Source organism: Leuresthes tenuis, unplaced genomic scaffold (genome assembly GCF_036924035.1).
Source record: "Leuresthes tenuis unplaced genomic scaffold, fLeuTen1.0.hap1 SCAF_2, whole genome shotgun sequence".
Lineage (NCBI taxonomy): Eukaryota > Metazoa > Chordata > Actinopteri > Atheriniformes > Atherinopsidae > Leuresthes > Leuresthes tenuis.
The window spans coordinates 7222375-7294463 of NW_027325356.1; the positions used below are offsets into that span (position 1 = coordinate 7222375).

The following is a 72089-nucleotide window of genomic DNA, read 5'->3' on the forward strand; positions in this document are numbered from 1 at the left end:
GACTACAAAAGGGGTTTACACGCTGTGATACTTGCCAAAGGGATATTAATGAGTACTGCCCATGCAAACCTTTGCTTTGGGCACTTGTGCTTTTATGTTATTTTGAAACCGTTTAAAATTGGAAATAAAAAAATAATAATCCTGCTTAAGATGTTAAATAAATATGTCAACTTTGGCTTTATGTCTTTGGGAAATGAGTGAATCTTTTGCACTTTCAGTTATTCACAGTAACGGACATTTTTACCAGATTATACCCAAACTCTTGCATGACACTGTAAACAGAATCATGGCACAGCTTGCAGTTGAAGAGATTATGGCATCAACCTAAAGAAAATTCAAGTATAACACCTAAAAACTTAAAAAATCTAACAAGAATATAATTCTAAGCCATTTCTTTCATATATACCATATGCTCTGACGAGGCACTCCACCTAAAAGATGCCAACATTCAGCAAAGAAGCTTAAGCTAGATGAGTTTAACATAGATGAGTATATTCTAGGACTTTACACAGAACCAAACCAAACACTGAGTCTGTTTGGTTTCAGCAGCTCTCGTCCTTATTGGCAGTAGAGCTCAGGGGATGGCTAGGGCAGCGCACGGTGCTGGCGTTGTTTGAAGAGAAGGACGAAGGGGATGAAGACAGCTGGTCATAACTTGGCAGGCTGTCCTGGCTGTGGAGGACATTAAATGTCTGTCGAAGGCGCGGCCTCAGCTTGCCCCAACCTTCGCCATCACCAACATCCCTCTGGTCCAGCAGGAAGGTGAGGGACTCTGCGATACCGGTCAGAGTCTGGTCCATGTGGGTTATCTACAAATATTGCATCAGATAATGAGAACTTAAAGAGTACAGAACAGATTCACCATTTATGGTGCTTATAATTAAAGTATTTCCTTCTTTACCACAGATGGGTGTTACAGTTACAGTCTGCTGTGATTCAGCCTGAATGATATTTTATGAACCTAACAGTCATAAAGAAAACACAGCTACTGTGTTTCCGAAAAATCCAAATCTAAATCACAAAAAGTTATTTCTCCATAAGGTATGAATTGTTTTTAATCATTCTATCATTGCACATCTGTGGAAGCACTTTGTGAGGGTATTACAGGTGGCCCGTTTGATTTGATGAAAGAAAAAGGATTTGTCTTTCCGTGTTGCAGAAGTAGGATTAAATATTTAAAGATTTTATTTGAATCAAAAGCAACAGGACCACACATGTAATCAGATATTTCCTATATCATTACAGTAAATGAAGAAAGATGAACATTTGTTTCATTTTCCAAATCTAATCTCAAATGCATTTAATTTTGTTGAGTTAACTATACTGTCGACATTCTTTCGAGAGAAAGTTTATGAGCTGCACGTGCAAAAAAAACAGTAGAAGACAAACAAGACATGATTTCAGTATCTGACTTTTCCACTTTTAAAAAAAAGGCAATCTGGAAACACTTAAAGGCAAGCAGGATTTACGGTAGTTTCCTTCTGATGGTGCACAAATCCCACCTTGTCCTCCATCCTGTTGAGTCTGGACCCGATAGAGTTGTTGCCTTTGTCTCTAGCTCTGTCTTCAAGTGTAGATATTAGTCAAGTAAATGGTGAAACAGGAGGATTAGATCTGCAGTTTGTTTCATATTTGCTGTCATGTACTTTGCGACAAAAGTGTAGTGATTCATTACCTGAACCGGTCTGGAACAAAGTCATCTTCCCTAAAGACTGGTCTAGTCTGAGAGAAACAATGGGAAGCTCAAGTCAGGAGATTATTTATACAGACCTTCTGTTTTTTGTGGATGAAAAAACACAGACAATGTGCATCACTGTGAGATGTAATTCATATGAAGCTTATCTGACTGAAACAGCACACCTTCTTTGAAGCTCCTTGATTCGCACCATGAGGTTAAGGTGACCCTGTGAGTATTGCTCAATCACATCTCGCACATCATATGGCTTACGGGCTTGCTGCAACAGAAAAAAAGAATTAGTATATAGTCATCTTCTTAAGCATGAAGCCTTTGCGTTTCTGGCTTTTGTGTCAGATTTGTTTTTGTGCAGGAAAATAATTATTTAAAGCTGGTCACTCCCTAATATCTGCTGCTGAACATGGTGTACATCTGCTGTGGTGAGACCCACACACAGTACTTTGTTTACATCACATTTATATTTTAGCTGATCACTGTGGAGAAAACCCTGTAGGGGTCAGTTAATACTTGAATTATTGGTGTTGTATACAAATCCTTGTGGTCATAACAAATTACGGGGAAATGCTAGTGCACAGGCTGTGATGAAAACATTTATGTTACCCCGACCCAACCAGACTCTCAAACAATTGTACACACCTACAGCTTAACACCTCTGTTTTACCAGTTTTTTGCTGCTCATGTTGTGGTTGATTTCCATTCATGGAATGATTGCTATTCAAAATGCTGTTGTTTGCTGTTGTCATAGCTCTGCTCATCTTTTTTTTTTTTAAAAGACAAAAAAAGCGCCTGTTCCCATACTTTGTTTAAGCTACTTATTGTCACTACTGTTACTAAAACTATGTTCCCTCTAGGCAAAGTTTACCATTGCCATTCCTCAAACTCTGCACTAATGATTGTGATTAACACACATTAATGTCAGGTTTGATCGGCCCGCAGGCATACATGCAAACATTATTTATTTAGTTACATTTTTCGTGTGTTGTAAAAAAAAATTATTTGCAGTCACCTGAAAATTCCTCTTGGCCACAAAATAACGCATTCTCTGGATCACACAAATGGCTTTTCTGTGCGACTCCGTCAGTCTGTAAAAAAGAGACTCGTATCATTTAAATGGTAGTTAAAAAATTTCCATGAATTTATGGATCTTTCCTTACAAAAAAAAAGTAAATGTATCAGAGAAAAAGCATACGACACCGTAAATAACATTTCAATCACTGTTAATCCTAAAGAAGTTCAGCGATCTGTTAAAGCACTTGGGATTACCATGACCTGGATGACTGAGAACCTACACAGGCATAAAATCAAAGCTGTTTCTTCAAAATCTTGCCTTATTTTTCTTCATTGACACAGGAAAATATCAAGCACGTCATTCATCCATGATTACCGCTCAGTCTCAAAGTCTCTCCTATGACTTGTCTTCCATGAGTGTTACCAAGGTGATGAACAGTATGAACAAAGGCAGGTGATTTCTGAGGTCTGTGAAAAATGGTAAATAACCCAGGGTGATTATGAGGTAGTTAGCCTCCGTTATTAGGCTGCGAGACTTGCCGAATAGCTGTTACTTATCAGGGTTCATTACTCTGAAAAAGCCGTGAATGAGAATGCCAGGTGGGAGAGCTGCGAGCCCTTTGTTGAGTCACGTTTGCTGATATCCTGTAGAAAAAGGCCTGCATGAGTCTCATTATGGACCTCTCAAAGGCAGAGCAATGGGCTGATTTTAAAATGACACTATCGTAACATTTTGTCAAATTAGCACAATGAAATGTCAATAATGTGCTATGTGTGTTATCATAGAAATCCATTTTCCATCATAAAAGGAATATGGTTCAGTGATATAACCGGAGACCAGGCAATGAAGCAAATCTATTTTAATTCAACTATCAGACTTTTTTATAGTTCTTCTATCACTAATTAACATTGTGATGTGAATGTCTTATCAAGCTTTAAGGATATCATCCTTGAAGCATAATTCAACTTTTTGTAAAATAAAACCTTGGTGAGTTTGCATCGATGATATTCTGCCTTGTATTAGACTGGAGTTGGATGGTTTGCTGACAGAGCTGAGTAAATTTATCATTTCAATCTTTACAAGTTAACAGACAACCTCAATAACTAATTTCAGTTTATGCAGTTAAAACTTTGATTGAATTCTTGTTATATAAACTGTAATATTGGACTTTTAATTTACTCCATGTGAAACCGGGAAAAGTACATTTCCCAAATTGCTGCTCTATTCCTTTGAAGATTTTCTTTCTTTTTTTTTGTCAAACCCAAATTAAGATCCTTCTAATGGTGTTATCCTCTAGTAACTTGAGTTATAATCTTTACTGATGGAGCCCACCTTTCTCTGTGTAGAATACAAATTGCATAGGAAATTATGCAAGTATATACAGGGCATGCTGCAGATGATAGAAGCTTTTGATCATGAGATCATTATTAGTGTATCAGACGACATCTTTCATCTTTTTAAACATGACAGTGAGACAAACTGAATTGAGTTACTTAGGATGAAGCTGTTGGAAGAGATTACAATTTGAAGGATTATAACTTTAGCAAGATCAGAAGCAATGTCTTTAGACTAAAGGAACTCTTGAAAGTGTTAAAAGATAATGTGCTGCCCTATGTGTATATTATATATATATATATATATATATATATATCTACACATTTATTTTATCAGAACATGATGTTTCATAATGATGTTTTGCTTTTTTTGTAATCTGTAGGACAGTAAAGCCATTCTATTACCCAGCTTTATCTTGTGAGGAAGCTGGATTCTGGTGAGATCACAATCACAAGATAACCTAACCTGCCAAGCTGCAAGCAATGTGTTTTTTGGCCAAAACACCTTTGCCTAGTGTCTTATGAGATTTAGGTGTGATGATGAATAAGGGTGGCTTCTATTCACTGACTTCATTGATCTGCTTGGTTAAGGACAGATGCTTCTGAGATGGTTCATTGTGATAAATCACCCCCAGAAGAGCCCATCTCTCCCACCTTGTCACATAGTGAGCCTTTATGCAGAATGTGAAAGGCTATATTTTATGTCTAATTATGATCTTTTCTAAAATCAATCAATCATGTCTCTTTAAAGGTCCCTATACCTTTCACATGGGACAAAACATGTAACCCTAAGTTGTTTCGTTGCCTAAACCTGCCCAGACAGTGATTAAGAATGAAATAAAAAGTGTCACATGGGACTGAGACTGAATCCATTGTGTCCAGGGTCATACAACAGTGTTTCCTTCAATGGAGTCTTGAGATTAAAGGTCCCTTGAATTATACTATCTCACTGACCATGAAATGCAAGTTCACAAAGGTCACACTGAAGTTACATCATGAGAAAGTCTGAGATCATCCTTAATGTTTTATATAACTTAACATTTCCCTTCCCACTCACAAGATTGCATTAATGATTACCATGATGGCTAGCACTTTTCTTTTTAACATAATACTCTCTGAATAAGAAGGAGTTTGGCCTCCTCAGTATAATTATCAAATTGTTGCAGCCAGACTGAAGTTTCCTTCCTCTTGCTTCATTGTATTCAATAACAGTATAAACCCTATCACTATCAAATAATCATTTAGTTTGGCTTGTCTCCCTCACTGTGAATAAATGTAACAGCTTTTTGCTTTTTTTTTTCAAAACACTTCCATTAGATGTAATGTGAAGCTGAATCGTTTTACTCTCACCTGCTTCACTAACGAAACTGGTAACCTTTTCTTTCAGGCCTCGTCTGATGTTGTAATCAAAGTGTAATTTTTGTTTGTTTAAGACAAACATGTTGAACTTTGTTGAATAGTTCAATTATTTTCGGTTTTTCGAAACATACTGAACTGCAATGTCAAAAACACTGCAGCTGTGAAAACATGACCTCTCTGATCAAGATTTCAGACAATGACTGAACTGATCTTTTTCTTCCCCACTCTTACAGACAATGTGAACACTTAGGGATTTAATCTGACATTGAACTTGAAAGCTAAGACAACCTAGTGAAAAGAAGAAGGTTTTCAGAGATTTTTTAACACTGTGTTCTGTCACCATGGATTACGGCGTAATCCATGGTGACAGAACACAGACGCAAACAGTAGTATTTCTTAATGGCTCAGTGTAGCATGGAATTTGATGTTGCATTGCTCCATGAGACCAGCTGGTGACATAGTTTGGAGTCAGCACAGCACAGTTATTTTGCCAACAACACTGCTGCATACAGTTCTCAGTCTGCATCATTACAACGATGTTTAGAAAGCAAGTCCCACGGGTCAGAACTGTCGCTCCATTTGTTTCACTCACTGTGCACTTGCCTTACACTGCAGTCACTTAACACTCATTTCCTCCTATCAGTCTCAGTCTCTAGCAGTGTAAGCGCCTCAGCAAGCACAAGTGATTCTTCTTGATGGAGAATCATGAGCCCTCTAGGTTTGGCATATTCCAAAGGTTAATTACAAATAGCAAAAAATACACGCAGGCCTTCTCATGGCTGCTCATTAAAATTAATTTATAAATAAACACAGCAGCTAATACAGCAGTGTTGCGATGCAGTGTTGGTAAACTCACTGTGATACTGAGCTGACAGGAGCCAGTTCACTCTCTCGCTCTGATTCCTGCTCCAAGTCTTCTGCAAAGCTGCAATTCCTCTCAAGGGAGGTGGGAGATTGGACATCCAAAGGAACAGGGCCTCTTTTCACTGCGCGTTCACACACAAATACACTCGTTTAACTTCAATTATCAACAAAGTGGTATGTTCTGTCGTCGCTTTATTCAAGCATTTTCAGGAACTCCTCTGATTTCCTTCTTGAGCAGTGGTGAATATTTTATTGTGCAGAAAATAAGAGGCTTTAGCTTGTATCTTGCAAAAGCAAAAGTCACACAAACAGAAAACCCAAAACGATTTGGGGAATGTCTGTTCATCGTGGAAAGATTTTGACCACGTGACCCTTCCAGTAGTGCACAGAGATCTGCTTTGCATTATTCCAGAGCTGCCTTATTTTTTTATGGGAAAAAAGATAAACCAAACCCAAAGCCAAAGTCATCTGGCAAAAACAGACATCACTTAGAATCTGCAAAATCTGTTTAAATCCTCTACTTTAACTTGGATAAATAGGTGGCACGTGTGCCTGATAAATGTTACAACCTGGTCAGAATTTCAATTCTAGATGCCTTCTGAATGTTAATTTGACACATATTACATTTTAATAGAATCTTTGAGTCTGTTTTGTTTTTTTAACAAAGTAAAGTAAAATAAATAATAGTGAAATATCATGAGTACCCAGTCTCATCACAAAGTGTGTCATCTGTTCTTTTTTTCCACTTATCCAGTAAGTAATACTGTAGTGTCACAACACATGGTTGTAAAATGTGAGATAGTAATTCAGATAATTTCCTGCTGTCAGGTTCTGTATGGCCCAATTAAAAATTTCTGGCATAGGCTGTTCTGTTTGTTTTCTATCTAATATTTGCCAGTATTTGATTACATTGTGAAGCAGCCTAATTCTTGTGAGATTTGTAAGCTCATAATCATGAGAGAATCTACCTTGCATATCTAAAGGCTATGTGTTTGTGGTCAGCTAATATAGCTGCACACTCATCAGCTTTCTATGCTGGCAGGTTTTAGGTTTGGCGACAGTCAACAATCAGATTCTGAAGAAGTTGGCATAGATCCTGCTATTGCTTCAGTTACACCAAAGCTTGGGAGTTTCAGTGCTGCTTCTATTGAAAGCAGCGCAATGGACAACAGTGAATACTTCTGTTGTGTGAGAAAAAATGTTTACTTTCTTCTAATAAATGCTTTCGAGAGACTGACCTTCTTCCAAAAATGTGCCCATGGGGCATTTGTTCATGCCAGCAGAAACAATACATAATTACATCCAAAGAAAATGCAACCTCTAGAGATCATAAAGAATAATAATGGTGTCCATTAATGTGATGGCTCTGTCGTAGAAGGAATGTATTTTAGTTCGGACTATGATGTTTATTAACTCTAACCATAAGTGTTCCTAACCTTTTGCAGGTTTTGTTATAAAGTTTATAGTGCTGCGCAGAATTACTCCATCCTCCTTCCCTCCATCCTCTTGAAGAGAATTTTGTGGCTTGTTAAAGGACATGTTTGAAACTCATATAAGTCATATCGCTGCTTTTACAAAACTGTAGTTTAAAGAATGCTGTTATGGGTTGTATTTAAGGGGATGAACAAAGGGCCTGTTTGATCATCTCAACTGGAGGGCTTGAATTGGATTTGAACTGGCTCTGCAGGTGTTCCTTCGTTTTCCCTTCATTGTCCCTTCTCTTTTGATACACACATTTCTTGTAGATGTAGATGACATCTGACTGAAGACTTAATGATTTAAAGACTCTCCAACAGACTCTCCTGGAGAAACTTCTCCCATTTGGACTGTCATCCTACCAGTGCATGGGGTTAGTGTACACACACATCAGGGTTGATCCTAACATTTGTTGTCACTTTAAACCTCTTCATTATTACCCTGTGGGTGTAAATGGGTGTTTTCTCATATGCATCCCCTGATATGTGCAGATCAACACCTTTTCATTGCACTGTCACTGTGTTCTTTATCATGCTGATAAATGACAGAATCTGGCCTGTGTCACCTCATATTCATACTCAAATGAATGAGGAAGTCATGGACCACTACTTATGATTCATCTGTACTTACCTCAAACATCCATCATCGAAAGGCATTGAGGTAAAGTAAACATTTGGCACAAGGAGTCTTATCTAATCTGACCATTCTGTGATTAAAATGCTTATCATTTTGCAATTTCAGTCATAACCTCAACTGTGATCCTTTGGCAGAAAAGCAAAATAATATTTATAACTATGTTCTGTTTTATAATGATCATCTGTGTTGTGTCTTCACTCTCCTTGGCCCTTTTCCATGTTGCACAACCATACTACTGCAGTAGCCCAGCAGGGACAAATCAAACACTGTCTCTTAAGTAGGGCCTTCACTTCCTCCTTGAGATGGCACTACATCCTGCAAACTCGACAGTAAATCAAGCAGGTGATTTTAATCAAACGATTTTCTAACAGTAGTTGAAGCACACATATTCTAGGGGATAATTTTATTTACAATCAACATTTTTTCCAATTTTACTTTTTTTTGGAGAAAAGATAAAAAAAAATGGAATATTTTGAGTCAAAGTGAAAGAGGATAAACAGCTGAGAATTTCTTTTCACAGCTTATTTTGCTCATATTCACTAACAGTGCCAATATTTCTGAAGGGCACAGTACTTGTGAGAAACCCCACTGTGAGTAAAGCAGTCCTCTGTCTCTTTGATGAGAGGAAGAGCGATCATATAGTTATATCACAATAATTGGTCACGTGTGGGTGGGATTTTTGTGTGAAATAGAAAAACAAAATAATAAATTAATGAACAGAAAGATGTTCACAGCAAAGCTTGCAGAGTTGTTGTGGAAAACTGCATAGAAACCTGCTGAATATCCAATCCAGAGCTGCAGTGTTTTTAAGCCACACCAGTTGGAGAAGTGTGATACAACAGACTGATGATTAAGATGTGTGAAAAAAAGATGGTGAGAAGTGACAGTGTCTTAGACAGACTTGAAATGGAAAGCTCTTCAGTGCTGTTAGTCTGGACAAATATGATATGACAAGCAGATTGGTTTAATTGCCTGGTGGGTTTGTCCCAGAGTCCATCACATGCACAACTCTAAATTCTTTCTTTATATTCTAGATCAACTGAACCAAACCAACCCTTAGCCCTGCTCCCGAGGGCTTACTTGAAAACAACACGTCAGTTGTTATCTAAACCTATATTTGATCCACATGATGCAGCTTTTTTCCTCAAGACGGATAAAGTTATATTAAAAAAAATTCATCAGTACATAAAGTTACCTGGAGGGGGTGAGCTGAACTGAAGGGAAGACAAAGACGTCCACGATTGCTGGCGATCTGAATCACATATGATGGCAAACACAAACATGACTGTGACAAGATTTATTTCAAAACATTACTGAATCTTTTAAACACATTTCTATTTCCATTAGTTATGCAGTTATGCAGTCATGCAAGAAAACGAGCAGTAGTTAAAACAGACAGCACAGTGCGTGTGCAGAGGACATGTGCAGAACGTGGACACTAACAGCACCTCACCACATCCTCCCCGTGTCTGGAGTCCTGCTAAACCAGCTGCAGATAAAAAAAACCCAACAGAGGGAACACAAAAGAGACAAGCGAGAAAATTGGCAGTTAAATTGAATGAAAAAAAGCTGAACTAGTCCTAAAAAAGGGGATTTACAAAAAGACATGAAATGGGAAAAAAGTGTGTCAAATCACTACACTTGCAATTCACTTTGTCATCAAGTAATTTGTAACTTACACAGTAAAAATATCAAGCCACCCCTCATTTCTTTTTGTTTTGTTTCCAAGCTGGCAGACTTTTTCAGATAACACAGTTGGACAGACAAAAAAATGTATATTACCGATGAGGTATTAGCTGATAACTTGGCATGTCTACGCATGATGTGCAGTGTTCCTGAAGACTACTCAGGGTTCAGACTGTGTTGAAGAATAAAGGTACTCATACCAACTATCGACTTACAAGCTGGTTACAATTGCACAAACACTGTTTTTGTCTTATATATTGTATTTCCAGTTATTTATTTCAATTAATAACTACATTTCTTTCTTATTATTCTTGCAATATATAAAATGATTAGGGGTGGCTCAGCACTTTTGCAGAGTGCAGTGATAATTAACACAATATGAAGACTAGATAAACCAGCAAACCTGCATTGAACCAAAATTGCAATGTGTCAAAGACAAGTTTTCTGAAAATGTATTATGTTAGCTGACAGCTTAGCCCACCATTTTTGTATATCCAGCCAATGCATACGCACACCAGATGTGGTAATTTAGTAAAACGTATCAAAGTTAAGAGCAGCTTGCTGTAGATGTTAGATGTACCGTCAAACACGAAACATCAGTTTAGCTTCAAGTCAATGATACTGACTACAGAGAACATGAAGTGAGCAGACATGCATATAAATCTGTAAAACTGGGACAATTCTGCTGTTATACAGAGAACTAGGTGCAAATCAAAACCATTTACATTGTTACATGTTAGTGGCAGAGCTGCAGCCAGCCTTCTAAGCAGCTTTTTATGTTAGCAAGCAGTGTAAAAGAAAAAAAGGTTTTATAACTCAGCACTACAAAGAGCCCCATCCAATTAGATGTCATATGTTATGAATGTGCTAAAAGTACCCATATCTATCTCCTTTTGAAACACTGTCCTCCTGAGTATCTTATTTTTTTCAGCTATGAACAAAATACCCATTAATGCTCTGCATGTAGCACTGATAATGACAAAGGTGATGATTCACTTTGTTCAGATATCTCTTGAAAAAGATGAGAACATCCATCTATCCATCTTTCTTTCTTTCTAGCTATCCTGATACTGAGAACAGAAATTTGTCTATCTGACAAGATACATGTTCATTTAAATAAAAACAAATCTCACACTCATTATGTCAGCCATCAACAAGTCTGCAACATGGTTATATTCAAGGTGAACAGAATTTCCACTGAATTTCAAATTGCTATTGTCACCCATTAAAAGCATTTGGCTTCATTATGAAACAAATAACAAAATGAAACAGGGCAGGCTTGAACTGTTTAGCAGCTAAAATCCCATATGAAGCAAGACTGGGAACAGATTTCACTTTAAAAACTGCAGCAAATGGTTTTAGGTCAGTTCCTAAACACTTACATACAATGTTTTTGAAAAAGGGGGTGATGCAACACTGTGGTAAACAAGCCTCTGCTCCACCTTATTAAAAAGAGTTTTGGTGGTACTACATTTCTTAATGACCACATGTCAAAAATATATTAAATTCTCAGTTGCTGCAACATTTTTTATGCTGACTTTGTATTATTTTAAAGTAAATGTATAGTTAAAGTGATTTGCAAATCATTACATTTGGTTAAAAATCGGATATTTTATTGCATACATAAGGCAGAAAGCAACAAATGGATATGCATAGAAGAGACAGAATTCAGTATAATGTTAAGGTTGGTCCATCCATTCTCTGTCGCCACTTTATCCTCGTCACAGTTACAGGGGAACTGGAGCATATCCCAGCTACCACAGCATAAAGAAGCAGGGTAAACAGGTCGTCAGTAGACCGCAGAGCCAACAAAGAGACAGACAGCCATGCACTCACACACACAGTGTGTCAAAATTCAAAATCGCCAATTAAGCCAGCACACATGTCTTTGGAGTATATGAGGTAGTTAGAAGCACTGAGGCGACCCTACCAATAAATTGGAAAAGTGATGTGTTGATCTTTATCTGTTCAAGTCCTTACCCATTAAACAGATTTAAAATCAACTGAAAGGGGCATTTGGGACAGATGAAATGCAGGCTACCTTAAATTACACTGGAAGAATGAAATATACATTTGAAAAGCTTTGTAGTGTTTCTGTTAGTTCTCCATTATTGTTTCAGCAGCACAGAACATTGGGTGGAGTTTTGTAGTCCAGACGGATCTATGCAACCTCATGCTTTATTGCTGCAGAGTACTAATCAATCTTTAATGTTTGGGCCTTTTCCTCTAAATCCCCTATGATTACAACTCTTCATCTGAAATTTAACTCTACGCTTCGGTATTATCAGGGAAAATTTAATCTGCAGCCAGAAGAACACTGATGGACTGATTTCATCAGTTAAGAGCATCTTGAGTGACATTGTGAGAGTAAATATGAGCTTCAGAAACACATTAGCTGGTTTAACACGAGGCAGTCCTGCTTACTGTAACATTTATGAAGAAGAATGCTGATTATTTGTGCACTGTGTCCCTATCTACTGCTCGGAGATAAGCATACTGAAGGGTTTGTCGTGTTGTAGTACCTGTGCCAACAGTGCTGTAAACATCTGAGCTCATCTCCCTCCCATTGTCAAATGCAGAGTCACAGGTGATGCTGGGAATTGTGGGAGAAGTTGGACCGTTGTCCTTGTCAGTGCACTTCAATTTCCTCCTTATCCTCACCTGTACAAGCAACACAAACATATCAGCTCAAAGAAACAGCGTTTGTGAGACATTTGAATGACAGAACAGAACAACACAGTTAACCCTGTGTTTTTCTCCTCCTATCCTTGTTAAACCTCCATTTTTGACCTTCATAACAAAACAGTCTCCACAGTGACAGCATTTGAAAAATGACTGAGGTTTTCAAAGAAGTACAGGCCGTGCTTATGTTTGGCAGCTTTCATGAATGTAGGCAAAATACTCTGCAGCAGCGTTAAAGAAGCTCACTGTCAAAAGATACACTGTAGCGTAGGACCTGTCATTCATGCAATTCCAGAATTGATGAGTGCATAGGCATTTAGTAATGATGACTCTTATAGTAAAAAAATTCTATTTCACATTGCTACGTATTTATATTTTGCATCGATTTGTGACTGACAGCTTCAAACTGAGGCACCACTTTTATTTCAAGTTGACACTTGAACAACTTTTTAAAGTGTTTACACTACTGGTGGCATGGTCTCATATACAAATAAGACAAATATCTAATAATCTAACTAAATTCCATTATTCTCATATGTGACATGGAAATAGGCACCTATTTTAGCACAAGAATAATGGTTAAATATTGCATCTCATTTCTAACCTAAATTACAACAGCAGTAATATGTGACAGTTAAAAAAAATCAGTTTACTTCTGTATTTAATAAATTGCATCCTAGTGGCTTAAACTGATTGTGCTATTTTAAGATACACTTAATATAGCAGAAGGTCCACAGGCATGTAAGAACTGCAGCTCTAAGTTTCAAATGCTATGAAAATGGTTACTACATGTTTGCTACTTCATTACATAGAAATGCAGAAACCAGTTTAAACAGCTGAAGCCTCATTAATTAGAATAGTTAATTTACTGTTATTTTGAATAAGCTACCAAACTTACATGAGTTAGAGCAGAAAAGTATCAAAAACATCTCTCAGTATAAAGCAGTATAATGACACAGGACAGCAAAATGACCAAAAAGTTCCATCAATAACCTTTCAAAACATTTCCAAGAAAAAAGATTGAAACTTCATACTTAAACTCTTATGGATTTAGGATTTACAGTATTGCATGATTGCGATATTCATTCAGACTTTTTTACTTTTAACTTAGTGTACCTAATTCCTTTGTATAAGAAGCAGTGAAGTGAAATCTATAAAATGATTACCAACCGCTTTTTTGGGCTTGGGGCTGGACAGAGAGGAGGTAGGGATGTGAGATCTCTTTCTCAAAAACATCTTGAATGTGGCTGAATCAAAGTTCTCCACTGCAACACATCTCCATGCTGTCTGGAGGGGACATGGAAATAGAAATATATTGGTTGGACAGGACATATTTCATGCCTTACAAGAAAGAAAAAAAGGGTTACATGAAAGGCTGGTCCCAATAATAAGCATGGTGCTCCAAGACAGTTCAAGCCCCTGGCTTTAATGAAGTTTTGTTTGGGTATTTTTCAAATACCTGTATGAGACAGGCAGCTGCAGGGATCTGTCTGTTGAAGTGTTTCTGTCTTTGCTTCTGCTGCACCTTCAGGGCGAAGCCTGAGCCTAAGATTCCCTGTGAATAACAGCACAGAGTTTTTCTTCATTTACTCAATTTTTTTTTTACCACACACACATACAAGACAGAAAACTCAGGAAAGATGTGCTGTGTAGCACTGAAACTTTTCGGTTTATTACTTTGGTTAAACAGAAATTAATAGATAGATTGACATTTTACCTTTCAATAGATTTGTTTATCGGCAACCTGCCTGTAAAAATGCTGGTGCTCCTGCACTAACTGCTCTGCTGCAAACTGAGGAGGAGGCAATTTGCAGATCTAAATGGAGTTTTAAGAGTAATACTAGAAAGGAACATGAGGTTCTGGACCCACAGCATCGCTGGTGTCAGTATACTCACATTAAAAACATGTCAGCTTCTCTTGAGAAACACTACAAATGAAATATTTTTTTTCTTATGTTGTTATAAGTGTAATTCCTCCAGTGTGCAGGTGTGATTTTGAGGAACAACTGGTTTGATTGACATGCCAGGGATTTTGTAATGGAGTGACTGCAATGGAGACAATGCCTGTAAACTTGAGGTGCATATAAAGTGTTCTGAGTTATAGCTGTTTTTTCATTGTCATCCATTGGTGGAGTACGTAATACATCTTTGACAGACAGCTATGCTGTGTTTTTTTAGTTTGTTATACTTTTGCTTCTTTCTTTTCACTTAATTCTTTGATTAAACAAGAGCCTTGAAAATATAAATATATCAGTTTTTAATTGTTAAAAAGATTTCCAGTTACAATGCACTTTGTATGCAAATATCCACTTAAGTATAAGTACTGGAAAAGTTTGTGCTATTTACCAGGCAAGTAGCATCCTCACTAATATCACAATTTCCCATGGCTCTGAATTCAATTTTTTGTGAATTGCACATGCATTCTGCAAACCAAGCACGAGTCTTAGCTCATAACAGTGTTTTTGCCTCTTGTTTATATCCAAATACATCATTTCTATTTTTACTGAATACAGTCTAAGAGATAGACTATAGACAAGTTTAGGTAACCCCTCTTAATAGATGAAATCAAAGTTTTAAAGGCCAGCTTTTGAAAACAAAATTTTATTAATCATTTGTTTTTCTTCAACCGCTAACATTTGCATGTAACTAGTAAGTTAGAATTTGACAACAACACAAAACACTGCTCAGCAACCACAAATAAGTCAACCTTAAAGATACCCTGAGTCAGAAAGTTCTACTTCCACTTACTGCAGGCAGGGCAAAGAAAGAGATGGCAAACACTGAGAAACAGGATGCAATAGTCTTCCCAATCCAGGTTTGTGGCACTTTGTCTCCATAACCAATTGTAGTCACTGTCACCTTAGAGATAGAAAATACAGAATAAATGCAAGAAGCTTTATTTGGCAAACCATTCAGTAATACAGTAAACTCTGTATAATGGGACTCATATGTGGACAAATACTATGTTTAGTATTAGGCATCTAGATAAATTCTACCCAGAAAATTGCCATCATGACAATGCAAACATGATGAGCAGGTTTTTCGTTATGTAAATCAACAGTCATTGCACCACTTGATTAAATAAAGAACGGGATTCCAAAGTCAGTGGTATATCATTGGCTCCTTAGGCAGGTGCTTCATTCTGCAAAGTCCTGTGATTATTAGAAACTAATTACCAACCAAATAGTGTCACAATTCATCAGAAAGTTGTGTACAGACTGAGTGACTTTGCTGGTTAGGTAAGTTTATATTTATATAATTTATTTTAATGAAATTATATTTATATAATTTATATAATATATAAAAGATTGTAACCTGATTTGGACTTGACAAACAATAGTTAAAGATAGCTCTTGTTGTTGGTGATAAAACTCCAGTCTCAAACTACAACTAATTTTTTTTCACTTCTTTGGCTTTCAGTCGCATCTTCATGCAATGGGAGTGCCAAAAACAAAATCTGTGTGAGAATAGATCAAAATAGAGTAAAAACTGTACTGAAAAGAAAAGAAAAGGCAACTTTTTTATGTGAGAAAAGCTGTTGACTGTTGGACACGTTTGGACACTATTTTTTAATATCCGAGCCCCTGAAGTTTCTAAGGGGCTGAGGTTCATCCTATTTTCTCCTTTCTAAATGTTTTGCTGTGTGCATTAGCTGCCACTGGATCTGCCCAAGGGTTTTCACTCAACTCCAACTGTAACAACAGCAGGGGATATAAAACAGATTATACCGTACCAAAATGCAGCCAACAAGAAATCAGTGTTTTCTGCAAAATCAAGTCACAATATTTACAAAATTCATCTTTGAATATCAGGTTCAGTTTAGGCCACCAGTTATTTCAAACAATAACCGATTATCTGAAATTAATTATAGGACTGCAGTAAGCAACTGAAACAAGTAAAAGTGTGTTGTGCTATGGAAGTTGCCCTCATTGAAGGTGCAGCCAACAGGTGGTTAGCTTTCTACAGCACAAAGACTGGAAGCAGGGGTAAACAGCTTCTTGCACAGATGAAACAAACAAGACACACTGTCACAAAAATTGGTGTTTTCTTTTATGCTGAGCTGAGCTCACAGTCCTCTGGGCAGAGCTTGATACAAACATAAGAGGGATATCAGTCCTTTCACCAGGGTTGTTAGGCATCGGATTAATGGGCAGATGCTGGACAGATGGAAATGCAAAGGGAGAAATATTTTTTAATTAATATTAGACATGCACCCATCTTTTAGTCTGACATCAAAGGAAGATCTTACATTGAAAGAAAATGCTGGTCAAGAAGCACAAAACAGCTGATTCTGAGAGGAAAATACAGAAAGTCTCTCTGCTGGGGGGGCGATTCTTTTGATATAAGAGGCATCTGAGTAAATCTGGTTATCCTACCCCTAACATGACTAAAATAAGGATAACAATGATCAAGGAGCATCTAAAGAGACTTGATAACAGACAAAGTCGACATTGTGACAAAAAACAGAAGTTTAGTAAAGCTGAAGTAACACACATGTATGAAGGCAGACACAGGAAAATACGTAGTCTTACCACGCCCCACCACAAAGCATCAGCGTAGTTTTTGAACTCAGTTTCGCCGCTGGCATCAAACCCATCTTTTTCTGCCAGGTAGACGAAGTATGAGGAGAAGATCAGGCTCAGAAACCCAATGTACAGGGTGGTGATCAGCTCCTGAAAACAGACCATTTTAAAGAACATATTAATTCTGTATATGTGAATCTATCTAAACTTGGACTTGAATGTTTAACTCTGCCAGTTATATAAGCATTGAGCAGATAACTGCTTGACATCTACTGTGGATGTGTTTGTTAATAACATGACACATGGATGTAAATATTCATGTAAATATGAAGGTTAAAATCCTTTTGTAATAACCCTGCTGTTTGTTCTGTGTTGTGTCATTCGTGAACATAAGGTGAATGGACAGCTGCATTAATGATACAACCTGCCATTCTTAGAGCATAACCTAAAATCAGCTGGGTCACTGTTTTCTTAAAATTGATTATAATGATAATGGCATTTTAGATCTTGATTAAAACTAGACTAAAATGTGCATAACATTTTTTTTCAAGCGTTCCCGCTGAAAATACACTAAAAGGTTTATTAGACTGGCCATTTGCCGCATCTCCATTGCTGACAGCTGTGCCTGACCAGAGTGCCACCATTGCTGCAGACAAACTGGTGGATGAGATGCTCAGCCGTTTTGGTGTGTCTGAGGAACTATCCAGTGACCAGGAGCAGAGCTTTGAGGGCAAAGTCTTCCAGGAGGTGTGCTAGCGGTTGGGGGTGAAGAAGACCCACATCACACTGCTCCATTTGCAAAGCTTAACCACCAAGCTGGGCATCCTGAGCAAGCTAATGCAGCAAGACACCTGCCCCTGATTCTGTGGGCAGAAACAGCTGTCCAGGAGTCAACTCTCCTCAGCTCTCACATTTTGCCATGAGCTCCACACATCGGTGGACTTGGCCCCCTCCAGAACCGGAAGTGAGTGGTGAGACTGGCTTGGACTGTTACAACAGCCTGGTGGAAAGGCTGCGAGATGTGCACAAGTTCAGCAGAGTAGCTCAGCTCTCCCCAACAGTGAGTGGGCGTAGGGGATGCCTTCACCCCCAGCATTTAGGGGCATTGTGTTGGACTTTTGGGTGGCAGAGGACAGCAAATCTAGCTAGGCTGGGGCTATGTTGTGTCCACACTGCGTGAGCGTCAGTGGAGTTCTGGGGTTGCAAAGGACTACTGAGGAAGAATCTTTATTTTTAAGTGTGGCTGTCTGAATACTCGTGCGACTGGGTGCAACCATGAGTAACAGTAGCCAGCTGGAAACTACATTAACAATGAGTTCTGGGCTCTGGGGAGGATTCTCACTTTCAGTCCAGTTCTTGAGTCATTTTGTATATCTTGGCCTTTACACCTTGTTTCTGCTCCTTAAGAATGGCTTTCTGCCAGCCACCTTTCCATTGAGACCATTTTTAATGAGGTTCTGATGGACAGCAGATGGATCAACTAAGGGGCAAGATGCATCTCTCAGTTCCCAGGTCAGACCTTTGTTGGATCTTTTACTATTTCTGGAGGGCATCATTTTGTGTTTTTAAACCATGGCAACGTATAATCTCAACTTTCCAGCCTTATCGATTACAACTCTAATCAACCTGTCTATGAAAGTGCATCTAAAACTATCCTTTATAAGTATGTTTCAAATAGCAAATAAGACAGATTTGTATATTTGAAGGGTGGTGGTGGAACAAATTGGCAGATGTTAGTCTCAGAGACAGCTCCAAAGTAACAGTGTTGTTTTTTATTTTTAAAGCTAAACTAAATTGCCTCAGTCTCTGGTGAATCCCCTGTGAGACCCTCTATTCTAATTATTTTTGATTTAGCAGGACTGAGAGTGCAAGCGGCCAGCCGGACTGGTTAAATAGATCCATCATATTTCTTCATACTTGTTGGATTGGTGCTACTGTCACTTCCAGTCTCTATTTGAGGAAAGCTGTGCTTGCTTTTGCAGCCCCAAGTGCAGCACATTCAATAAGAATTAGCGCATCCCACTGGGTGCCATGTTTACATGACTGCCAAATGGAGCTGGGGCCTATAAATATCAGTAACTAACCCAAAATAAGTTTTAAAACTGCATGCTTACCATTGGAAGTATTTTTTGTGGAAGCTCTTAAATTGACAGAGGCTCCAACCCACATATAAAAAGAGGGTCAGATCCACATATATTTTACCAGTCTGCAACTCTCGTTGTGCCACTGGTTCCCATAGCCAAGTCAAACATAATAAGCCAGAGTACCTGTATATCAGAAAAGCCAGACAGCAGGATAGTAGAATACCTTTCTATTGTAGCAGTGGGCAGGGTTGTCTCTGGGAGGGAAAGTGTTCTTATGGCCAGGAAAAATAACCAATCCTTAGTAATATGTAAATTCATCATAACAGTGGAAGCGCATTCTGTGGGTGCATATGGGTGTTTATGTGGATAAGAAGTAGTCTGGTTGGTGTCTATGTGATGTAAATGTCACCATAAAAGGGTGTGCAACAAATTTCTGAGACTGCATAGACTTCATTAACTAATCTGCACATAAGCAACCAAGTATCTTCATTCTTGTGTTCCTTCTTCTTGATGTTACTGTTTTCTTGGGGATGCTAAAACTATCACTAAAGCCTTCCTCTCTAGCTAGTTGACCACTGCAATGTCCGGTTAGCTATCACCATGTTATCAGAAAGTCCCATGGCTCTGAAGGACATCATGGCACTCTTTTGTCCTCCACAGTTTCATAGAAATTTGTACATCGATCTGGAGGTCCCATAGCTATATCTGTCATTCTCCACCACTTTTGCAGGTATCTATTCTGGCAACAATAAATTGCCTACACTCCAAGAGCAAATACTTCTGGTGGGGTGATTATGAATAAAATAATCATTAAGGTAGCATAGAGCTTTACCATTGAGAGCTTTAAAAATAAGTGCATCACACGGCACAAGGAATGACTGCTTACAGTTTTCTGCCATAAAAACTGAAGGCCAAAGTGGGGAGGGGAGGTCTTCTTCTTCAATGCATATCTAAATTTAAATCTATATTGTCAATCTGACTACAACACTGAAAAATTGCTATTTCAACATATTAAAAGGTTTCATTTTGATTTCAACAATAGAAAATTTAGACAAATTCACATTGTTATGGTAGAATAATTTTGCTTTTAATCATAGTAATTGCATTTAATTAGATTTAAACAGACATTAAAGATAACTAATGACCTTTTAAAGACTTTTGAGCTGAATTACCTTTATTTTAGCCTCTCTTAACAAAGCCTTTCCTAGAAAGAGTAAGGCATGTAATGAAGAGTCAGGTGAACGGAAAGAACAAAGTCTGAGCCATCTACACATATGCTCCATTGGTATTATAACCAAACCAAACAAAGACATAAACTAATATCAAGATGAAAAAACTCCACACAATACAAGGAGGGTTTCAAGTCCAGCACCCTGAGAGTGTACCAACACGTGAGCGTCAGAGCTACTATCCAGACAACAAACATCCAGGAAAATGATGTACACTGTAGCTGCTAATGCTAGCCAACAAAGTGATTTCAGGGTCTGCTCCCACGTACCTCAACGCTCTCATACAGACCCGTGTTACCCATCGGCTTCTTCGTTCCTCCAAGGAACATCGTCGGACACTGTCCCCCCTACGAGCATGGCATCATTCTCATCCATGGTCCCCCATTGGAGGAATGACATACCAAGTTCTACCAGAGCAGAAGTGCCCCTTACACACACACAGCTTTATTTCCTGTTGAACTGCACTTAACTAACCTAAACACACCCTCCCTCTAGCTGCCTCTTGATGTTATAATTGTTTATTGTGAATTGTTCTTTAAAATATATTCAATTATTAATTCTTCTTTTTCCTTTTAAGTTGCTTTGGATAAAATCATCTGTTAGCTGCATAGATATAAATGTAAACATAACCAAGAAGTAATTTATAGGAACATCTGCACTGAGTATGGGTGATGCCCACCAATGGTGGGGGAAAATGGAGAACAGAGCTAAGATTCTGTGGGACTCCCAGATTCAGATGGATAAAGTGGTTATGGCTTACTAAATGGACATTGTGATGGTCAACTAACTACAGAAGAAGGCAGTAGTTGATAGATGGTGAGCAAGTGAAGATGATGAAGTTGATAAGATATGCGGAGTGAAGGAGTAAAACCAACAGTTGTGCCAGTGGTAATCAGAGCACTCTGAGCCATAACCCCCAAACTGAGAGAGTGGCTCGAGTAGATCCCAGGAACAACACCAGAGATCTCTAAAGGCCACAATTGCTTTGCTTGCTGAGTGGAGAACTGCTCACTGCCACTCACTTTAATGGCACAAAAAAATAAGAAAATGATGAAGAAATGATACAAAAACAATTGTTACCCATGGAGCCTCGATGCTTGTGCCCCAATTACTCTGAAACCCAGACAACCAATTTCTCCATATGTACTGTATTTAAAATAACAGTAGCCTATCTTATTACAGTTTCAATAAGCACCTGCCTATTTGCCCTAGAGATCTAATTGGGTCTGGCTCTTATTCTGTCTAACTGTTATTGGCCGACTGCTCTACAGTTTGAAAAAGCCCTTTAAGTGCATTCACCTACTATGTGATTTAAACTGAGTTTTACTGCTCAGAGGGCCAAAGCACTCCGTGCTTAATTGGACCAACTTCCAGATGAGTGAAATTCTCATTCTTGTTAGGTTTGGCTCCACATAAACACATCCTCACATTATATTTGACAAATACTACTTGTGGTCTTTCAGGAGTGTACAGCTGAGCAAACTACTTGCAGCTTTAGAATAAATTACTGGAAACAGCTATTTAATGCATTCGGGTAGATTTTCCTTGAGTAGCTATCTGGGACTTTGGACAAATGTAGCTATTGTTTTGACCTGGCAAACTCATTCAAGCAGAGTATACTTCCCATCTGCAAGTAAAGTGTGAAAATTGTCTTTACAAGCCACAAGCAGAAAACTACTTATAATGTTTTAAATGCTGCTATAACAAGAGGGCTGGATAATGATTGGACTAATTGAAACTCCATTCACTTTTAAAACTCCAGCTGTTACCACAGGACTGTAGCTAGCTTCCATTACTCAACAAAAGATTCATGGTCTGCAACAGTTAAGAAAAAATATTATGGAAAAATATAGCAAAGTTCAGATGAAGATGGCAATATGACCTCTGCAGTATTGGTTGCTGTAATAGTACACACTGTATTTTCCCATTGTAGTTGCTGGAGTTGTATGGGCCCTGGCAAGAGCATCTGATTACACCCCAAAATGGTTGCAATGTCAAATACAAAAAAGGTAAAACCATAAAAGGAAAATCCATTTTCTATACCTAGAGTTGAACCTCGAACCCTCTCGCTGTGAGGCGACGGCACCAACCAACCAAACCAAACCAAACCAAACCACACCACACCACACCACACCACACATAACACCACCACACCCAGGTAAAACATACTGACTCCTAATGCCTTGGGTCAGTACTGCATTTAACCGGGCCTCTCCCAGTCAATCTCACACTCAGCCTCACCCTTTGGACTCCATTTCTGTCAAAGCATGAATGGTGCATCATGTTAAGGACCAAGCTAGTGTGTGTGAGTGGAATTGGATGATGAAATCCTCAAATACTCAGCGCTGACCTGTCAGTCTCCCCTACTCTGACTGCATGGCAAACAGGTGTCGGATAGTGGAGGAAACATGATGTGAATTAAAAATCCCATCTTATGCTCATAGAATAAAATGCTGGGTTAAAAAATAAGGAATGTATGTTTAATAAGTTTACAAAATTATAAAAAAGAATAAGCCAGGAAATATAAAGCATATCTCCACTGTAAATGACTTTTTTCTTTTCTGTTCTCTTCACAATCCAAGGCTTCAACCTTTAAAAAGAAGATCACCTGACTTACAGATGATTTATAAGTGTCATTGCACATTCTTCTACAGCATATCTGCCAGTAAGTACTCAGTAATCAGCATTAGGGCTGCCCAATGCTCAATTATTGTGCAAGAGTATTGTAAAGTCAGCACGATATCATGCCCGTCTATTCCGGTGCTTGAGAAGTCATGAACTTGCTGCAGTCTTCTTCCTAAACAGCAGGTGTCGCTACTGAGGAGACTGCACTGCAACACCTCAGCAACAGCGTCAGAAAGGAGGTACATTGCAAAAGTAACTGCACAGTTTCAACTTATCTGTCATGGTTTGTTATGTTCAAATGTTATGTTCATTGTCTTTATTCAATTGTTCGTCTTTGAATTAAAAGATTGTATTCCCATGTACTGACCGTGAATTGGATTCAGTGTGCATACAAATGGCATGCTTGTATTTTAATCTACTTTATTTCCATTTTTATCTTGAAATTGGTTTACCTTCTGCACCTTCATTAGCTTTACCACCTGTTTTATTTTATATAGCTTGTTCCCTTTTGCATTGGTAAGTTCTGTTTCTCGTTCTTGTTTCATACCAGGTTGCAGTTGCTGATTGCCACACCTGTGTTACATTAGTTATTACTTCCCTAAGGATTTATATTCTTGGTTTTAGTTTCGTTAGTTATGTTCCAGTTTATTGTTCTTGTAGTCCCTGGGTGTTTTTTTATGCATTTATTAAACTGCCTGACATTGGTGAGTCTGCATTTGGGTCTTGTGTGCTATGTATTTATCTATTAACTCTGTAACATTTGTGTAACATTAGAAATGATTGCACCATAAGGGGTTTTGATATGTCATACAGATGTACTTACACATTCTTCACTCTAGCTGTTCCATTTTTCAAAGGCGCTGGCTGTACAACATATGACAAGTTATGAGAATAAACAGATGACGGCTGAAACAACCCCAAAGCCCGGACCCACCAGGTACTATGATGTCAGTTTCGGCATATGATACAGTTTGCAATGTCAAGAAGAGCAAAAGGTGGGTATGGGGCAAATTATATACATAATAAATCCTTGGCAAGGATTAGGCAACTAAGTCTCTGTATCTCTGGGCACTAGAACTACTTAACTAGGATAAGGTCAAAATTATTTAACTCTATTAGTTTAGGTTACGGCACACTATTTTGTTGGTTGCTTAGGTCATGTATTAACAAGGTAATTCACTACATAAACCTGTTGGCTTGAACCTGTGCTCATAATCCTTATAGAATGATATAATAACAGCAAGAGCTGAGCAGATGAAGCTTTGCTTTTCAGGATCAAAGTCGAAAAGAGTTGTAAACCAAGCCTTTGTGCTCAGCTTAATAATCTATTATTACGGTTATGCCACACTTTCTACATACTGCCTTTGTTAAATTAATTGCTTGAGAAGATTTATATGAAAATAGAACATAACAGATTACAAAAAAATCATCATTTGGTATTGTGACTGTGAGAGTTTCTTCCTTTCTATGCATCCTAACTGTATCTGTTTTTCTATAATCTAAGCTTGAGATTCTTAGTACAGCAGGTCAGAAATCTGTTTGGAAAATCGTTCTAATATCTCAATGTGCCCACACACACTTTCCGGCTAAGTTCAGTGGCTACTGAAATATGATCATAAGCTGAGGCAAAGGCAATGAAACCTAGCAGGTGGTACTATATGAGTAAAATCCATGATGCCCTGCTCATCACTTTCCTTTTATATGGACATTAAAGACAACTACTGTGGCCACTGGGGATAATCGCAGCCACCCCCGTGTCTCAGCTGAATGACACCCTAGAGGAAGACATAATCCTCTGCAGCAGATGTGCCTATAACATTAAAAACTCAATCTAATGCACAATTGTGCTTTTTTCTTTCCCTTTTTTAATTGTGTGTTGTATTCCATGTAAAGACCCTGTACTGCATAGTAGGGAAAAAATAATACATGTGGAGAGGCTATTACTCCGCAGACAGAGAACCAGCTTACTAATAATAATCAGAAAACCTGGTGATAGTGATGGCTGTGGACGTGACACGTAATGTGCATTTGCAGCTGTGAAAGTGTACCTGCCGATGGATAAAGACAACAGAGCCCAGGAGACGCCACGTTCCTCCCTGCCTGTCAACATGGAGCATACGCAGAATCTGCAGGAAGCGAATCCCTCTGGAATGTCACAAAAGTGCTTACATACTGGCATTGCATTCACACTATGTAAGTATGCATGCACTCACAATAAGCTCAAAGAACATGGATACTTAAACAATAAACATTGAGCATTTAAACTCAAAAGCATGTAGTTATTGGGTTTCAGATAGGGACTTTGTGTAGGGCATTGCTGCCATACCAAACAAGGAATCTACATTATGTTGAATATATTTACCTCCTGCATATACAGAGTCTCTTACCTTACAGCAGAGGTAGCAAAGACCTGGCCTTTGGAGCCCACTGACAGCACAATTATCGAGGCAAGAACTACAATTAAATCTGTGTTAACAGAGAACGAGCCTATCAGTATGAATATGACACAAGCACAAAAATGTGAATATTTTTGCATATATATACTTGGATTGTCAGTGCAACGAGCACAAGTGTTGGAAAACCAAAGACGAAGGTGCAAAAAAAGTAAAGCATTCAATTAAGAAATTGTCATTGGTTTTCATTTTAAAATGATTCCATGAATCAATGTAGGTGAAAAGGGTTGCGAATAATATTAACAATAACATTTACTGCTGGATATGAAAAAAGAAAAAACACCTGGCTCTATTTTAAGAAGAAAAACTGAAGGTGGAAAAATATTGCAGAGACAGTTTTAATTTCACGCTGAATTTGTCTAAGATATATAATTTCTGGGATGATGCTCGGGGTATATTACTGCTATTGTTTAGAAATTGTGTGAGAGGCTGAGGAGTCGCATATCTACTTGTGTGCATGTGTTTAGATATGTGTGAGCATGGATGTTATGTTTCCACCTATAATAGATATCGGCTTCCTGGCAAAGCGTAGTCGGCCCCAGATGCCAACATATTTACTGCGGCAGCCTGCTGACCAAAGGCGGACGAAGTATTCCACACCGAAGAACACCACAAGGAAGATCTCCTGTTTGACAAATGAGGCAGAGTGACAGAGGATGAAAAAAAACATACAACAGACAGTTTTTGCTGGTTATTCAGTGCAACATAAACTGCACAGCTTTGTGTCAAGTTTGCTTTTAAACATATATGGTTAAATTACAAATGTGATGGCTCTGAACAGCTTCTTACACAGACTTCATAATTTCATAACACATAAAGAAGGATTATTTATTCTCCCTCAGCAGATACACCATTTGTTAAGGTTCTATTTGTCCCATATCATTGATGAGTTATTTGAGTCAGTTGTTAAGTGTACTAGGGTCTGACAAATTTGTTATTATAACAAATACTTATAGCGATATTTATTGTGTTCATTTGCTAGAGTTTGACTGCAGAGAGAATCAGTGACTGCATAGAAAAGATGGACATAGTCACCATGGTATTGCCTATTGGTTTATGGACAACTGTTTTGAAGCTTAATTTGTCATTTCACTAAATGAAAAATCTGGAAATTTGTGGGCTGAAGTGACACACAAAGAACAGATCTGCCTGAGAACTCAAGAACATTTCAAGTACACCCATACATTTATTCGGATAAATGGGGAAATCAGCAAATCCATTTTCTTTTGTACCAGCCTATTCAGCTGAGCGGTTTGGCATTGTAACAAAAGTGTTGGAATTATAATTGCATTTTTTTGCACAGCGTTTCCTTCATTTGCCATCCAGAACTTTTTAGGTGCACTGTAGGTGTTTCTAGTCTTAATGCTACAATAAGAGAGCTTGATGCCAGCACAAGCTCAATATTTCAATAAGTCCTCCAGCTGAAACGGTCACGTAGGTTTTTTGTTCGTACCTCTCAGAATGGCTCATAATGGTGTCTTGCGATGTAACGCCGCTACACGGCAGAAGGGAAAAAATAACTCAAATGAGCTTTTGTACATCAGAGCAGACACGATTCTCAAGTTTTTGTATAAGAAGTCAGAAAGTTCAAGTGAAGAGGAAGAAGGGCTGATTGGATGGTGCTGCTAAAGGCTGCACTCTCAGCCATGGATGTCTGTGTGACATGAGATTGAGACCAACATACATCATACATGCCTTGTTTACATGTAAAGGCAACACATTACAACAAGAATTTGTCACTTCTTGGTTCACTTTAGGTAGTAACATCACTTGATTAGGGGTAGAAACCATTTACTAAAGTGAAACTACTAAACTACTTACTTAAAATAGTCTTTTTACAACATGACTGTTACCGTCATGGATGCCATGGTTTACCCCGCATATGCAGGTGCTCTTACAACTATCAAACTACAACTATCATATATTATCTGAATGTAATTATTTGCTGTATCTTCCTCTATGAACAATTGCAACATGGGCATGTTTTCAGGAGGACAGTGTGCAATTGTTTAGTTGATTTACTTCCATGGTTTTGTCTTCTTCTTGTTCTCTTACATCATTTCCTCTCTACCAAACATATATAGTAAAACTTGGTAAAGAGTCTGCTGCAAAGGTTTTAATGCAAAGAAAAACCCAAAAGCATTACATAAGGAAGTGCAAGGTTTCCTGAGCTGGTAATGTAATGGCCATAGGCTGCGTAGCCATAGCAACATAGAAAATGTCGGCAAGGATTTTGACAATAGCGTGTCTGTCAATGTGCATTTTTACAACTAACCATGATCTCTTTCATCCCATAACCAAGTGCTCTAAATGCCTAACAAAGTAGACTAGAAGTAGAGTACAAAAGGTAAAATAAACAAAAAGATATAAGGAAGTGGAGACACTAAGGCTTAAGGATTCAGACTATCCTCCTCCTCCTCCTCTTCAGCTTCCTTATGAAGTCCTCGTTACTTGCTAATAAGCCAGACTTTGAAAATGAGCTTTTCCTGTCGCAGTTTCAATCGGTGCAGCTGGTTCTAAACCACTAGAGGCAATATGCTGCTGTAGAACAGCTTCTTGTGTGTCAGAGATTGATGCCTTGAAAACTGACATGAGGGGTTCTTGACAAAGCGTCAGTGTGAGACACACTGGGAATGAGAATGTGTTGAACAATAACTAAACAAGTCCACAACAACATGTGTCCTTTCTAAAATCTCACACATGCTTCTAAATTAATGCAGCTCAATTTCAACTTTAGGAAAGTTTCATCCAGAGCTCCTTGGATTAAAGAACAAATCAACTGCTTCACACTATGAACCCAAAGTGGAAATTACCAAACTGGTGTGGATAAGAATGCAATTCCTTCCACATGTACCTCAATCACTGACAAGTGTTTGGAAATAAGGCTGAAAGACAAGAAATCAATAGCCTCATAGATTTTTAATGGTGACTCAATCCTATTGCAGTGAATGATGATAGGAAAACGCTTAAGAATCAGACAGATTATGTTTTCCATGCTGAGCAGCAGATGTTTTCTGCTAAGAATTATTGGAGGTGTATCAAAAAGAGAAAATTGGATTGTTCCTGGAAGCTAATGTTAAATAAATGTTACATTTCTTAATTTATTCACTGAGGATTTCTTCTAAAAGGTTGAAAAACAAACTGTCATTCCAAAAAAAATCTATACATTACCCAACAGCAAGTGAAGAAAAAAACAGACACATAAGCCATTTTCACACATGCTCTGCAGCCCAGAAATTTGCTAGATATTACCTGAAGGAACTGTATGTGCAAACATAAAATCCCTGAAATAGTAAGACTAAAGACTGCCCAGACTTTACCCTGCCACCTCCCTGGTTTAAAGTCAGGATGATTTCAGATTTAACCAAATTTTAAGGACATTATCTAGTGTTCTTGAGTGAAAAGAGTTACAGAAAAGAGTTGAGATAGTCCTGCCAGTAGTTGATCTGTGAAGCTCTGTTTAAGCACCTATGACATGACAAATTAAAACTGTTTGGGTTCTCTTTTTGCAAAATAATGTAACTGATCACGTTCAGGAGGGTTTTCCACATAGGTCGCTTTGCAACAATATCTGTCCACAGCCACCTCCAGTTAAAAAACTGTAACAGTAACAAGCTAAACACTTTTTTCATTTGAGATTCATCCTGCACAATGTTTTCAACAGTCAGTGTATTTTCTACATTTTTAATGCACTCACATCAGCGAATGGTAAGGATTTAAACTAACATACATGATTAGGCCTAAGTGAGATGCATTGTTGTGATTCCCCTCATGTCACATGAATGCTGCCCTACATATAACAGCAACCAATGGACAGATCAACATCTCACAATTTATAGTCATAGATTGCAATTCACGTTTACATCCATGTTGGACAAATGTATGTAATCCGTGTTTTCTGGTGAGACTGGGCTGCCAGCTTGTGTACTGCTCTCACACCAGATGCTTCCAGTTTCATAGACTATAGTGGAAGTGTGATGCGGTAGGATCCACTCTGCTAATGGTCTTTATACATTACACAGAGCCCTGCGCGGGACTGTTTTCTTCATTTCTGACCATTACCGCCCGCACCCGCAATGTGTATGTCCACTCCCGCCCGCACCCGCAAAACTTTGAGAATTTATGCCCGCACAATAATAGAAATGCATTGATGTTGTGTCTTCTCCCAAACCCGCATGAGAAAACACGTCATTTGATAGGCTATTAATAAAGATATTCATGGGCAATTGAGAAACTTCTCCAATTGTCAGACTTGCCTTGCTTTGTCTTTGTGTTGTAAAAACCTTCTTTGAGCTTCCTTTCCACATTATTTATTGACATCATGTCGCTCGGCTACATCCTGATCCCGTAGTGTTTTTTATTAGCCGCCCGCTCCCGCCCGCAGCAAAGTTCATACCGCCCGCTCCCGCGAGATTTGAGTTGGGTCCCGCGGGACCCAATCCCAATACAGTATGTGCCTACAAAGTTAAACGTCTCAATAAAATTTTTCGCTTCTCGTCGTACGATAGAGAATTTTTTTGTGAGTATTTTGCATGATGTGTTATCATACATGAGGCTATGATGCTCCAGCCAGTGGTTTCACACTCTTCCACTGATGGTGATAATGCACCACAATTTGCCATAAATAGCTGGGAAGACCATGAGCGATAGCTAGTAAACATGATTTTATAACATTATTACCCCCATGTTTGCTTTGCAATTGTTCTGTGATGAAGCTTTACAACCTGGAAGACAATTCTGCTGAACTTTTCAAAAGGCAGCTATCTATAATTAACTAAATTATCGCAAGCTATGTTAAGGAGCCAAGTTATACACAGCTACATGTTCCTAACCTCCTTTTATTTCACATCTCACAATTCTAAAATATATTCCCCCCACAACCCCACATTTTCACTGATTCCACTCTGCCTTCTCTCTCATTACTGAAACCACAAGAGGGACAATAAATCTAGGATTCCTCCCAAAGTAATTTCTCCCACATTGAGTCTCACTCCCAGAGTTCATCTCTCCAACATCTTTTGACCCAAATCAATCATTGATTCACATCGAGTCTTGTTCATCCTGCCACTTATGTCATTAAAAAAAAATATATATATATATAGCATTCAAGCAAAACTTGATGGTCTTGCATTAGTAAAATCACAAAAATCTTAAACATCTTAAATGGCACATGGCCAGAATACTTAGGTATTTTGGTCCAGAATTGAATTAAATGCAGCAATACTTTAAATTGTTTGTAGTGTTTTCTATTTGGAAAGTGAGAAAAAACAATCTTTTGAGAACATGGATTCCTCAGGCAGGCTGCCAAGCATCTGGCCAAACACTCTCCTACAAACACTGTCAGCCAGAGCTGCATCTCCAAGTAAAGAAGAGAGTGGTCTGTGTTAACCTTGAGTGTGCAGGAAGAAGGAAACGAGACAAAGGAGACACTTCTGTGGTGGAGGAGGCGAGGATGAAAGAGTGGCAGGGTCAGAGTAAATCTCTAAACTGAAAAGCTAGTACACCACAGTCTCTATGGGAAAGGGGATGGAGGAGATGAACGTCTGAGATTTTAAGAGGTTAAGTTGCAAATTCTAATTATTCAGTATCTATGTAGAAGAGAAGAATAAGAAGATTAAACATCTTCCAGAGGGTGAACCGTAGGCAGAAAATCAGTTTGCCATAAAATTCATATTTTATGCTTGTGTTATATTAACAAAATTGACATTTTTCCAGTTATTTATACTCCATAAGCATGTGTAGTAGATTTATTTTTTAATCCAACAATGAGCTTGTAGTATTTGACGTGGCAGCCAATAAAACACCATGACTATCTTATCCCGTTATTCTCAATCCAAGGTGAACTTCAGTCTTCAACACAGAACAACCTCAAGTTCTTTTTATCCTTTGCTAAGGGTTTTCTTTCATCTGAGCTTAAGGGACTTACCCATCGCCCAAACAGCTCGGGGCTCAGTTTATCCCATTTTACTACTGATTTTAAAGGAGGCGCCTTCACCCTGTTGAACAGCGGGACACTACAGTTGTTCGTAGAAAGCAGATATGTGGTTGATCAGAACTGTTCCTGAATTGTTTTTAGTGAGGCAGAAGTTTGGGTAATCAACAAATAAAATAACTTTTCAGGCAGCAGGAACCGAGGTTTGATATTTGCTTTTTTTTTTAAAGAAAATAAACAAAAAAGAAAATCCTTTAGTTGGAAAATCTCTGTTTACTCTATTTATTCAGTGCTTAATTAAACAAGTGTATCGGCACGTAATGTATTTAATTTCCAGAAGAACTTTATATTGAGTCCGTATATTTATTTGTTTGATTTGAGTTGTTTAGAAAAAGCAATAGGAAGAAAAATGCCTCAGTAACGACTGAATGTACCATAATCAAGCTTTCTTGCATATGTCAGCCAACATAAACAGACTAATCCAACACACACAGCAGATGATGGGAGTTAAAGGAAAGATCTGATGTGTAGAAAATGATGCAGGCTGAATTTGAAATATAAACAATGTTATTATAAGAAAAAGGGGGTGATTCAGCTCTCAGTCACTCTTCTTGCATCTCACTGACACCTAAGCTTCACGAACCGCTGATCAGCATCATTACACCTACACTGTAGATATTTTTTTTTAAACATTTTTTTGTTAAAACTTATATTAAATTGTATATATATTGTATATATTTTTACACTTACATATACTTTTCCACCTCTCATCCTAAAGGCTTCTTCAGTTCTGACCAGCTGGAGTTTCAGGCTTATATGCTATTGTTGGCATCTTCACACTTTAGGAGTCATTGAGGTCACATGTGTCACTGACCCATTCTGTGGGTGGTTTAGGTCACTGTCATCTTCGAGAGAGTCATTGTAAGCTTAAAATAGGCAATACCTGCTCTGCTTTATGTAGGTTTTTCCCATTTAACAGCTCTCTTAGACCATGTGTCCTGTGTTGTCCAGACTGCATGTGTAATGCCACTAAAGGCTTGTTTTTGAGTGTTTAATCCTTCGGGTGAACAAGTTTTTGTCTGAAGGTGTTGTTGGGTTTGAAGTAGTGTCTGGAGAAAATCCTTCTGAGTTTCACAGACACTGAAGCCACATATGGAATGACAATATTCTTCCCTTCTTCTTCTTCTTTGCCTCTGATGTATGTTGTGTCGTTTTTTTCCAGATTTCTTACTTTACTTGACAATGGCCTATTTTGGGTGTCCACATGTTTGCAACGATTCCTAGATGTGTTTGTGTTCCTTTTCTTTTTTTCTCAACCTTTGCAGGAACAATCTCACCTCAATGTTGTAAGGTTTTGATGGCAGATAATGTGTCTTCCATTTGGTGATGTGTACCAGGGCTGGCGTCCACATAACTCTTTGCCAGCACCTTTTTAAAAATGTTCCCAATGAGTATCGAGCATGAACATCTTCATGCAGCCGACTTGAGAAAAAAACACTTCATCCAGTGTTTTTTTCAGGTAGCTCCACCATTTTAGTGCAGCTACTCTGACACAAAGTTGAAAATCTCTGAAGTTGTCACAAAGGCACTGATATCATCATGCTGGCTTTCTTTTAGGCAACCAATCATATGGACAGAAATTGTCATCACACTAACTAGGAAACATAAAATAACCTTGTTCTCGCTCTGTCTGTCTAACCTCGATGACAAGTCAGACAGAAGTGTTTAGAAAAGTCAATTTGTGGGGATAGGTTGGCTGGACACTAAATGTTATTATTAATAGTGTGATGGTCTGTTTGAGCTGCAGTTTGTTCCACCGGTGGAAGCTGATCACGCAGAAGATCTGTGCAGCTGATTGTCACCCTGAACAATGAGAAATTAGCCCTACTTAAAACTGTCCCTTGTTTATCTGAAAGTGCCACATGCACAGGACTGTGAAATTCACTGTGCTGCAGTTTCTGACAAACTGTGTTGTGCACTGACATTTCCCTGCACTTGTGTTATGGCAGACTCAATCATTAACATGAGGGCAACCTTCCTCTGTTTAGTACTCATGGTGGAAAAAACATGTCAAAGAAGTAGACTGACAAATAGATAATACAGAAACAAAGAGGTAAACCCAGTTTATCATTAACAGCAGTAAAGTGGAGATCTAGGCTAGGTACTGTTCAGATGTTGTTGTCATGGAAACAGCTAAATGCCAGCAGCCAGCTCTTTCCTGCCAGAGAAAGGCGCTATGTGGACACTGGCCCTCAAATAACAGATACATTCTGGTCTGTGTCTGTAGGTGTTCAGCAACCATCAGTGTTGAGACTTCCGTCCTCCTTAATGTGCACAGCAAAGTCCAAAAAAAAGAACAGTTTCAGTGCTGTGATGTAATACCCAGTTAAAGCCCATGAAGATCATCATTCATCTACAAGAAGTTACAAAAATTGATACAAAATAACTTTCTCCATGATCTCTTACTCAGGGAAGATTAGGGATCAGCCTGTAGTTACTAAGCATTGAATTATCCAGATTTCTCTGTTTGAGTAGAGTCTCGACAACGTCACGTTTTAATGATGCTGGAAAGGTCCCTGAAAGAAGATATTTCTTATATTAAATAAAGAGCTGAACACACCTTTTCTGAAAAGCTTGTAAGTGTGTCTAATAGGAAGGTAGCTGGTACTACATTTTCATAGGAAAAGTTGCAATTAAATGCTTGTAATTCACACACACATACATAAAAGTTATTTTTCTAAGAAGTCTCAAAATCTAGTTTCTTAATTGTACTGTGTCCACATTGAGTCATCTTACAGGTTATGTTAGAACCTTACACAAGCTGCAAGCCATAGCCAGTGAGTTTGATGTAGCATGAATATTACATGAGCAATCTCTTTTGTTGAACAGGTTACAATTAAACTGACTTTTGTTTCAATTAAGTTTTACCTTAAGGCTATCGTCAGTGTAGTTGATCTAATCTGAATGAGTAGCCTATATTTTAACATAAATGTTTTATAACTGCTTCATTATCTCAATGATACTGTACAGTGCACTCTGTTTTGCTTTATATATCATGTTGTTTTGTGGCATTTACTGAAATGCCTGACCTTTAGAGTTATTTCTACAGGGGAACCATAATCCCAAATCAAATGACAAACAAACAAAACAAAAGCTTTTTCTGTTTTTGAGGAAAATAGCAGGTATTACTTTTTAATCAAAGTTAGCACTCACCACCCAGAAGAGGGTTGTGTAAGCGAGGTCCTGGTATTGATCAATGGTAGAGAGGACACTGAGGATCAGACAGGCCAGAACTATAACAAAGCTGTGAAAATAAAAGCAGAACACATATTAGTCTCGATGAGAATGTCAGTAAATTTTATGTTGGTGATCATTTTCATTTCCTTTATTTTAACAAGATCCAATTGCATAATTAACTGGATTAAATCTTGTTCATCAAAAAATGTAGTTTTTCCTTTAATCAAAGCTTTGCATGGCTTGTCATCTGTTACATCAGGCGAACATGATTCTTCTTGATCTACTTTTAAAAATCCCTCCTCATGTTCATGCATTTCACAGTTTGTTTTAATCTGCAAAACTTAACTCAACTTTGGTGTCTGGTTCAAGTTATACCCTCTGAAAAACTTTTTTAAAAAGTCAAATTTTACTTGAAAATTTTACCCTGAAAAGTGTCTGACTGGATCTAAGGAAACACTTATTGACGGCGCTCTGAAGGAAATACCTTTTTGAATTCCATGGTACAAATGCAGAGCACATAATAAACTTTTCAAATAACGAGCACACGGGTTTGCTCACACTTAACACAACGCACACACAGAATCGTCAAACTCTAAATTGCTCTAACACTGTTCTCATCCCTCTCAAGGTTACAAGTGTTTCAAGTACCACACAACAGGATGCCTGAAACTCCTTGAGAGGGAGAGAAAAAAAAAACATAATTCTTGTGAAACAAGTTTTAAGCTCCTGTGACACTACATCACAACTATAAGCAGCATTCACAGGACTTTGAACTTTTGACTCTTAAAACCGGATTTCGAGTCTTTTTATGAATGTGTTGATGGGAAGAACTGCTTGGTTTAAAAGTTTCCATGTAACACTTTATAACATGAAATAAAGGCCAGCATTAGGTACGCTGTCTCAAACATATTTCACACCTGTTCGTAAAGGTCAAAATGAGAGATTCTGATCGATCTGATGAAAATTGAGGAAGACAGGAAAGCAGGGTGAACTTTAATATGAGTCATGAACCATCCTGTGCCTTATTGCCTTGCTCACATGTGTTTCAGCCTGTCATGTGAGGCAGTAGTATTACATTTTGCAGAAAGTTTGACAGCGAAATCCAAGGGCAAAGTTTTCTTTTCCTTTGGCAAGAGGTGTTGACGGATGTGGTGATGAAAGGCAGAACCTCTGAATGAAATCATGTGTGTGTGTGTTTTTCTGGGTGGCACAAACGTTTTTTGCAATATTAGAATTTCTTTCATAGGTCTTTACTGTGGGGATGATTTGTACTCGTACGTTTAACAGGCAAATTAATGAAGAAATTACATGTTGAGATGTTGGAATTACACACACTGAGGACTCTAGTTAATCAACCATCAATGCTTTCACTTTTAAACTTTACTTTGTTTTCACCCACTGTTTACTTGAGATTTATCTCACTGTTTCAGCACCTAAACTCGTTGGATAGGCTGGGTTTCACAAAAAGATTTTAAAAAATGGACAATTTGTTTACATTTACATTACATTGATTTTCCTTTCAGTCTATATCCTGATTCGCTATGTGACCATCCTAAGATTTGCTGCCTAAGTGCCCTTGGCTCCATGTTTTTATTTAAATTAAAGCATGCATGTGAGTGTGGAGTTGCATATGACAGTTCCCAGTTAGTTAACATATTCTTCACTGCTCACATTATCAGATGATGTGGATACAGTTACTTTCAGATTAATTTATCTCCTGCTGCTGTATGCTCCATGATTAATAATGGCACTCTGATTAAATCACCCATTAGATCTTTGTTGTTCATGTTACCTCAGACAGTAGATGGTAGTAATTTAATGAAGACGTGAGATAATCACTTGTCCTCCACTGAAGAGTTGCCGTTCTTCAGTGGAGAAAGCATGTGGCTGTGGTAATGCTGCTTAGTTTAAAAATGATAATGTTAACCGGATTTATTGCAGAGTGGTTTTACTGCAGAACAGATGGACACTGTGTATGTGTGTATAACTAAACTGATATGTTTCCATTATTCTAGTAGCAATACACCAAAATAACATCTGGAACCAAACACACAGAAAAAAAAATATATATCACTGATAAAGAATTTAATGTATTGAGAAAGACTACCCAAAATGACCTCTTAACACAGGATTTCTTCATATATACAATTTTTTAGCCTTTGCAGAATTATTTCTTTGTAGACACACTCACACACAAGGGACAAGAAGAAGGTGGCCCTACAAGATGATGTTATCAAAAAAACAGGAGAACCTCAAGCAAAACAGATGCTCAATAAGTCAAAGAATGACTGTAATCACACCCTAAATCCCCCTATAATCTATTCCTAAATGCTTGTATTTGACCTTGTTGGAAAATATCATGAGGTTAAGAGAAGGAGGATTCATAAGAACTTGGGGGGGGGGAAATCCACAAAACTACTTTCGACACTTTTATGAAATCTAATCACATCTTTTTAAACATAATTTTGAAATATTAGTTTATTAAGATTGATAATTCAAAATATGAAAGAAAAATACACACTGTGACTTTTCAACAACTGTTGTTACAACTATGGACTCCTGTGTGCATTCACTCTGATTTCTATTCACTATTATACATTTGCTCCATTTATGTCCGAGTATTGCCAAATGTTTAACCTTTTGCTAGTATAGAAACTTTCTTGCAATATTTAGAGATTTTTTTCTAATTCAGAGTTTTTCCATTCAGTTGTTTTTATACATTTAACAATAAATGCACAGGTATGAGGGAAACAGCGCTGAGGGACTTGTCTCACTTGTCATCCAGTAAATTTAGTCTTAAACGTTCAGATGGCAGCTCTTAAAAATCTGTTTTGTTCAAATATTAGCAGACATGATGGAAAGTATGTGTAGAGAGCGTTACAGTTTCCAGTCAGTGTTTGCACCATGAAGACCTTTATCACCACAGTCTGCTACAGTCTGAGCTTATTGAAGTCCAGCCAGGAATCCAAATACCCCCTCCCCCCTTAAAGCTAACACATACACATATAGGCATGAGCGTGCACACCACACGTCAACACAGATAAAAGACTGAGGAGGGACCTGCTCAGAACTGGTGTATAACACCACCATAACAGCTGGTCTTGTATGAAAGAACTGAACAAGAAGACAAAGCAGGACAGTTAAATTACTCTGGAGTTTTTAAAAATGACATCTTCAGTATATTTGCTAAGTAAATACAAGTCAGTTTGCTGAATGGGAGGTGAATGACAAGAAAGTGGACAAAAAATGTAAAAGACAGGTTAATATGCAGTGTAGAATTCTAGCCAAAAGTGTGACAGGGGCAGTTAGAGAGAGGATCAAAGAGACAACCGAGCATCAAACTCTTCAAAACCACACGCTGGTGTGATAATGACTACAATTTGTCGGGGATGCTCTGCTCAAATTATTTCAAGGCATTTGAAATGCCTGTAAACAAAACACTTCCGCTTCACCATTTATTGATCTGAGACTGTCAGACTCATCTTTCCTTCACCACTAACTGCACCATCATATTTCATTTCTTTTACCTCCAGGCCGTTAGATAATACAAGCTCTGTATGTTTGTCTGGCACCCTGGGGCTTAGGGTAGCAACAGACAAAATAATAGATTGGCACAGCTACATAAGCACAGCTGAACTCTAAACAAAAGCTCAAAGCATTGCTCCTATCTATTATTGATGGACAGATTCATTTGCAGTCTGTTGTGCTGTAAAATTTGAAACAAAAAAGGAGATATGATAAAAACTGGTGGTGACTCGGCTGACCATTTCACCAGCTGTTATTTTCAAATTTGACAGTATCATAAATATTGGTGTAAAGCAACAGAAGAGCCAAAGCTTTAGTCAGTATGGGACTAATAGTTATGTGAAAGAAGGTCATCACTGATGGGTAAACTTGTTTATGTGCTCCACTAAGAATCATAGCTCCCTTTGGAGTCAAATGAAATATTTTTCATGCTTGAGTTTGACGCAGGAGTACAGAGAACTGAAGTAGCTGGAGAAAGAAAAATAATAAAAGTACAGATTTTTTTCCCCTGCTTAGTAAAATAAACAATGAAATCCAAACAGTAAGTCAAAATGTTGCTCTGATGGAGAGGGATAACAATTTGTGATCTCTTAGTCTTTTTGTTAAATCATTAAAATATGTGTCTGAATTTCCTTCCTCTGACTACTTGACAGAATATGTGGTTCAGTTTAATAGAGCTCAGTCTGAAAAATACTGTTTGATATCTGTTTTCTTTTAACTCTCCCGGCTGACACATCCATAACCAGCATGTGGGATGGATCCATGCTGCTGCTGACCAAAACATTGCATTTAACTGCTCTGCTTTAGCACAAAAACAAAACAAGCAAGTGGTGAGCTAAGACAGAAGAGACTATTAATACAACATGTGGAAATGCTTTTTTTTTCTGAAAATGCTAAATATACATCCATTCTTGTCTAAACAAATGTACTAATTTTTACTTGTATCAGAACACAACGTCCCAGAGCCATACAGTATCACCAAAGCGGCATACATATAGAAGTGCAAACACACGCACACACTCAGAAGGGTACCTTTGATAAGGCTTCGGGTCACCCTCTAGTTTGAGTTCTGGGCCAGTGATAAGGCCATGCTTGTTCTTAGCTGCTTTTCTCCCACACAAACATTTACAAAACAAGGGTCTGGACTGACCGCAAAAACTGTTAGACATTATAACGCCATACACAAGGAGGGATTTGTCATAAATTACACCACAATACACAATCAAATACAGCCTATATAATGAAATTGAACAGGACCACAAATCATGCCAAAGTTTCTATGGTTATGGTTTAGTCACAATACTCTGTCCTTCAAATACTGCATCTGTCTGTCTCTTGTATCAGCTGAATCCAATGCAAAGGACAGGACTTTGCAGTGTCTCCTTTGTTTAACTTTGACCTTGTTTATGTGCACGGCCAGCCAACAGAAACAGATTCTGAACGTAAGATTTATGACACTACCCTGCAGCCTTCCATCATCGTGCTTAGTACAAATTTTCAATTTCATGCATCGACCTGCAGCATGGCTCTCGTCGACTCTTACAGTTTCTGATCACTCTGCTGAACATTTACAATCAATACAGGGGCTGCTTCTCGTATGCTTTTTTTAGTAGGGGGAAAAATGAAAGGCAGATTTCATTTAGCCTTGAGGCCAACATTTCTGTACCTGTAGTGATACCAAAAAATTCAAATATGAGTAGACATGGCTGGGCCTGAACTTAGTTGCAGTAAACACTGAGAATTAGGGCTAAATGTGACAGACTTAAGTTTAGTCAGCCAGGGCATGCTCAATATTAAAACAAAGATTTGCGAATAATCACCAGATTAAACAACCAAAGAAGTTAAATTTGCTATGGACACAGTGAAAAACGTATTGCTTTTGTATGTTACAACAACCTTTTATATTAGCAAATAGTAGCCATTACAAGAAGATTTAAGGCACCTCATTTTGCAGCTCTGCACCTGATGTACAGTCAGATAATAACCCAAATGATAAACAAGATTCCACTGTAATAATAACAAGAAGTTATCTTTTTTATAGTGCACTGTGCATTTATTCTTGGGACTGTTCTAATATGCTGGAATTGCATTATGTTTGTTCATGTTCCCTCTGAGTCAGCGAGACTCTAACCTGCTCCGACAGGCTGCATTCCTCTGAGTCCCCACCGACACCATGGGGTCACGGGGTGGCAGTGCGAGACCGGGCCACTACCTCCTCCACAGCACACATCCTGCCAAGTTTAGCTGCCTGCTATCAATGCCAGCAAGTGGGGACAGGCAAGACACATGGGAGTGTGCTGGAAAATCCTATCCCACATTCCTAAACCTGCGGCAGAATTATTTCAGATTAGTATACTTTGTGGGTTTCTCGGAGGTGGGTTATGAGAAAAAAACTAAACAGTGGCATTTTATTTGTGTGTAGAGCATAATTTATTAGTAGCAACAACTTTTAAGGAAGGTTCAATTGTTTTTAAATGAGTTATGCATGGGAAAATAGTCTTCCAAATGAAAATATCTGTAAAATATTCTTTCAGTGGTCCCATGGGGGATTACTTTCTCTTTGAGGGATTACTTTCCCATGTCTGGGGTGATTTGTGTTTTGTTTTTTTGTTTAATTAAATTTGCTATAGTTCGACCATGTTTATGTTTATAGTGTTTTTAAAGGGGATTCGTGTGGTATGTGGAATCAGAGCAGCATTGCTCTGAAATTCACAGTACTTGCAGTGATGACTTTCTAGGCTCGAAATCTCGAACTTACTCCTTGTTGAATTTGGATCTCAGAGTTGCAATTATGACCTTGAATACCCCACGGATCAGGGTGATTATGAAAATAAAAACACTTACACTGCGAAGTGATACACGAAGCATTTCCAGCCAGACGGCCTTTCCAGAAAGTTATACACGCGTCCTTGGATGTAGGCGCGGGTGAGGACTGGACGAACCCCGGTGCTGTACACCGACATTCGCACAGACATCCGGGGATGAGATAAGTAGGGGTGTAGATGAACAGGAGGTACATCGGTGGGGGAGCTACAATCCTCTTGCATTTTGTCTCTCACGTGGGAAGTGTTGCCAACAGGTGTCCCATAATCATGCGCATTAAATGTGGATTCCGACAGCTCCAAATCCAGCGGTCTTCTTCCACGTGCCACAGTCGAAGACCTCCGTGTGTTCCCCTGACAGGGAGCGAGGAAATTAGACATTGTAGGCTTCCGCTACTCCTCTGTCGCTGGCTTAACTTTTTCAGTTATATTTCGGTCACTGAATCAAACTGACAAATGTTCGTCCATGTGCGCTCACCTTCTGTTGCGCGCCTGATTGTACCAAGGCAGATAAACTGTTACATAAACTTGGTTATTTATGCTCTAAATCACCAGGATGGGGGGTTTCTTCAACTTAACTTTCCGGTTCTCCGGGCTGTTGAGGGCAGGGCGAGTCTTGAATGTGTGTTCCTTACCTCTCTCAGAGCACTTATCAGCCTGCAGAGCTGTCACCAGGCGGTGCGCTGAGAGTCGCCAGCTGCCCAGGCTTAACTGTAACCTACAGTTCAGAAGAACTGATTAAAACTGATTAAAAGCAACCTGTAAATGATGGGCTCCGTCTTCTCCATACCATTTCAACAATTTATCTCAGTTTGCCTAGTATTAATGTTTATAATGCCCCTCTCTCTCTCTCTCTCTCTCTCTCTCTCTCTCTCTCTCTCTATATATATATATATATATATATATGTATATACATATACATATATGTATATATACTATTTTTAATGTCAGACATTTACAGATGTAAAGGCAGTTAAAGAGATTTCAGTCAATATCGACCATCTACTTTCCTTCTGATGCCTTTTTTTCTTTTCATTGATTTACACATAAAAGGCCCAGTATGTTGATGGAGTACTGTTGCATATGCACAGGCATACAACATTGAATAAGTAATTAGCAATGTGTGTCTGTTTTCATTTGACATTATTCTTATAAAATCTGAACAAAGTCAACTTTTGACTTGCTTCATTCTTTTGCCCAGTGTACAGTGTCCTCCCATTGTCAGCCAGTGAGTCATTTCCCCCTCATTAATTCTTAAGATACTTGGTTGTAACAGTACTTGTCTTAAAGTGCTTGATATGTTGGGGAAATACTGTAAGCCCGTTCTCTTCACTTACCTGTCACCAATAGAACTGGGATCTACAACTACTGAGACTGCAAATAATCAGGAAGAGCATCTTGGTCTCTAAGTTGCAGAGGACTGCATACACATGTGTTCAAGGTTACCAATCTGTTCCTCAGTTATTGTCCTTTAATCTATTTTTTTTCCAACTATGGGCTGTTGAAAATACCAGTAAGAGTTTATGTTATTTTCAAATACCTGAGCTGACATAACATAATCTATCTACAAACATATATGTCTTGAGACTTATTTATGATTTAATTTAATGTTAAGAAACAATGTTAGTTTAATTCCAAGAAGGTTACACTATGAATGTCTTCCGCTCTGACCTTGGCTATGGTAGTCAAAGGGAGAGGAAACAAGTCCCCCGCAGTGGATTTTAATAGGAGTCGAGTGGCATCCATGTGATGAAAGGATCTGTTGTCAGATAGGTATTAAACATGACTCCACTGGGCTCTTGCTGTTGGACGCCACCCTCTACATTTGAGATTTTGTCTTACTGCAGAAAGGGCATTGTCATGAAAGTCACCTATTGTGTCAGATTTGATTATGCAAAAAGATTGAATATTAAGATGGTTAAGGGTGTGGCCAATGTTGAAAAAATAAATAAAAGAATGTGCTTCAAAATAAAATCATTTATCAATCAACTGATTATTTGTTACACAGGTGATAAGTAGCCTCCAGGAAAATTTGAGAATATTTTCATTTAATTAAGTCTTTCAAAGATTGACTTGTACAAACTTTTGAAACACAAACATTTGATGGGTTTCTCAGTTATAATAAACACAGTATCATTGTATTTTTGATGAAGGAGTTCATCATATTAAACTACATATAGTATCTCCAGGACATCTGCATTCCCAGGCCAAATAAGACATTTTTTGCAAATTCAATAGCTTTTCTACGTAAATATTTATGTTTATCATATATAATATGTTGTGTTAGAGTAGGTGTTTTCTCAACTTCACTATTGTCCAATCCACTCCCAACACATGCTTTAGCATTGTAACTCCTGTCCTATGAGAAAGTTGGAAGACTGACAGATGTTCTTCCTGAGGTTGACACCCGGCAGAAGTCAGAAAGTTACCTTCCTTCATTACAGCACAGTTGGAAAAACCTAGACACTCACCTCCGACTTCAAGGACAGATGAAAGGGGCAATGCGTTATTAACTTTTATATACCCAGTCTGATCCAGCTGAGATTATGGGATTATTTTTCCCAGTTGAGAGATAACAGTTCATAAAGTAGTTTGCAGTGGAGAACAAACAATAACATTCTGTTTTAATTAAGTGGCAATTTCTAATAAAAGAAAACAGAAGGTAAAAATGGAACAACAGTTAGAGGTGGAGAGGATACAGACTATAATTTTAAAACATCGCAGAATACCAACAGTTTGCAATTAGTTAATGTTCCTTGTCATAAATTCTTTGAACTCAGAGGCAATTACACAAGGTTGAAATGTTTCTGCAGGGTACTGCACTAAGAGCTTTCCCAAACAGTCTCTGTCCAAGCGTTCAGCCCAGTCAGTAGAAATTAGTCATGGGATTTCAGACTTTATTGTCCTCCATATTTATGAGTAATATAAACACATAGAGAGAATTGGATCTATTCCTCTATGGCCATATAAACAAATTATCAGTGACTAAGCCTATTCATGTAAAGACATTACTAATCAAATCACATATAATGTGTAAAGATGGGTTTAGGTCATGCATCTTGTAATATAACCCAATTAATAATGATCTTAATAATGGTCTTCAGCAAGTGCGTCACTGAGTTTACGCTGTTGTATTTGTGTTTTCTGTGGCCCAATTCAGGAGCTGGATTCTTTGAAGTCAGTGTTTTAGACTGAAAATGATAAGACAGTCCCCTTCAAAAGACTTCTCTGAATGCAGCCTTCTTACTTTTTCCTGACTTTAAATGACACAGTTGGTGTATCCTTTGTGACCCCACTTCAGTATGCAGCTACCTCAGGTTAAAAACACATTAGAAACAAACAAAAAAAGAAAACAGAGACAACCTTCAATGATTCCTATCTGAGCCTAATAATCACAATTACGAACCAGTGACTACAGCTTTGCTCGGTAGTAATGTTTATTTGATCATTGATTTTAAAGTGTTCGATTTCTTACCCAGGTAAAGAGCCACTGAAAATAGTAAAATTTAACTGAATTACCTAAATGGTATCAATTTAGTACAGTGTGACCATCTGTGACCATCGTGGGTAAGGAAGATAGTGTCACTGAGCAATACAGATTCTTGGGTGTTTAATTTGAACATGTTCAGTTGAATATGTTCAACTTGTATCACAGACTGGCCTGCAGGATCAATGATGCTGTACACAAGAAATGAGGGAGCAGTCTATTTGTTAATGAAGCTCAGATTTTTCAATATGTGCCTCAATCTTCTACCAATCTGAGGTAGGTCAGCGATTTGATTCCAGGCGTCACCAATCCATGTTAGAATAGCCTTGGGAAAGACACCAAAGTATAATTTGGACCTGATGTGTTAATAGGTCAGTGATTGTGTGTATGATAGAGAAAAGGGCTACGCATGTACACTATAATGGAATGTGATCAGTAGTTGGCTTCTTCATCTTTGATGTGACATAGATAGATACAGGAGTTCATTCCTATTAGAAGCAATAAATACAAAATTAAATAATGAACATTTATATTGATTGTTTAGAAAAAAAAAACTTTACTGCAACAATGTAATTACCCTTTAAGATAAATAAAGGGTTAGGGGTTAACCCCCTTCTATTTCTAAGAAGAACTGTATCAACTTGAATGGATAGATGTGACTTTTACTCTAAGCACTCTGAAAGGTCAACAAGACATCAAAAGCGCAACATAAACATGGTCCATTTGCCATTTATGAAAGTGCTAGTTTCTTTTGCTGCTTCAACACAACTATTTCTCTTGAGGGATCAATAAACAATCTATTCATCAATCATTACACATGACATTCTGGCCCAGAGTAAAGTCCAAGTAGGTTAAACTCAACCCAGTTTGAGTCTGTGTTCAATCGGCTAAACTTTAGTTCAAGATGAACTCGCAAAATTAATCTTGGTCTTAGAGTATGTATTCTGCACACATTTAAAGTTTGGGCGAGTTTACTTTAAAACGAGCAGTTTTAAAGGTTGAGAACTATATTTTTATTTTATTTTGTGCAATATCTTATGTTGTAAGTTCTTTTAGGACACCAAACTGATATATTATTCATAATACACATCTTATTTATGTCAAACTGAAAAAGAAAACTGGATGTTAAAATAGAGATTCTCATTATCCCAGAAACCCCTTTTCACACGTCAGGGCTCCAACATTCAAGCTAGCATCTAATAGCTTTGTTAGAAATGCAAAGCTTCCTTAACACACTGCTTCTAGATGTTTCATTACTGTCTTATATGCATTTTGGTTCATGATGTGTTTTATGGGAAAATGCAATCTGTTAAATGCAGAGGTCTTTTATTGAACTACGACTCAGGTTTAAAATTTCAGAGCAGCTCGCTACCTACATGTTTTGAATAATCAATTGCTACTTTTCATCTTCTTTTGAAAGTATTTAAAATATGCTCCTGGACAAAAACCTAAACTGCAATATATATTTTGGCCAAGAGTTATTTCTAAACACACTCTCTGTTGAGAGCTAAAGGCTAATTGAGTAAAATCAAACATTTTTACACTTGTTTTTCCAACTTAAGACTTTTTAACTTCAGAGATTTGTTGTGTAATGGAAATATGATTATGTCAAAAGCAAAGTCTTTCATGTAATTTCTAATTGGTAAAATAAGTGTGTCCAACTTTTTATTTACCACCCGCATCTTTAAATTCATTCAGCAAAAGTAAGTGCTTCATTTCCAAACTGTGGAGAAGCCAATGACCAATGCTCTGTGGGTGAACTTATTTATCCCTTAAAGTAGTAACAGAAAATTAGCTTCAGAAATGGCAGATGTTCTGATCAACATCAGATGTTCTGAAACAGCATGTTTTCAGTTTACTTGTGTGTACTGATCATTTGAGCTTGAAGTAGTCAATTTAAATGAATAACCAACCTTAACTGTACTAACCCTTAACCCTACTGTAGCTAATGAATTGGCTATCAGTTAAAAAGTAAAATATGATTACTCATCCCTTTATATGACAGTTTCACATATTTTCTGTAGAGTTTCCAGTCTATTGTATCACATTTTGAAATTTCTCTGCTGAATTGAAATCAGCCATTGGGGAGACCACTGGAGTAAATGTAAGTCACTGTCATGTTGCATTTCCTTCAAGAAAGTATTCATTGGGAAAATGGTAAACTGTGTCCACAGGGGGGATGCTCCCGGTTAGCAACAATGCTGAGTTATGAGGTTGTATCCAGGATCTGCACAGCTAGTATAAAACCAAGACAGCCTTTGCCATCATCAGTCAAGATTAATTTGTAGATTATTGATTCATCTGGCAGAATGAGGTTTGCAGTGGCGATCACTTAATCTTCGTCTTGCTCTACTGCTCCTTTCTCCCTGAAAACAACACACACAAGACCATTTTCTAATACAAAGGGAAAAAAAATCAAGAATGGAGTAACACTGAAGTAGGATATTAAATAAGAAAAAGCATGCAAACCCAAATTACACAAACATATTTTCACACCATAATGTCCACGGAAACAGTTTCTGTGAAGCTGATAGCTAAATATCCTTTTGTTTGTTTGATACACGGTTATCCCATGTGAACCACTCCACACTTCAAACACTTTCAGAATTAGCATATAATAAGCGATGGAGACACAGCAGAGGAGAGGAGTACCAGCTGTGCTGGAAGCCAGACACCAGGGAAAACACACTAGTGGACAGGTGGGACATGTCAGCATCTGAAAGAGAGACATAAACAAACACACAAAGGGAAGCAGGCTAGGAGTCTGACACAGGAGCAGCTGTGACAAACACAACATTTGTAACTTCAGAGTAGGACAAAGGGGTTTATAATAACCTGAGAAATAATGTAAACATTTGACATGTCTGTATAAATTGTTTGAGGTTTTTATCAAGTTTTAGTGCAGTAGCCCATTGGAGTGTTTCGCTGGGCATTTTCATTAAACTTGAATTAATACATTAACTCTCTTTCGGTATAACTGGGTAATTTTCAGTTTCTAGTCATGTATATTTTTTCCCTAATTCTTTGATTTAGATTGCATTTCTCTTGCTTATGGCACCGTTGGAATATTAGTTCTTTCAGCCAAAACCCAAAGATTGGATTTAATCTCCAGAGAGCCTAATATGTTGAAATAAAATTGTACTGTATCTTAAGCAGAGCAGCAAGCTAGGATTTGTTTTAAAGGATAAACAGCTAAATAAGTATCAGTAGAAAATGCAACCTTCTTTGTTATACTCAAAGTTTAATTAAGCTGTAGAGAGTATAAAGGGCATGCTTTACCTTCAAAAATGCCCTTATGTATTCCACAGCTGGAGCCTTAATGAAAGTAAATCCATAGTCCATGCTGATATGTTGTCTCATCTCGTTAGCATGCCGTGTCTCAGTAAGCAGATTACAGTATGTGTTGAAGCCTCTGAAATGCTTCAAGGAGAGTCATTTCTGTTCAAAATAGTAACTCAGCTTGCTTGTTGTGTTGGCTCCGCTCCCTGTTAGCTCCCTCAGGCAAAGACTTTAGCACTTAACACTGGTCTATGCTACAGGTTATTTCTGAATCGGTCAACTTGTCACTCAGATACCAGGAGTTAAGTGTAACTGCTGCTTTTGTGTCCTCAGGGTGCCAGTGTTCCCCATGCTGCGTGCAGCCCTTCAAAGAGGTAACAAGGGCAGCCTTTCATTCACACGACTCTCAGAAGAGAGTTGGGAGCTTTGGAAGCATGTCGGACTATGCATATCACAAGTGTGAGAAAAAGCCACCAACTCTGTGGATTTATAAAACTTTGCTTTTAGAATGCAGTCACCATGCAGAGGCAGCAGGATGAGGTTGAGTACAGTCTATTTTTTTGTAACGTGAATGAACGACTGATCTCAGCCACCAAACATATTGCACAGTGACTGATCCATGCCCGGGAATAGACTTTGGCAAATGTAATATTTACTTCTGTTTTACTAATATTTGCAAAGAACTACAGTGTGCAGCTGTTTTGGGAAATTATTTAACCTTTTCAAAATATACAACTGAGGATATACATGTCCAGCAGAGACAAAAAGATTTGAGGCTGAGTGCCAGAGAGAGTATTACTGAGATGTGGACCAAAGGAATGTTGATTCTTTGGGGATTTGCTGACAAGGAAAAATAAATGAACAGACAGAAAATTAAAATGATTTTTTTTTTATGAAAACAAATCATTTCTTCTTCAAAATCATCTAAATTTGCCCCCTGGTTTTCATCCACTCACTCTGTGTGTAATACACATTAAGACTCTAACTGTACATCATTACTGACAGCAGTTAAGGTGCACAAGTCAATAAGTGTAAGGTGCAAAAGATGGCAGTCTGTTACATTGTGACCATACAGGCTAACACAGAAGCAAAATGCCTTTATGTGCTGAGCCTACATTCTTATCACTTCCCACCAGAAATGTGAAAAAGAAAAAAAAAACTCTTCACACTTGCAACTTCAAAAATTGTTTTGTCAACCTTTTTTGATTTCATTTGAATTCTTTATAAAGAATTGTCCATTTTAGGATTTGTGTTAACATACTTAGGGCTGTCAAAATATATTGGTCTCCTGTGCTCAAATACAACAGAATTGCAACACATACAACAAACTGTACAAGAAACTGCAACACACACACATAACAGGCACATAGTGATTAATCATAGGCATGAGAAAATAAGAATGAGATGGAAGAAAATCCATAAGCCATATAAATGAAACAAATGTCAAAACTGTTGCTGAAATTTGCAGATTCCAATCGGGCAAAGCTGTATTCTCAGTCATTACTCTTATCTTGGTCGAAACTGAAAAACAGTCTTGTCCCTGATAATGTACAGCTGACAGAAAAATAGATGAATGCTGAGATGTTGCAGGGGATTTCAAGCTCATGTAAGCTGACAAGACATAAAGCCCAAGAATTTCTCCTCTGTTGCCACTGATTGACAGTATAATTAATTTGACACCCTGTGGTAACGATGGTGGCCTGTAGCAATATGTCATCCTTTTCTTTTCCAGGCAGGTTCTGTTTTTAGCCTATTCTTTTGTGCAATGTGAATTTAGCAAAATATGTGGTTGGAATATGTCTATCATGTTTGTCTAGGTAATAACATGAACATTTATGCAATGCTCACAATGTCCCAGTGTCTGAAAAACATTGTGTGATCCAATGTTTCAAAATCAACTTAAGAATGCTGTCTGGGGAATTGGTAACAGAGAGACTCGTGTTCAGAGGCACACAAAAAAGAAACAATGGAAAGTAGAGTCACATCAGTTCAATCATGTCCAGGTATCACTCAAACATAAAAATTGAATTTTAACCCCACAAGCAGTTATCATCAGAAGTATTCGTGGTGTTGTATTTCCAGCATTTAAAATAGATCAAATCCAAATGACATAAAAGCTTCAGTCTTTGTTTTTAAAAGGCACAACTGATCTATTTATTGCCAGGTCTCCAGGATGATACAACGATCTGTGTATGAATTAGCTTGTCAGTGCTCTGGCCGGAGCTTCAACACAAACAAGTGTGCTCGCTTGGGAGGGGAGAAATATGAAGGTCTGCATGTCTGTGAATCCCTGCGCAAATAACAAAATGTTTGCATTAGAGCACCAAGGCTTTGCCCAGTTAGATAATTTGATAGAGTAGTTAAATGGGAATTCATAGTTTGTACACGTACCATTTTTGGACGTTTCACAAATTCAGTTTTGTCAAATCTTGATATATTAACACTTCACATGTCATATCCAGCCCATGACATGCATCTCAAAGCATACTTTAGAGTCTAAGCTTCAGTAAAAGTTTATGTGTAGGGCAGTGAGTTTAGCCAAAAGCTTCCAGTGGTAAGCAGTGATGTGGATAAAGAGATTCTGGGTGAACATGGACACAGAACTTGCTCATGTTATCACTGTACAGATGACATGTAACATTGACTTTGTTTATCCAGATCACTGAGGTAAAGAAAGATGTCAAATCAATATTTTTTAGATGTAAGTGATGAAAGATGTACCACGACAAGGGAGATATTACTCTTAAATCTATATGCAAGCATCGTGTTCACCCTCAGTGAGACGGATTTCATCTCATTGTGCTGCATGCATGACTAAAAGTAGGGGACACAATGCCTAAACGGGTTGGCGGATAAACAGTGAAACTCTGGGCATCAGCCCAAAGCAAGCCCATGCTCAGCACTCTGAGATTTGCATTGTGTGGCTTTTTGTCTTGTCTTGTGCTGTGGAGCAAAAGTTCTCCCTCGCTGTCTTGACACCACACTGCATAGTCCTGTCTGTGGTGTAAGATGAGCAACTGTAGGAGGGAAAGTGATAGCAGAAGAGAAGAGGAGCTCTACAAGAAAAATAGTATGGGAGGATGATTTTTCATGATTTGTGAGATAGAAAAGGGAGAAGACAGGGTGGGGCGAAAATCAGCAATGGTTTGTGTAAAATAGCTGCAGGAGAAACAGCAATAAAAGATCAAGTACTGAATGACATGACTTTGAGTCACTGCATTTCATTGACACCCCTTTAATTTAATCAGCTAAACTAATTGGATCAAGCTTATAAGTGGATCACAAGTCAATCCTCGATGGAATCTCTGACTATACAAGCTAAAATGTTGTAAATATTTCAAACCTTTGGTGAAACCAAAGGTGAAACCAAACACATCAATGTTTGCCTCTGATGCTGCCTATTTTCTATAAATCAGTCCAACTTGTGAGGCTTTAAGGCAAAACTCGATGACCTGGAGAATGCCACATACAATCAAATAGGAAGCAGCTTAAGAGGTGGGTAGGTATGATCTCATTATCTCTAGTTCTGATTAATGTTGGAAAAAATAAGAGCTCTGCATTTGAATTTTAAAAGTAGTTTTGTGTATCTTATACTTACTGAAACCAAGCACTTGGCAATTGAGGATGAGCGAAGGGGATAGGCTGAGGAGGCTCAACTGAGGCGGAAAGTCAGCAGTTATCTGTCGCTCCAAGGCCGAGGAACTTGGCTCTTTGCACACAAACATGTGGGGTGGATAATGTAATAGGAACAATTTTCTACCCGTCTTTAGTCACTCTTTCCACAAGTATGACACTGTATACAAAATTGCATTGACAGTACAAATTAATATGTGAACCAGCGCCTTACGTTAATACAGCACTTGACCCACCTGTCATTTTATAGTATTTTACCAGGAAAGCGGGAAACATAAATACTGTATACTGTATACTTGCGCTGTATCTTTGAAGTGCCTTGACATGACATTTGTTGTGATTTGGTACCATATAAATAAAATTGAAGTGAATTGTGGCTAAAACAGTGTTTGGACATTTCTAATGAGCTTGAAAGAGTAGAATTGGTATGAACACCATTATTCTTTAACACAGACTAATTCTATTTGACAAGTTTTCTTGTCATTTCTTCAGGTAATCTTCAGGAATAGTTCTCCAGGCTTCTTGAAGGACATCCCAAAGCTCTTCTTTGGATGTTGGCTGCCTTTTGTTCCGTTCTCTGTCAGATGATCCCACACTGCTTCAATAATGTTGAGGTCCGGGCTCTGGGGAGGATTCATCACTCCATAAGACCTGTTGCCACTGATTTTCAGTCCAGTTCATGTGTCATTTGGCATAAATAGTCCTTTATTGACTCTATCACTTTCTAAAGAATGGTTTCATGATAACCACTAAAAAGCAACTAAGGACATAAGGTTAATTCTTTGAGTTAGGTGCCTGTTTTATGCTTGAATGATTATAGGTTAGTGTGACAAACAACCTTAACAAACAAACATTTTAAAAATGGTCAGATACATGGACAGAACCAAAAACGACGGAAAAAGTAGCCAGTGTCCAAAGAAAAACTTAGACAGACCTTTAGAAAGCCTGTAGAATAATAAATCAACCACTTTAATGGAATGTCCAGCTCCTGGGAAGCAAAATAAAAATAAATGAGGGGTGACTCAAGACTTTTGCATATCACTGTATTTCCTGTTGTACTTTAAACAACCAGAAAGATAAAACCCGGCATTTTCCACAATACTCCCTATCTAAGATATACTAAGATCATGGTATGATCTTCAGTAATATGAGGACCTGAAGGAACTCTTGGAGATAATCTGTGTTTTTTCTTTCTTCTTTTTTTTGCTGTTAATCTGTGTTCTTGACTTAATATTTTGTATTCCAGCTTTAGTAAATCATGCTTAACTTTAACAATATATGCCCTAAATGTAATAATTTTAGTGCAAAAATCAATCATTTCATTATATCACTTGATAAGATATACATTATATTTTGTATATTGACAGACAGATAGATAGATAGATAGATAGATAGATAGATAGATAGATAGATAGATAGATAGATAGATAGATAGATAGATAGATAGATAGATAGATAGATAGATAGATAGATAGATAGATAGATAGATAGATAGATAGATAGATAGATAGATAGATAGATAGATAGATAGATAGATAGATGTCCATCGTGTCTACATTACCCGCTGTTCAGGATTTTGAGAGGATTAAAAGCAGACATGTTAAGCTGTCACAGGCTCTTTAATAATGTTCCCTTTGGAAGTGACTTGCCTCAGAGTTTAAAAGGTCACTCAATGGAAATTAAGACTTGTGAGGGTAAAAGCATTCATTCTTTCCTCTTTGAATTATTCGAGGAAACGTGTCTTACAATCTTTTTCTGGGGTTTATGTGTAATTATTTTTATTTCATGTGTACTCATGTTGTCCATGCATTAGAGCATTGACATGTCAAAACAAAAGATACAAATAGCAATATAATTAATATGAAAATGGTCTGAACAGAAAATGTGCTCACATTTTTCATTCCGTTGTTCACAAGCTATTAGAAAATTCTGTTTGGAGACAGCGTATTGTTTCGTAGTAACTGTCACATATCATGAACAGCAAAAATTATGTTCTATCTGAATAAATCAGCAGCTCTAGTGGTTGTCATTACTTTGATGATTATGAACTATAATAGCATGCATCAAGATTTATGACCGATCATTACCTATGACAAAATCATTTTAATGAAAATTAAGACTAAGGGCCTATATGCATAATTTGTTTGAACACAAATTAAAAAACAGTATACAAGGCAACATAGAGCTTGTACAGTCCTAACAAGTTGGAGAGACAATATTTGATATAACCACTTATGTTCTTAATCCTCTCAGGCAAACTTTCTTGTAATTTTCTAAAAGTAATTTCCATGAATAGTTTTCCTGGAGCGAAAAAGGGAGGGACATTCTTGAGGGACATTCCAAAGCTCTTCTGTTTTGTCCTCTTTCACGATGATCCTGCACTGTTTCTATAATGTTGATATTTGGGCTATCAATCCATGTCTCATAGTGTTCTATTGTTTATTTTTCCATCCAGGTACGCTTTTACTGCATTGGCAGTGTATTTCGGATCATTGTGATGCTGTATGCCAATATCATGCTTTCCAGATGGTGTTGCATGGTGGATCAAAATCTGACAAAATCATTTCTGGCCCCTCAATAGATGGATGAACATTCATGTCCTAATTCAGCTCTTTGCTGGATTTTTCCCCTTATCTCTTAAGGACATCATTTTCAGATATTGCTCATCGAGTGTAGATAGTATTTTAGACTTGCTATTTCTTCTTTTTTCCTCAATAAGTCCAGTTTCCTCCTGATTTTCACATTGCAAACAGTGCCAAAATATGCTGACTTTCTGGCTAGTAGCTCTTTGGCAATCACTTTGTTGGTGTGAAAGTAACATTATATACCTGTCAAAATATCTAAGGTCTTTTCCAAAGATGTAACAAAAGAAATGGGTACATATTTGTTTTTGTGACAAGCTGCTAAGTGCATACCTTGTTACGTTGTGAATAATACTTTGGTCAGTTTAAAGCGGCTTAATAAACCAAAAAACAATCCTCTAAAAATAGTTGCCTTCAGACAGATTGGAGAACTATTGCTCCAGACCAGATAAAGATGTTCTGTAAGCAACGACTGAATGACATATATTGGCATATGTTGTTACACATTATGTATATATGTGTGTTGTTGGTAGCTGGAAATGTTATCATTATGATTATGGTTGTTATTATGCACAACGTTTTAATACATGGCTGTTTTTGACATAGTGTGGAGTGACTTCTGAAATTGATAGGGCTTATATGTCAATACCCTTGACAAGTCGGCTTAAACATGAAGCGTTTCCAATTTTCATGCAATGTATTCAAAATTTGAAGTAGATTGCGTGGAACCTTGTAACCCCCTATATATTAATGCACAACAGAAGATCGCTCTGGATATGGTGCGCTTGAAAGTCTGTGGAAACATTCACACCAAAAACTCTCAGACAGACCAACTGTGCACTCTTAGGAATATTTGTGCGATATGCTTTGTTTCCATGCCACAAAGCTAAATTTACAACAAAAGTGAGAATTTTAAACGACGTGGATCCCTCCCAGAGACTTTACTAACTTTACACCAAGGTAAGTTGGATGCTTGGCCCTCTCCTCTAAAGTTTGTTTTGGGTGGATATCATTGCAATGTGTTTAGCTGTTATCAGGCACTTTTCATGATCTTTTGATGCGACAATATTGGCTGCTAATTTCGGCTTTTTTGCTAGTTATCCACCCGTTGACAATTATTTGACGACCTTCACGCGCGTTATGACGCTGCCATATTGTTTGCTTTAGGTTAATTTGTTATCGCATCTCATCATGTTGTTGTTTTTAGTGACTACACGGTAGGTACAGGCCTATTGTTCCTCTTTCGAAATGCAAAATAGTGTACATTGGCTCTAATTAAGAAAAAAACAAAACAATAACAGATTGTGTCCCGCAAAGAGCTCAGTCACATACATTTCGTAGTAAAAATGGCCTTATCACTGTCATTTACATGTTCTTCACTCCATTTATTTTCAGTTACACAATGAGGAAACGCCTCAGCTCAAAGTACTGCTTATCAGTCCTCATATCATAATTACATCTATACTGCTGTGCTCCGGCTCTTGCACAGCTTCATTCAGCTTTGTCAACCCAAAGCTTAAATCCTGGTATTGATGGGCACCTGCTGCTTATCAGCACTTTTCTTTAATAACATTTTATATGAAGAGGATGTCTGGCCTATGCCACTGTATATTTGTGATTTTGATATGTTTAAGTGAATAATTATCTGATAAAAAGTGTGTTTTAGCCTGTCGTTGCATATCAGGTGAATTTTAACAGACAGTGTATTCCCAGCAATGGTTGGATGTGTTTGTTACAGTTGTTGTACAGGGCTTTGTCACTACAACTCACTAGATGCCAAATATAAATTCTACTTGTTTTCTGTCTACACAAGTTAGTGCTATTCAGATGAAATTCAGTTAAAAATGTTTGAAATGGTTTAAACACAAGTAGAAAATATTTCTGAAGAGCATAGTGTTAAACAATGGGAATGGTTCTGTAACGTGTAGTTGGTGGATTTGCAGTCCAACATGTATCCAACAGAGACATCCCAAAACTACGGCAAGGATGCAGAGGGGGAGACTACAGCTTGAGTATAAACCAAGACTTACAGCATTTATTTAACTAGCAACATGGCAGGATTGCACAAGGAAATTGAGTTTGGTAAATAGGCACACTTAACAGACAAATAAGTAGGCAGAACAGATGGACTAACCAAGCACAGCAAGACAGGCAAGACTATGTAGATATACTGAGAGCTAATTGCTTAACAAGACACTGGTGAAACCAATAAGTATAAGAAGACAAGGGAAGCAAAACTATAGATTATATATAATAAGATACACAAAATAAGAATTTGATAGAAACAGAGCATAAGTAAACCATAAAACAAAGCAACCCTGACACAGCACAGGAACTTAATGAAGAACTGAACACAAGCATGCTAAGAATACCAGAAACTCAGACAAAGCAAAATAACTGAAATGAACAAGGGTATAGACTTCACAAAATAGAACAGGAACTAAAATAAACTGGAGTACAGAGCATGGAAATACAAAGGACAAGGAAGGACTAAAACACAGAAACACTGGGAAACCTAAAAAGCATGAAACAAACAAAATGACCCACAGGCCATGACAGATTGATAGATAACTGACTTAATACATCTGCTCGTTAAAAGCACTGTAGGATGTTTAAGACTGCAGTGGTTATTTCTAAGACTGCAAAAACCTGTCAACATTGATTTAGTCATTTTGTTAACTTGCGTATCATGTCTACACATCACACTGTTTCACATCCATCCCCAACAAGTCTTCAGAGTGGGATTTTTTTTGTAAAAACAAACCTATCAAGAAGGCACTTTGCATCACAACTGCTATGTATGAGCATTAAAATAGAAAATGTCCTTGAGCTCTCAGACCTCAAGACAATGAGGTAACAGCATAAGTACTTAGTATCTTGAGTTAGACTGACTGTTGGTTGGTGTCAGCGCTTGGATGCTGTCATTTTATGACAACACAAATGACCACTCCTAGATATTTAGTTAAATATTGTGATTAAAACAAACTTGGTGTTAACTCAAGTAAGGCTCTATACAGGACAGCAAATGCAAATGGCCAGAATGGAATAGCTACCACTTTCGATCATGTTTGTTGTAGGAATTTTTTTATGCATAGGACTCGGTTACTGTTCGTTTACAATTATGGCCATCAATGAGAAAATGAGATCATCTGCATTAAATGCTTATCCTGCTGCATTCTCACAACAATTCTCCTGTAGCTTTAGTGCAGGTCTCAAGACATGTACATGCTATCCCAGGCCTCCTGTCTTAACCTGTAGACCTCCACAAGTTTGGAAGACAGGTTTTATGATAAAAAAAACACTACATAGCCCAGTCTGCAAAACTCCTGATTAGTGACTGTCTCCCAGCGCTACTCAACATTACACTTTTTTTAAACATTAAAAAATCTGCAATTTAAAAGTCAGATTTCATTAAAAGTCTTCTGCAAACTCTTCCAAACAAACCATACTTATTATTTTTCTAATTGTACTGTCATGAACTTTAACATCTAACATGCCAACACTTGGTTAGTCTGACCATGGGGTGAACTTGCTGTGACGTCCAATCCTGGGAAGACTGGAAACTGTCCGGAATCTTTTCCAGATTAATGGGAAGCAACAATTGCTTGTCTAAGATCATAACTAATATCTTTCCTCTTTGGCACACCTGAATGCCTCAGACCAGCAAACTGAATCAAAGGAACAACTTACTGCACTGTATAAGTCAGAAAGTCTTTGACATGAACTGTTAGACAAGAAGTGACAATCATGTATTTTTTCTTATTCATGCTGTCCTCTTCTCTCCTTCTTTGTTTTCTTTGCTTTTTATCAGAACAATGACTGTGCAGTACGTCATGTGTTATTGTTCGTTTGAGGTTGTATTTGTTTAAGATCTGATAAGACTAGATGATTTTTCTAAATTCTGTCATGATAGGTAAACCTTAGAATAGAAAGGTGTACTTGAATTTCTGTGTGACTGTACTTATGAAACCCTAGTATTTAATCCTGAGATCAAAAATACATTTGAAGTATACTTCAGTGACACAATATCATTTATCAAAAGAGAGAAAAGACCCTCAAATCTGATGTGTCCGTTCATCATTATCTTTTCTGAGGTGGAATTATGGCAATGGCTATAGCTGACGTGTGTACCCATTTTGCTTCAAAATACTTTAAGTTTTTCAACAATTCCCTTAAGGCTTTGGCTGTGACAGTATGACCAAACTGAGTCATCATTTTTATAGCGAGTACAATTTCTTGCCTCTCATTAGAATAACCATGGCAATTCCTTGTGTATGGGCACTAATCTGACTACCTTCAGCTGTGTGTGCTCTTCCAATGCTAAATCGGATGTGACAATGTTATATGACTGTACCTTCATCTGAGAATTTCACCACACACTTGAGGGTTGCGCTCCTGCCCCTCTCAGTTGACTTCACTTTTTTGAGTGCCATGAAATGGGAGGTGAAAATGATCTGAGATGAAAACCCTGAGACGAGAGCAGGATGAGAGTAACCAAATACATTCCTCCTACCTGACAGGCAGGCGGTGGCATAATAAACCTTGAAATATAGCACAGCCTACTTTATTTTCTGGAAGCTTTACACATACTGCCAAATACCCATGTTTTCATCCAGAATTGGTGAAACTGCAGTTACTTCAATATCATGATGTTTTTTGCACTGATAACAGAAGATTATAAAATAAATATATTTGTATGTGAATATATATTTATGTATATATATATGTATGGAGGGACTTTAATAATTCAATAGGGACTCCCAGACTGACAGCAGCCTGGGCAATGAAGTGAATACAATTAGTAAACCAGTTAAATAGTAGTAAACTATTGGTGCTAATTTTTCATGGAGATATTGTCACGGTTTATGTTTTGAGTCTCTTGTTTTCAGGTTCTTTGTTATGTTTCAGGTTCTTTTCCAGGTTCCATGTTCATTTCTTGTGATGCTTTTTCCCCTGTCACTTAGTTCACTCAAGTCACCTGTTTTCTGTTCCACAGCTGCACGTCATCACCAATCACCTCCCCACAGTATATAGTTTCCTGGTTTTCCTCACTCTACCTTTCATGCCACAGTCACGTTTGTTAAAGTAAGGTTTTGTACCATAGCCACAGTTTAGTCATAGTCTTGTTTTTCATAGTCTGGTTATTCATAGTCTTTTTTGTTATTTATCATAGTCTTGTTTTGCTAAGTTTAGTATTTTTGGGTATCCGGCTCAGCCACGTTTTCTGTTTTTTGCCTTTGGAATAAACCTTTTTGATTTTGAAGAGGGCATCTGGGTCCTCCCTTCTCCTACACCAACGCACTTGACAGATATGTTCATTATTCCCTTGTTTGCCTCAGCTCGATTTGAAATATTTTCTTCTAATTCTCTTATATGATGGTGAACTGTTCACACCAAAATGGATTTAACTTAAGCAAATTGCAATGGATATGGAAACGTTTCAGCTGAAGAATTAGAATCAAAATGAAAATAATGGCTTCAGTAACTTCACAGAAAAAAAGGAGACACATTTGATGGAGATAAACCTGATTTGACAGCAGTATTTCAGTTATTTCCTCTTGCTGCTACTTAGTGTATGTGTATTTGCATAGATGAGTAGCTATTTTCAACACGTTACTTAGGTTCCTACAAGAACCAGAAGAGATTCTAGAAATTATTTAGGTGCACCTATAATTCCAACCACAGTAAATATTAATGCATCTTATTTATATTCTAAAGATCAAACATTTTGAAAGAAGTTATCCCCAATCAAAATTTCTAGGTTGCTGTTGTTTATCTTTTTACTGCATGCATTAATACCTTTAAAAAGCATTCATGTAGAATTTAGTACAGAAGACTCGGATGCTAACCCTTCTTAGCAGTTTATTCTGTGTAGTAATTTCAGTGTTAGACAGCAAGTACAAACTTATTATTTTTAACATTGCTTTAGTTTTTTTATTAAAATGCTGTAATATAATTTTTAATTTTATAATTGTATCATTTTTAGGTGGAGATAGCTTGAACATACATCTCAACTGTTACAGTATTCTAGTACAGAACGTAAGTGGAATCAATGTAAATTAAGCCTGTAAACAAAAACATAGACATTTATCCTGCATTTTATGATGGAAGAGTAATCTATAAGTATTAAGACATACATTAGTATGATGCATGTCCAGAGTAAATTGCATTTTTTGTGCTGAAAATGGAGATTATAGAGATAATACCATCTTGATGGTAATATATTGATTTGTTTGCATCAATCTACATCATCCTTTCTCTCCTTCTGTCCTCAGCTGTATACACTTCATCTGCTTGGTGTGCAGTCAAGTGAAACATCTCACAATACAGCTCTTCTCTCAGTGACAGATTATGATCTAGTATTGTGATGAAAAGAGCAAAGCTTAGATTTCACGTTGATGGCATGCTAGAGGACTCACACAGTGGCTGCTCTGCATTTTGCCTGGAGAGATGGCTTTTTTTTTTATCTCAGCAGAAATGGCACAAATTCATTAGAGCTATTGTCTATGCAGTGGTTTCTACAGGGCCCTACTTTACAACACAGCTAATGAGTGTGAAAAAATTTAAATGATACACACTGTTGTAAGGGGAAAGTGTTGCGGCTCAGCAGCAAATCCACAGGACATAGTGTCACCACGGTTCTCAGTGTGGGCATGAAAATGTCATGCTCTTCTGGTTAATCTTCCTCACTTTGACTTTACACAGTTTGAATTCAAGCAAAAGTCACAATATCACAAAATTAACATATCATGTGCCTGTATTGTTTAACCTGTTATTTGATGTGCTACAATTTTTTTTTAAATTATGTGTCATGGAATATGTATCTTTCATAGAAAGTGTCCTGGTCAGCTTTTATGCTAATTTCTGCAGGGACAGAAAAAAGCAATTGTGGGCATTGTGCCAAAGAACCATATTCAAATTCAATCGCTCTATCCTGGGAGTGGCAGGTTTGTAAAGTAAATGAATGAATTAAATAAATAATGCCACAGTCAAACAAAGTAGGTAACATAATCAAACTTCATTTATGAAGTTTATGAAGAGAAAATCTTAATAAACAAAACTAGTGTACCACTGAAATGAGTGAAAAGAGAGCGACCGAAGCTCAGAGAGATAAACACTAAATCCAGGTTCAGACGAAGATTTTCAGTGTCATCAGGTTGTTTTATTGGTCACACTAAACTGTTTATCTTGTGTTCGGGACTTACAAAGTTGTGTGTTCGCACTACATGACTGATCTGCCATAGAGGCTCAAACACTACAAGATTTTTTTTGCCAAATACATCCCGTTAGTTGTTGAAGAAAAAGTTTCCCTCAGACAGATTCTGTCTTTCTAGTCTGTCATATCACATATTGATAAGATCTCAGTAAGCATGGATGTACTATTTACCAAATTCTCTTCAGTGTCCTGAGCAGACTGTGGTTCTTCACTGTGCTCTCAGTCATATTGTTTTATGTATGACTGTTATTTTAATGTTTCAGACTTTGCCATGTCGTGTCACCTGACCCAGTCTGCTTTGCTCTTGTTGGATTTAGTTTCTCTCTGACGGGTCAAATCATCCCCTGCCAACTCCTTGAAAATATCAAACATACTTTATATTCAGTGGGATCCTGGGGCGTTACAGCAAGCTTCTCATCTGACATATCATTTCTCTGAACTTTCTACACATAGCGATTGATGACCACTGACTGAACCACAGATTCACCTCAGATCTGATCCATTTGTCTTCAACTTTAGAATCTGTCTGAGTGTGAACTTGTATTATGAGAGGGGAGGGAGAGTGATAACTGATTTTAACCTATATGTAGTTTAGAGAAACCCTCAAGTTGGAGGAACGCAAAAAATGTGATCTAAAATATGAATGGGAAAGCATAAAACCTGTAGTTGAGATCACAAAGAGTTTCCCCCAAGTGTTAATAAATGTTAATAAATGTCCCGAGTGACAAGCAGGTGATGGCGGAATTCCCTCATATTTTGAAAAATGAATTTCAGCCCATGTAAATGTGACTGAATATTTATTTTATGTGGCAGTTCACTCTAACAATAATCCATTTGATAATCAAACAATGATGTATGACTTGACAGCTTAGATATACAAAGAATACGGGAGTGATGAGGACCGCTATGCAGTCTCTTCTGGTTTTCTTGCAGCTATAGTGGCTATCAGTAAGTACTAATGCATTCAACTGACGGTCAGCAGTTTATGTAAACACATCGGTAGCATGGCAATTTGAGTGACACAAGGGGTAGTGTCATGCATCATTTTACTGTCAATCTGTCCACAGTCAGATTGAGCTGCCCACAGATGCCTACCTGTTCATTGACTTTGTTTGCTCAACTGACAGCTGATGGTGATTACTATTTCAAAACAAGACAAAAAACAGCCAGATGAATCAGTTGATTGATTAATTGGTCTTCCTGTAGTCTGTTTCTGTTATCCTTGGTTTTCATTCCTCTTCTTTCATTATTCCATATTATTATAAGACTGTATGGAGGCACTGTGTTTTCAAGTCTCTTAAAAGTCAAGTTGAGAGGAAAAATCTCAAAATATAAAAATACTGTCTGAGCAGTCTGTGACTTATTCATCAACCAGCACTCACCGTTAAAGGAGATGTATCAAGCACTTCTTTAGAAGATGCTTGATTGGATGCACCTGTAGATTACTTTGATGGGGTTTCCTTCAAGATGACCCGATTTCTGGAATAGGAAATCTGGAGCCCTGCTGACTTGACAGCATCATCGAGTTTGTGCATTTTTGCTTGTCAGAGTCTCCCTTTGAAGCAAATATAGATAATATAAAGGCTGCCTTGTTGTGTTAAGAGCTGGTAACTGTGTTTGGTATTATATTTAACTGAAGCTGCTGTTGGTTAGTCACTCTACTAACATAATTGTACAGAATGAACATAATAAACCTGATCAACTGTGAAAGCTAAAATGTTGTTTAACTGGCATAAACCAAAATGTCATAATAAGAAACAAGGCTCTGTTCTCTTCCGACCTAGTTATTTGACTCTAGGCAGCATATGTTCATAGCTTTATACGTCAAAATTGAGATTTGTCATATCAGATAACGTTTTCACTTTGTGTTTATGGAGTTTTGTTCTCGCTTGCTCTTTGTTGCATGTTTTGTTGCCTTACTACTGGAGGCTCATGATTGAAAGCCAGCATGGTTCTCTACTGCAGTAGCCCATCAAAGTTCACGAATCATTTCATTCCGAGATGCCCCTCTGTGCACTATTGTTATCCGAAGCTATTATTTGCACTCTTGGGGTTTTTGTGTCCAGGGTGAAATTGTCTGGGCTTTGTGTGTTTGTATGTCGTTGACAAGCTGTTTAGCAGTACTTCCCAATAACGTGATTTTTTTCATTGTCCGGCTGTAAAAGCTAGGTACAAAAAAGGCAGCTTTAGCATTACTTGTAAGCCTTAGGGATCCAGGTTTGTTCATAATATTTAAAAGTTATTCCACTTTTTGTGATTAACTCATTGTCAGTTTTATTTGTTATTGCTGTCGGCAGGAATGACCTTCTGTGCAGTTGCAGCTGAGCTAAAGAAGCCTCTGACTGAACACACTATGTTGTCTCATCAAGGGTGTACAGTCCAGTATGCTCATCAACTTGTGCGGCATTATACTTTGCACAATCAGCCCCAGGGACTCCAGAGCAATTCCCAGCACAGAGCCAGGCCTCTTTATCAGTTCGTTCAATTTATTTGAGTCACTGGCTCTAATGCTGCTGCCCCCAACAGATGGCTGCAAAGCAAAGCAAACTCTACACCACAGACATGTTGAAAATATGCAACATCTTGGTGGAGACATTGAAGGACCTTAGCTTACTCAGAAAGTACAGTCTTATTAATGAGTATAAAGTAGTTTTGAACAGATACAAAACTGGAATTGTGTCATTCTGGTGAAAATAAATCCCAAGCTTATGTTTGGGCTAATGTAAGCTTGGTTGTCTCTGTTGTACCTGATCCTGAGACATCTGGCATTGATGAATGTGCTATTGATTACTACTGAACTAATGATTTGTGAGCTGATGGGTTAATGCTAGTCGGACTTGAAAATAAACTTATAATTAGTACTTATAATTATTCATATTATCATTGTATCATTATTGTCAAGCAAAATACTCCAAAGGAAAAGCTTCACTGACTAGAAACATAGTGGAGGCTAATAAGAGAGTTAAACATATATAGAAGATAGAAAGGAACATATGATTTTTGGTGAATGCACATAAATTATGTAAAAAAATGCTACTTTCCTTCTAGTATTTTTTATATGAGGGAGTTGCTATTAGAATAATGTTTATAAAAGGATGTGCCAACTAATACTTGAACTTGAAGTCAGCTTAGCTGTTTCATTTCTCATTTGTTTTCAACAGAAGTAAAGACTTCCTAGTTGGCACGCATATGATGTTGATTCCCAGAAATACTGCTTAAAGAAATTAGAAGACGCAAAATTAGCTAATTTGACTTGTGACCAGTGTATGACTAAAGCCACTGAGAAATTAATCTGCGATTCTTGATGAAAGTAGTAGTAACAGGCCCTGCTTGGGAACAAAGAGACAATGCGAATAACTGAAAGCCTGCTTGCGATGACCAATGCATCCTAAGGAGACATGCCATCCATTAAAAGTATGATCCTGTCTGAATTAGTGAAGGCAGATTTGACTTTTAACAAGATGCTAGATCAAGTGTATGATTTTGCCTCAGACATGTCTGTAGGGCTTTGTGGCGTCCTGCTGCTTTTGCAAGTCTTAGTCATGACTCAACTGCCTGAGCCGTCAGTGGCATTTTGTTGTCAGCAGCAAGCCATTAAAACCATCTTTAATGCATGCATCATTCTTCATCCCTGTTCTTTGAACTGACCATTGCCACACATAACAGAAAAAGAAACATTTGTTTGAACAGAGGTGGAGGGCTGATCAAGCAACTGTTTTTATCCATTTGCTATTGTTCATTTGACAACATTGAATCCGTCTTAGCGGAGAGTGATGTTACTGGGAATTATGGACTGGAATTATGCATGGAGACTGTTACACATGAGAAAGTTATAGGAGGTGTCAGAACAAATTTTGTATTCGCTTCTCTCTTCTCAGAAAGCTTTTATTTGGGATTTCCAAGTGAAATGTGCCTTTAAGTATTCCTGGCATCGTTTGAGTGATTTATTTTCTCTGAATTTCTCTTCTAAGTAAATCTTACTCTGTTGAAATGATCATGCAGCAGGATCCTCCAGCAACAATACAGCTAATTATGCAGTTTCAGTGTTGGACCAAATGCTGTCAAACCAACACCAAGAACTAAGGGCCGTACTGTACCTCGTGTGGTTTAGGCTTGAAAACGCTGTTACATTTGGTTTCTGTACTGCATTGTGCAAAGACGCTTCATAACATTTTAACACAGACACGTAGATTTTTTTGGTATGACCTCACCTGAAAACTGCAAAAAGAAGTTGTATTGCAGACATTCTACTATACATGCAGTCATTGATTCTTTTGTGATTAATCCTACATTTCTGTTTGTGTGCATATAGTTGTACTTCATCATATTAGTTATTCAATACGGTCTAAATGGTGTATAACCTTTGATTTGATGTGTGGGCAGTGGAGCTATGGGTTAATTTATTCTTATGGAATTGGCTCTTACTGTACCCAGTTAAAACCAATACATATAACAGATTTTTATTGGGCATCTTATTATTTCATAGCCCTTCGCTTTGTGCACATTTTGTTGTGTTTGTGCATACGTGTCTGTAAGCAACAGTATGTGCAGTTCACTGTCACAGTTAATTTCTCTCATGAAATATGTTTTAATTATACACGTGATAAATGCTATGTGAGGTGAACCAAATGGCTCCTGTCAAAACTGATTGCCCATCCATTCCTTATGCTCTGGCAGTGACCCTGCTTGTCGCCTGAGAGGATGGTGGTTCAAGGGCTGAAACCAGCAGTCTACATCTAACACCAAGATGTCAGCTGAATCAATCACTTTGCGTTTAATCTTCGCTTAACTGTGGTAGAATCTTTTGATACTGATTGTGTTTAATATATTAGTCAGTCTTTTACTGTTTGAGCAAGCAGCTAGTTATTGACATTAGAAATTAGTTTGAAGTATACCTGATCAAGACACTGCAGCTTATTCGAATGAAAGTCTTGATTCTTACCAAGGAAAATGGTGTGTGAGTGTGTAGGTGTGCGTGTCTTTGTGTGTGTTTAGAGCTTTCAAAGTAGTCAGATTGGTTTCTGCAGATTTGGTTAAAGCAGTAAGGGTTTAGAGCTCAAGATAATTGGACTTTGTCCCTAAAGGTTAATCCGACGTGTATGTGACATTTTCTGGGAGACAGCAGACGCACAGTGTTGCAGTCGGCTTCTGCACAGCACAGGACCATGTTGGATAACCAACTATCAATGATGATTCAAAGCACAATTTGCATTGCTCTTGTAAGTTAAAAACAATGCCTCAGCTCTGAAGGCTCTGGAGGACTTGTATTAGTGAAAAAGTATAAATAGACGATTTGTGGAAAAATGTTTGAAAAGTTACTAATCTGTTTATGCATTTGGCAGATGCTTTTTTCCAAAGCAACTTATAGGTAGGGTAAGGGGGTCTTGCCTAAGGACCCCTACTGGAGGTAGTACCTTTTAGGCAGGGGATTTGAACCCAAGTCACTTACAGGTCACCTACATGAAAGGTGGCAATCTTACCACTACACCATCCAGTGTTTAATGTATTTCATGAGACAAAAGTCAGAAGACTAATTAGGCATTCTGAGCAGTGTTTTATGTCATAGAGGTGAGTTGTCTCTGCTTCCATGCACTGCAGCAGCAGGGAATTTTCCTTGTTATCATCTAAATTAGTTGGTCTTGCAGTTATCATCATAATGCATTATGGTGTTTGTTCAGGTTACCCAAACTCCAGCCTTTCAAAAATCTAGTCCATAGATCTACCACAGCTAGATTTCCTTACAGAGTTCATTTTGTGCAGGTGAAAATACGGGACTTCACTGATGTGAAGGTCAGTGTATGCAGTGATTTGATTTGAGTTTCAAACGTTATGTTGAAGCCAGAACCATGTGAAACTGATAAGGATTATGTCTGTGTGTGTTGCCTCTGGTCCTGACAGTGATGCAAGCCAGTATGCCCAGTAATGGCGTGTGTGTTTAATTTTTCTCGATTTCTTTTCCCTCTTTTTTCGTTCCAACATCTATGGCACTATCAAACGTAATGTTTCTTTACATTTGTCTGAAATTACCACATGCCAAACTTTGACTTTTATTTATCCTGTTTAATGTTCCAGGATACACTGATATATGATAGCAAGTTGTTTGGTAGTGTAAGGAGAGAATTAGCTATCAGCAGCTAATGTTTGTAACTCATAAGTTACATCACAAATTAATTTTTCTTTGATGGTTTTTTTTTTTCTACTAATCCTTCTAACCTGCTAACCACCTCACCACTGTGCCTTCTTGAGGGATATCAGATCCAAAATTATACAATAAGTTTGGGGTCTGATGTGCATGTTTACTTACATTCTTTATTTCCTAAGCATCAAAACCTCTGTGTGAAACCATGTTTCTTCTTGTTAAACTAAAACTATTTTAGCTTAGAAGCTCCCCCTCATGTTATATTCCATCAAACCCTGTTACCAAAATAACTCCTAATATTGTTGTGCATATACACAAGGGGTGGAGGGTAAAATCTATATTTAAATGCATCACGATGCATACATGGACAAAGAAAACAAAACAAATGCACCAACAACATCTTTGAAAAAAGATTTAATCTTTTATGGATAGTGCGAGTATATTGAGTTGATACATTTATATTTGGTATTTCTTAATTTAGGCAATGAACAAAAGTTTGCCTAATGCATAAGATATTAGACTCTAAGACATTATGAAAGAACTTCATTACTCCTCATTATCTTGAGTTATTTCAAGTGCATTATCATACCCTTAGAATATTACAGTGGTCTGCTTGATAAAATATTTGATTTCTCAATGAGCTGGACCTTTAACATAGATAATAATGAGGAGTTAGGTACTTATCACATTCAGAAGGGAGAAGATAACTTGTACATTGCATTTTTACAATTGCAGACTTTGGTGATGTGGCCAGAAAAAGAAACCCTTTTCTTTTTATCTATCTTTCTTTTGTATAATGAATGATTAATGCTTTATAATTAAAGATTTGAAACAAACCAAGAAAGATTTCTTAATTAAAAGCAGGCTCTATTTTATATCCAGCTACTATTTCTATATGAAAATGGTGCAAAGGTGTGTTTAATCATCTGTCCCAGGAGCATTTTTAAGTTCATGCACAGTACTTGCCACGCTATAATCTTTCTGCTGTGTGATACAAACTGAAAACTTTTCCCAAGACTAATCCACAAAAGAAGTCTGTCTTATAAAACATTATTTATTCAGTTGTCAGGGTTGTTTGGAACAAAGGGATTTTTTAAAAATTTACAGAACACTGAGTTTGGTGCTGGTGACATGCAGTGGCTGCATGGACAAATAAATAAGAAACAGGAGAACAGGGTTTCAGACTGTGTCAGTTCTATTTGATGTAAAAGTAATTTTGATATTCATTTTAAATTGTCTGTTTATTACCAAAGCATCGTTAGAAATACAGTCAAGATGGAAAAAGATGTGTGTTTTAAATTAAATGCCTACATTCTGTGTTGAAAATGTTCTATTAGATGCAGAAGACGGTATTTTGAGAATAGTTTCTAATATCATTATCTTTAGTTAATGAAGCTTGTTTTATAGTCTTAATGGGTTAATTATGTTATCTCAAGATAAGGATTGTTTTTGGATGATGATGATGGATATATTTAGGTTTTTATCCTGAGATAACAAGGCTTGTTTCCTTAAGATTAATGAGTTTTGGCCTTTTAAAGTTCCTTTTCCCATTACTGGAAACAGGGGGATCATCTGATGGGCAGCTACTAGCTGAAGTGTAACTCAGCTGGTTAAACTCTTATCTGTGCCCATAGATGTAATGCAGTAAAAGAGCCAATAGTCTTCTCATTTTCTCTCTTGTTGCTCTCTGGCTTGTTCTCACAATCTTTAGTAAAGTGCTGATGGGCAGCAATGTCCTTTTTTTGAGAAGAGTAGTTTTCTTCATGCAATTCTGCCATGAACACCATTGTTTATTGCTGTGTAAATTCTTATGACAGACTAATGACATTAACATGAATCGATGTTAGAGTATCTTTTGGGTCCTTAGAAGTTACCCTGGGTTTCTTTGTGACCTCCGGGACTAAGGAGTGATATATGATCATTGAGGAATAGGAGTCATGAGTTTTCTTCATGTGTACACAATCTGTTTAGGCCTTTAACAGTCATTACATATTTGTAAAATTGAAATAATCAAGGTTAATTGTCAATTTGGGTCAGTATACACAAGCACAAAAAAAAATCTAATTTTTCCCCTCTTCTGTTAGCAAAGCTAAACAGAAAATAAAAAGTTTACCAGTGACAGTTGATTGTATATACACAGGGTACAACTGGTAATACTTGCATTTTTATTGTTAAAACCACTTTTAATAATCATTCAAAAGTGTTTGCTGTCATGCATCATCTTCCCTCACTTGCTAAATAGTTCAGTGTTCTACTTTTCTGACAGCACTGGCAAAGAAGTTCACTATAATCACATTATCCTGAGTTGTTGTTGTGATAACTACAGGTCTGATCAAATCTCCTCCAAATCTGGGGAAATTGGCTGTTGGTTCTGTGTTAGATTAAGTAGCAGTAAAGCCTGCAGTGCATTCTGATACCTTTCTTCTTCAGGATAGTCAGAGTGACAACAAAATGCATTTTAACAAAGCTAACACCTTATTATCTTGCTGGGGTATCATGCCGTCATGTTAACAAAGGGGAATTCAATGCATATTCTGATGTCGGATCAAAAGAGATAGTGCTGCACATCTGATGTTGCAAGCCAAAAATGGTTTTCCAGTACACACATAAGTTACAGTGCCCAAAACTGCATTTGTATGTGGACAGATGCATAGAAAAATAAGCAGTTATCAAAATGCCAGAATGTGTACTGGGACTTAGTTGCTGAACATAATTGTTTAAGTTTGCATTCACCTCTACTTTCTACTTTATATTCCACTGTTTAATGGAGTTGACTGATAGAGTTTATGACCTTTTGATGAATTTAAGTCTGCTGCTGTGGAAATGCCAGTTCTGCCATGGGAATTTATTGGACTGGCGGGTCAAACAAATATACACATTTGTTTGAGACACTCTTTCAACCTTTTCCAGCCTTATAAACATCAAATACCTTTTTTTTTCTACGGTTCTCAGAAATGCTCCCATACATTTCCATAGAGATGATGTGAAGATCAAACTTTGTCAGACTTATTTATGTAATGCTGAGAGTCACTGCCCACTCACACTTGACTACTGTCCTAAAGACTGAGGACTCTTAACTGTAACCTCATTGTCAAATTAACAGCTAACCTTAAACATTATTATACTTTTGCATTTTCTTTTCAAAGAAAATCCCATAATGTTTTAGGTCAAATTTTTTTCAGAAACTTAGAGAATTCTGAAGAGGCTTACAAACTTTTAAGCACGTATAGCTGTCCAAAATAAATTAAAAGGCACTGTGAAAAAAAAAAAGAACTACACTGTAACATAAAAAATATATCTAAAAATAATTTTGGAAGTGTAACAGTCAATCAAATAAAACAATTGAAAAAGACAATCTACAGTACATCCTGACCTAAACCTATATAAGTTATATTCAAGAAAATATAAGCACAGGTCCCACTGTCAGTAGTTGGTCCATCTTCGTTTTGATGGATCGCTGCACAGTTACAGTGGGACTTCACCCATAGTTCTGGTCCTGACTTCTGCCACTATTTTGAAAAATGCTGGGAAGTGAACAACTGACAGAATTAGTTGCAGTAAGAAGAAAGGGCCTGAAAGGCAAAAGCCATTCAGTGCAGAAAAACTGAGGGAAACAGAACTGTAAGTCACCATAAAGATAGAAAATAAAGATAGAAAAAATTTCCATGGCAGCATACCCTGAAGTGGAAAACGGTGGCGATGCTGAGCTTCACCAGTTTGCTGTCAAATGCACAAGTCTGAAACACGATACTGTAGCTGAAACGCCATGTTGTTGATGAGTGAAAACTGACATAAACTCCAGTGAACAGTGAGTCTCGAGAAACATACATTTGATATGCATTTGTATGGGCTTGTTTGAGTGACCCTCTCAGAAGGGTAAGGATAGGGGCCACTGACATTTTCTCCCCTTATCTAAAATACATGATGTAGGGCACTCCAAAGTTCCCCTCCTTCAGCATTGGCTTTGCAAAGTTTCCAGTGGATTAATTCGATTGTTGTGGTGATTCTTTCAACCGTAAAATGCAATTTTTTTTTTTATGAATCTGTATCCAGAATAATTCCAGCTTTGATATTTATCATCACAGTATGATGATGAGTTTGTTTTTAAATTGTCATATTCTCAGAACTCTATTTTTTTTTTTTAAAAGATTCCTTTTTTATTCTAAACTTGTCCCCTCATTAAAATAAACCCTTATTTTATTTTCAACATGAAGCTGCTGAGATCTAAGGATTCTCTGGACTGTTCTTTTTAACCATGAAATATCAACCACATATTTGGAAAACCCATGGTGGATATTGATTGCAGATATATTTGTTATTGTTATTTCTCTCATTACCTAAATTTCCTGAGAAGTTAATTTATGGCTTCAAAGGGAATTCAGTGTAACAAGTGAGAGCAGCACTAACCTTAACAAGGATCAAATATCAGCCCCTAAACCTCCCTCCAATTGGGACTCAAATATTGTACTGACCTCTACTTTTTCCCCATGATTAAAGTAATGAAAAAAATGTATTGTCAAACAGTCATATCTTATCTAGTCATCCAACCATTGGTGATGTGTTTAAAGATTTGCCTATTTT

The 72089-nt window shown here is 37.6% G+C and overlaps 1 protein-coding gene across 2 annotated transcripts; it reads right to left on the bottom strand.

Moving 5' to 3' along the window:
* Positions 1-374: 374 nt before the first annotated feature.
* Positions 375-41830, bottom strand: kcnq1.1 (potassium voltage-gated channel, KQT-like subfamily, member 1.1). Of its 2 annotated transcripts, XM_072380004.1 has the most exons (18): positions 41195-41830; positions 34802-34892; positions 26155-26281; positions 25591-25669; positions 25252-25348; positions 17275-17415; positions 15491-15601; positions 14202-14297; positions 13913-14029; positions 12583-12721; positions 9828-9854; positions 9570-9626; positions 6255-6384; positions 2703-2778; positions 1861-1955; positions 1676-1722; positions 1503-1564; positions 375-809 (listed from the first exon to the last, which is right to left on the bottom strand). In XM_072380004.1, exons 1-18 carry the CDS (start codon positions 41551-41553, stop codon positions 543-545), a joined length of 2118 nt encoding a protein of 705 aa, XP_072236105.1. In that variant the 5' UTR covers positions 41554-41830; the 3' UTR covers positions 375-542. The 2 variants fall into 2 exon arrangements, with proteins under 2 accessions (XP_072236105.1, XP_072236106.1); XM_072380005.1 differs by lacking the exon at positions 9828-9854 and having other exon boundaries at positions 387-809.
* Positions 41831-72089: the final 30259 nt, after the last annotated feature.

Excerpts from the sequence above, each read along its gene's own strand:
- kcnq1.1 (XM_072380004.1), bottom strand. The coding sequence starts at position 41,553 with ATGTCTAATTTCCTCGCTCCCTGTCAGGGGAACACACGGAGGTCTTCG. Across the intron at positions 34,893-41,194 it reads TTCGTGTATCACTTCGCAGT|CTTTGTTATAGTTCTGGCCT; the intron begins GTAAGTGTTTTT and ends TTATTTTCACAG. Across the intron at positions 14,030-14,201 it reads CAGCTGCCTGTCTCATACAG|ACAGCATGGAGATGTGTTGC; the intron begins GTATTTGAAAAA and ends TGTCCCCTCCAG.